Source organism: Ciconia boyciana, chromosome 3 (genome assembly GCF_034638445.1).
Source record: "Ciconia boyciana chromosome 3, ASM3463844v1, whole genome shotgun sequence".
Taxonomy (NCBI): domain Eukaryota; kingdom Metazoa; phylum Chordata; class Aves; order Ciconiiformes; family Ciconiidae; genus Ciconia; species Ciconia boyciana.
Genome location: NC_132936.1, coordinates 42549810 through 42621898, shown reverse-complemented (window position 1 = coordinate 42621898; position 72089 = coordinate 42549810). Strand labels below are relative to the sequence as shown.

Sequence of the window (72089 nt, the reverse complement as noted above, 5' to 3'; positions counted from 1 at the left end):
CTACAGTACAACATATTACATGAAAATGTAAAACAGATATAACTGAGGGGAATAAGAGGGAGGAAGAAAGTCCAGAAATCTCTGATTTAACCAGGATGAATTAACCTGTTTTCAAATGTTTTTAATTCCTACAGGCTTAAGTTACCATGTTTTAAAGCACCACTCATTTTCTTAAAGGTATTAGTTGGGATACAGGAGCTGCGAGATAAAAATAAGGTTGGATAAATCTATATCTGTGGCTCAGATCAACATCCGTTAAGCAAGAAGCTGTCTGTCATTGTGTCTGCTTTGTATGCCATAACCGTTGATCCCCGAGTGCAAGGATTCATGGCATTATCACAGCTTCCTCCTCTAGACCTAAATGCTGGCTTCACCACCATTTGTTTTTTTATTATTATATAGTAGGAAAATTGAATGACTCACACTGCCCACACACACTGGCTCATGCATTTGTACGCAGCAGTCAGAGCCAAGGGTTGTCTAAACGATACGCAGAGCAATGCTTTGAAAATTCACGTTCAAATGAGATGCTCCTCTCATTTCTAAATTACTGTTCTTCCTACTTGCAAATGCATATGAGGCATCCAGACTAGGAAATAAGCTTTTTTGCTATACCAGGTCTGATTGTTCAAGTGAGGACTTTTTTTTCCCCATCACATCATCAATTTAAAGAGAAATATATCCCTCTCTGTAGGATTTGTTGCTCTAGAAATATATAGTGAAAACATCATAAAAGGCTATTAATGACTATTGTTTAATTCTTTGGGGGTTTAGAGTAATTTCTGCTAAACACTATTACATTTTTATTGAACTTGTGCAGGTTTTTTAATAGATTTTAAGGGTAGAAGGGACTACTGAATCATTTAATCTGACCTCCTGTATTGCTCATAAAATAGCATCCAGTTAGTCCTGTCTCGAGCCCATTGCATTTGTTTGAGTAACACACATCTTTCAGTTTCAGCTCATTCATTCTAAGGGATCCCTGGGTAGAACTGCCTTTCAAAAAATACGGATGGAAGTCACATTTGAATTGGAAAGAAAGGAATCCTGCCTCTCCTCTCCCAAAGAGAAAAAAAAAAAAAAAAAAGATAAATAAAGTTCCTGTAAAGTACTGCCAAATGGGGGAATATTGATTACCGAGATTCCTCTTAATAATAACAAATAAAGCTATAAATAGTCATCTGTTTTCCCCTAAGCCTAAACAGCCTGTCCCCTGGCCTGAACTAATTTTAGTGACCTAATCAAGTCACTAATTTTGAAACTTCCAGGTCTCAAAACCTCTTGTATGTTTGAGGTATCTACTTTGGTATAAAACAAATTGTATCCCAGAAGTGCCTAGTTTTCTTCACTAATTAATGAAGGAAGGTGATTAGCTTAGCTACAGACAGCTGCGTTTGGACAGATGAGTCTCATTCACAATGACTTGGTATTTAGCTGTCAAAAGAAACAAAAATTAGAAGACCATTATGTAGCATTTCTCTGCTTCACATAAAGCTCATAGGATCTTCAATATAGTGAGTAGGAGATCCTGGGGTAAGATGCAAATGTAACCCGTTAAAGGGTCTGACAGGTATTGCTGTCCTGCCTAGAAGAGAAAGTCATCATGAGGAATAGGCTAAAATAGCTGCTTATTTCAGGGTTAGAAGCACCTAACAAGTACTAACAAGAAAAATGCTTGTCCATCAACAGACTTCTTAAAAACAGAGTTCTGCAAGAAACAATTGTCTCTCAAGACCTTGTCAGCATCTATGTGCAGCCATGAAATGGTGGGTCAGACGGCATGGACTAAAACACCAACAATCCAGGGACGACACGCAGCGCTGCCCAGCCTTCATTATCCCCCACCTTTGCTCAAATCACAGCTGCAGATGAGTGGCTGAGCCCACTGACTGTATCCCCAAACTGGTAATGAGCCACACACCACCATAAAGTATAAAAGATGCCATAAGTGGCCGCACCTTTGCTAATGGTAAGGAAGAAGCTGGGGAGAAGGGGAGGGTGAATATACTGGCATCACCACATGAGCCAAAAGTAGCTCACATTTGAAAAATGACTGGACAGCCTGGAACTTGAGAGACACAGAGGTTATGCTGGAGGCTGTGCAGCACACTTCAAAAAGTTTGTAGTCACTGTGCAATATCCTTTCTTTGACACTACATGCCCACAGTATTAAATTTAGGTTTGGATTTCTCATTCACACCAAGCTCCCAAGGAGCCGTATCCATCGATAATGCTTTCTTTTATCTCTGATTGGTTAGAAGACTCCATCCTAAGCAAGTCCCTCTTAGTTATATATGCCATCGTTAACTCCCATCTGAATTGTAACAGTGCATTTTATTTGAACATGAAGCAATCAGACCTTCAGAGACACCTACTAGCTGATTACGGTGAACAAATCATATTATTTTCTCCACTGACTCCGCAAAATATTGAATTAAGCTCAAGATTGCAGTGTTTATATTCAAAGTACTCCCCGGACCTTGGAAAGTTCTGTCACAATGAAGCCTTACAGTGTAAAAAGAAAAGTTATTTGCCTGAGAAAGAACTGTCTTGTGGACTAGTCTGCAGCTCCTGAATCCCACAGAGCATCCCACCGCCTCCTCCAAGCTGCATTTTATACCTACGTAAAAAATTAAAGATTCTACAAAAACCAAGCTCATGAGCATTCACCCCTCTTCACCAGGGATGAATTATTGGGAAAACAAACCCCAAGTAACAAAGATTACTTGTGGCAGGAAATACAGAGCACCCAAACATTATGGTTTTGATGGCAGTATAAGGAATAAAACCACAACTACAGTGGACACATTCTAGACGTTGCCATCTCTGATAAAAATCATCATGTTCAGATGGATTAATAATCATAGAAATTACAATAATTCTTCTGCCTTTGCTACATATTGTTCAGCTATTCTTTTCCTGACTTTTATTGCAGTTCTAGCTATGGGATGGACCAGACAAAGTATATGCAAAGTAATCCCTTCTTCCCATAATGAAATAAAAAGGCAATATATACTGTGACTAACTTGCTTCTATCAGAAGTCATAATTCTTCAGGCAGACACACGAAGGGCAGATTTTGCCCAGTTTACCTCTGTGTAAGGAGGGAAGGACTCACTTCTCCCCCTTCTCCGCCAGACCACTCCTGAGGTTTATTACTAACTGAAAGATTATATCTGTAATAACATTATTTTTCTACAAGGTAGTGCCCACCAGGAGTAACAGATTAAATAGTGTTCTAGCTTAGACAATTGTTAATGCACACCACATGAATTCTTTCCTGCCAGCTTCAATGATTCTGCCTGACTGTTTACAGAGCCTGTTTCACAAAAGCACACACTTGTTTTGCAAGCCTTTCGCATATAGGAAACTTGGGGGGGGGGGAGAGAAGAGAGAGAAAAAATAATTTGCCCCATGCAGAAGGATGAATAAAGACACAAAAATTCTACTGTCTGTAAGGGACCGGTACTACTTGTGAATAGTGACTTTTGGGAGATGTCAGGGATTTGCAGGATCCTCTCCCCCAAAACAGATTCTATGCTCTCCTCTTGTATTTTGACCCCCTTTAGGAGAGTGCTAGCTCCGAAGGCTGGATTACACATTGGTGAGTGATGAGGGTCAAGGCAGAGCTCTGTGACTCTCCGAAGGGGAGGACTGTGAGAGGGGGACCCGACACCCCTCAGAGCGCAGCAGCCATTAACAGCGCTTCGCAAGGAGCCATGGCAAGGGAAGAGCAAGCGCTGCTCCTGAAACTAAATACATCAATGTCAGTGTCGTCCTTGCTAGCTCAGATGCAGAGCTTTCAGCTGGCATATTTATTATTAATTATTATTAAATTTATTTATTTAAGTGTGCTTTGCATAGATAGACACATTGTCAGTCACCAAGGACTTAATATCTAAATTAGTTAGGACAAACAAACACAAGATGAAACAACACTGTAGCAAAGAGCATGTGAGGGGATTACTAATGAAGAGGGAAAGAGAGAAGTAATTGAAGTGGTGGGTTATTTAAGTGAGCCTTTAAAGAAGAACCCACGGATTTTAAAACCAGCCAACGTGATCATTATGATAGTCTAGGCCAACCATTTTATACAATGCAAAAAGCAGGCTGCAATGTCAAAATGGACATTCACTGAAATATTTCAACCTAGGTCTTGAACCCACCTCACAGGTGGGATTCAATTCCAAGTCTTACCGCCTATTTTCCTCTTTTTTTTGTTTCCTGATGAATGGAAAAAAACATTCAGAAAATGAGGACAAAGAGGTTTTCCTGATACAGGAGAAGAAGGGATGCAGATAGTGAAGCACTGCAAGGAGAAGGGAGAAGGCAAGGGAACAAAGAGCAAGAAGGGGATGGCCCAAACGGGCCGTTCAGAGGGAATGGGAGTACGCGCACTCGGGTGAGAAACATGCAGGCTGTTCCTAGGGTATATAGCCTTACAGGATTTTAGTGAGCTTACTATTAAAAGGGCTGGAGGTAGAAAGCCAGTTGCAGAATTAATAATATATGTTTAGAGTAGCTGAAAAGGATAATAACTGTATCAGCACAGCACCACTAGATAAAGAGAGGAGGAATGAGTAGGGCATGAAGGCCAAATGAGATCTAAAATGTCTTTGGCTCTTTAATAAAGAAAGGCTTTTATCTGAGGTCTTTTTCATTTCTTTTGTCCAGATAGAACAGACCAGCAATTTATATCATTTATTAGATAAACCAGAATCCATTCTTCAGTTGGTGACTAGAATATATGTTTGAATTCTTCCAAAAAATGATAAAGCAGTAGAAGAGGAAAGTACACAGACTCCCAAGCTTTGAGGGTCAGCCACTTCACCCTAGAGCATCATGTAGACATACCTGGCAAAAACAACTGACAAAGAAATTACAGGAGAATAAGAGACTTTCCAAAGGTCATTTTCTTGGATCTATTACCTTTTAAGTGCATTCTTAAAAGATTTCTTATAATCCTGATCCTGCAGTCCCCTTTGGTGGCCATCTCAGATTGGTGACCCTTAATTTTCTCTCTGTAATACCAAAGCTTTGTGCTTTAGTAGAGGTTCCCTAAAGCCCAGAATGGCTCATAAAACACCGGGGTTTCTTGTTGCTTTACGTCAGAGTCTGCAGATGTTTCAGAGTGCATGTGAGCTAAGTCTGGCCTGTGAAGGGCTGAGTCCTGCTTAACAGTTTTCTTAAGCTTCAGAGAAGGAGCATTTAGGAACAGAAACGAAAGTTGGAAGCCACAGGGCAAATATTTTCAGTGTCTGCTACTCTTTGCGTGATATTCCTCTGCTTTCAGAAGTACGATTCTTAAAATTGTCTTGTATGGCTTCAATTCAATCTCTGAAGTGCATTTTTATAACAAAGAAATACTGTTACCAGGATCCAGTGTCATGGGGAACAAGATTCCCAGTTTATAGGGCATACGCACACCTCCCTTTCCTGCTTGTAGCTACGTAGCTCACTTTTCCCCCTGCAAAGATGACTTGTGGCACCGACAGCAAATTCTGACATGGAAAAATGATGTCAGAGAAGCACTTAATCTCTTTTCACCTGTTTTTTATGAACTCTAAGTCCTGGAAACAAGAACCATACCCATGTTACTAAATAACCCTACAAGCAATCCTATCCATGTACTACTGGCAAACCACTTCAGTGTGATTCCTTCAAGTGTATTTCTCCCATCCTGCAGTCTCAAGAGCCTGCCTAAGACACATGCTTATTCTTCTTTGTTAGATCTCATTCAAACACATTTGAGACATTGCTCCCAGGTCCAGAACACCTTCCCAGGGCATTGGATATATTTTTATCTCATGTAGAATTAAAATTCTTAATTATCCCTATCAAGAAAAAATGGAAATCTAAAAGAACTGACAGAAAGTTATTTTAAGCATGCACATTTGCAGGAAAGTCCCCGGATTCAGGGGACTTCTTTGTAATGGGGGAAAATAGTAGGAAGAAAGAAGCCTTTATCAACAATAATAGATGGAGATTGTCCAAAAGCAGAGCCAAAAGCTGAAGATGTTAGATCATTTTCCAGGTAGGATGTACAGGCATTTAGTAGACCATAGTTTTATGCTTTGAGAAGATGTAATCATAGAGAAATTCTCTGCTTGGGATCTGATGCCCAAAGAAAGGGTTCCCATTTGTAGAGTGTACAGAATGTCTGAGTAGAAGCATCTTGTGTAGCTCTTCCTATCCCGCTGTCATGTTACCTCCAGCATAATAATATGACGATAATATTGACAACGGACCCTAGTGATCTGCTTTGCAAACATTACTTGCCAGAGGACTAGTGGCCCTTCAGCTCTTCTTTTAGCCCCTGTCTGCTGCTCCCATGCCTCCCACTTCCTCACCTCAGCGTTGGGAAGTCACATATTCCTAAAAAGAGAAGTATCGTCTTCTGTCCTGTTTTCACCTCAGCAGGACCAGCTCTATCCTCTGACCTAGAGGCCATCAAGGGCAGGCTGTGGGCCTTGGCAAACAAGGCCTGGGAGACTGCTTGTGGACTCAAGGCATCCACTCTGCCTCAATAAAGGATTGTATGGTGCCACATGGATGCAACCCCTTAATTCGGGACCTGCCTGGGGTCTCTGTCACTTGGTTTGAAGCATGTTGTAGTTCCTGGCCTGCCATGAAGCACAAGAACCTGGAGTGGGATGCTATTTGAAAGGAAGGTTTGAAAGATAATAGCCACACTCAGCTCTCAAATGTGTTTCTTCCACTCATGAAGAATATACAGAAACCCTACAGAAAACTAAATAACTTATTTTTGAAAAAGCTACTAGATATCACTAAATAAGGCATAGACCACTGTTTTCTAGTATCATATTTTTTTAAATAACAGTGAAATGTGAGCCTCCAAATGCATTTAAAAGCTTCATTTTACATAACTGGACCCCATTTTGATGTGTGTGTCCCTGCTTTTGAAGGTATGATGCTTCATACCTTGTACGACCGGCATCTGTAGAGTAACTGCTTTTTCAGGGTATCTGTGGTATATCCATGTACATTAGGTGAACAGAAACAGACCACACAGAAAAATAATGGATGCAAATGCAAGATCATAAGAATAGGAGTTCACATTTCTAGACCTGAGCAGCCCCAAACCTGCCTGAGTGCATGCTTAGCGTGCAGCACAAGCATGACTCTGTGGGTCCTAGGGGCTACATTGATACTGGTGAATAAAGTGGACCAGGGCCTGTCCTCTGGTCTTGAGACCAATAATTACTGCACAGCACATATCAATACAGCTTAACTCTCTTCCCCATAAAGTACAGGCTACGGTCAAACCCTGATAATCTCTGTCTAGGGGAGTACTTGGTGTCCTGGGCCAAAGCCCTGCCAAGGACCATGCTGGCCATCTAACAGCATGCAGACCCCCAGACTAGTGCTCAGGCCTCTACTCTAGCCTTATTCCATTTTCTAAAATAAGCTATAAACTACAGTAGTGTAGTACTATAGACACGACCACGGAAATCATGCAAGTTCTCAAATGCGATGGTGGGTGTGCGAACACATGGAGCTGTTCACGACAGATCTTACAGACCTCCGCAAGCAACTTGCAAGAACCCCGTGTACTGCCACAGAGGTTGATTTAAGCAATTAATTATGCTTTGTTTCTGTGCTTGATAGTGGTTAGGTCTGTTTTCAGGGGAAAACTGCATTCTCCTGAATATTTAATGTTTTTAATTTATTTTCATTTCTGTAATTAATTGTAGGTGCCTCTTTACTTACATGTAACTAAAAGAAAAAAAAGATATGAATTTCTGAATAAACATACAAGAGCTATTGTTTTAGTTTGAAAAACAAGGGAGTCTGAAATAGACTGATTAGGTTTAAAAAATGCAATAAAAGGTGAAAAAGTCCAAACAGCAATAATAGAGTTTTTCTGACAATCTCAACTTGCAATAAAATCTATTTTTAATGAGACAAAAAGTTAGGAAAAGAAAGCACACTAAAAAAGAGTCTTAAGACCATTCCGCTGAGAAATTTGATTCTAACACTGAAACTGTCTTCTTTGCAGACAAAAATCTGTCTTTAAAACATCTGCAGAAGGGTTACAGAAATAAATCAAATATAGCCAAAACAAGAGTTCTATAGTCAGTACCACAGTACCACCTTGTGGGGAAATAAAAATGGCCTCAGTAACAACTTCTTCCACTGCACAGTTTCAGGAAATACCCATCATATAAACATAAAATTCTAAGACAAATGAAACAGACACAGGCACCAGCAACATATGCGATGCATGATTTCTCCCAGTGTCAAATTGCTTTTTTTGAAGAATCCATGTTCCAGTCAAAATCTTTCAGAAGTCTAATGTAAAAATGTCCTGGAAGAAAAATGTCTCCTTTTACATTTGCTTGCATTCCTTTCTCGACTCCCATTTGCTGCAAATTTATTTCTCTAGCTACACTGAATCAAGAGAACAATTGCAGCAGGCATGTCAAATTCCACCCCCACAAAACGCTTCATAAAGTTAAAGGCTATGACATAAACAAACTAATGCCAGGATCTTTGAGACGACTTTTTTTATTGCTTTTCTGTAACTGATGTAGAGATTAGAGACAGTAATATTCCTGAGTACATTTGAAGAAATAAGGTTATCAAATCCTCAGATGCCCAAAGGGAACTATCACCTGCTTTTCTCCATTTCTTTCACATAGTGAAAGAAATTTGTATGATTAAGTAATTGCTGGCTGTCAGAAGAAACAGTCACCCAGTCATCATATTTTAAGAGCTCTATTAAATGTAATTTTCACACTTTCAAATATAACTTCTTAGAGGCATCTCTGAATTTAATGCCCCTAATAAAGCAGAGCAACTACTTCTTTCTCTCCTAAGTGGTTTGAGTGTTGGCCAAACCAGCAGGCAGGCCTCCCTCTGCATTTTACCAATGGGCAGCGCTTTTAACATCAGCTCTTCCTGATGTTTCATTTTTGGGTATTCTTTGCTGGAGACCAATAGTTGGGTCAAATTGGGATAAACTGTGCCAAAGCATGGATAATAGTCTTTAATATAACATTGTCAGGGGGGGAAGTATTATTTTGGGGGATTTTTGTTTGGTTGGTTTTTATTTTTTTCCAATATAAAAATAAAGTTTAAACCTGGTTGCTTTCATGCTCTGGAAAGCCTCCCATTAATGGAAACAGTGCAGGATCGAACCCACAAGAAACAAAAGAAAATTGTATTCAGGTTTATACTTCACACAAAGCTAGGCTGTGAATTTAGATGTCTAGAGTTCGGGGGATGATCCACCCGCAGCTATATTCTACTGAGACACCAACACTGGCTTTGGCTGGGTTGGTGTCAGATTCCAATGGTGGGATTCCTCTCACCTCGCCTTAAGTAACCAGAAATTAGGCAATCAGTCAGTCCCGTTGCCCATACATATCTATCTAGTGTCATCTCAGATTCCCTGGGATATGCTGCCTGGACCTTCAGCTCATGACCTATATCACATTTGCCAGCCTCGTGTGGAGGTCTCAGAAATCTTTGGGGACCTCTACAGTCACTAGATGGCTATGGGTGGGAAGATGAATCAAGCCCTAGGTGTCTAACTGAAGTCTGTCATATAGGCTCCATCTACAGTCAGTAGAGAAAGAGACATCTCCAAACAGTAATTCATCATGTCCTAACATATATGTCTATGACAGGTGGGAAAAAATACCCTCTGAAGATGCCTATCTCTTCTTACTGACCAAAGAAGGCACTTGGAAACCAGATGTCTAACTTTCAGGTGATCACATTCTGCTGAGATGAATCCGAAAACTAATGTACAACAGACTACAGACTTTCTCTCTATTTTTGCATCCTGATAATACACTCCAGGTTGCACATTGTACATATGATTTGGATAATGTGATCTGAACTATAATGTATACATTGTGCCACAAGCCTCAGAGGAAGGATACTAAACAGTCAGCTCAGGTCCCATCATTAGTGGTGGCAGTGAGTGTGGCCTTCAGCAGCAGCAGCAGCAGCAACTGCAGTCTGACTGCCAGGTAGTGTTCATATGCAGGAGCAATGCCTCTGCACCCACCTGCTCTTTCAGGATTCCATGCTCTACAGACCCACTTTCCCGGCTCTCTTCCCAACACAGGCAGCACCCCTCTTTTCCAAACAGGCATTTCAGTTGGCAGAAAGACTTCAAAACCAATGCCTGCTCCGTGCCTCCCTCTCCCTGTGCTCTCCACCTCCCCAAACCAACACCTCAAAGTCATGGCCTGCCCCGAATCCCTCTGGTTCAATCCCCACGTCCCCAGTCTCCATCAGGGTGGATCTGTCACACATCTCAGGAGTAGATATCATTTTACAAAATGCAGAGCTATGGCTGCTGCCATCACCTGGCACACTTACCTTGGAGTGCCTGCTGTGCCACTAGCCGTATATGCCCCACAGTCTGGGAGGTCAAGAGACTTTCTCAGAGAAAAAATACACAGGTCTTAAAGTCACCGTTTCAGGCTGGCTGTGAATCTAGACATCAGCTATGTTTGGAGTTTTCCCCCACAATCATGAGATCTATGTATTTAATTTTTTTACAAAAGTTCATATTCTTTCCTCTTCACAAGTAGGGACCAACTGACACAGATTTACATTCCCAAGATGGCATAGGCCTCCATGTCTCATCAAAGTAAATGAATTAGATATAAGGAAGAAACTTTTTACAATGAAGGTGGTGAAACAGTGGAACAGGTTGCCCAGAGAGGTTGTAGATGTCCCATCCCTGGAAACATTCAAGGTCAGATTGGATGGGGCTTTGAGCAACCTGATCTAGTTGAAGATCATAGAATCATAGAACAGTTTGGGTGGAAGGGACCTTTAAAGGCCATCTAGTCCAACCCCCCCTGCAATAAGCAAGGACATCTTCAACTAGATCAGGTTGCTCAGAGCCCCATCCAACCCAACCTTGAATGTTCCCAGGGATGGTGCATCTACCACCTCTCTGGGCAGCTGTCCCTGCTATGTCCCACCATTCTATGATGATTCTATGAATTAGACAATGAAACGCCTTTGAGAATTCAACCTACCTGACCCCAAAAGGAAGTGATGTGGGTAGTGGTATTTCTTTGCATTTCAGTGCAGACTCAAACTAGATGCAAGAGGAGAACAGCTGCAGAGCACCACGTAGCCACAGCAGTGGTGAAGGAGCTTTGCAGCTGCGCCTCAACTCCTCCATCACATGACATGAGGCAGTACAAGCTTCTCAACTCGACAAATTAGTCGCTGATCTGAAACATTTGCATGCTGTGTTATTTTCAGATTTCTAATTGCTCATCTTTAACGTTCTGGTTTAGGACTTTTGCAAGAAAATCAAACCAAATTCTGTGCTGGCCTGACCAACAGGATATGGAAGAGAAGCAAGTATCACTGTTATGAGCCCTTCTTATCTAATAGTTCAGTTGCTGCGCAACAGACCACCATTCAAATCCCTCCTCTGTCTGAGGGGATTCAAACATTCATCAAACATTCATCTCCCAAAGATGTCATTAAATACCATTTTTAGGGAGTTATGAATTGAGCGTTCTTCATCCTCTCTTGTTCCACTTTGCATAAAATACTTAAAATCAATTGAGTCACGGAGTAACAACGCATTCTTTGGACTCCTTCGCTTGCTCCAGTAAACAGCTGATCACACAGGGTTCAAGAGCATCAAGGGGAGTGACTGAGAGCACCTCCCACATAAAACATTCAGTGTTCTTGGGGATGGATTCTCCACTAGAAGGCAGCATCTATAGGTTAAAATTATCTCAAATTTTAAAGAAATTGAGCCTTGTTGCAGGGAGTAAATTTATGACCTAGTAGGTATAAAAGAGAATAAAGATTTTACATTCAGAAGCTTGACCTATGCTAAGAAATTCTCTCAAGTGTCATTAACATCTAACCTACTGGTCTGATACCAAGAGAGATATATTTATGCTCACTGAAAAATTACATGCTTAGATACTAGAACTTCTTGAGGTTATGCCAAAAATTAGGCCTTAGCAAGTTAATTGGCTCAGCACATCTATTACATTGACCTGGCTGTTGAAGTAATGGCTACAGTAACGGCCTGAAGAACCACTGCCTTTATGAAACACAGTTACTGACAGTGCTCAAGTACCACCTGACTGGAAGTTCTAGAGGGGACAGGAAAATTCCTGGTGATTTGTCACTTCCAGGTTTACCGTGACTTTTGCTCCTATCTGATCTCATTTAATTGGGAGCATCATATGTCTTGTGCTCCCAGTAAATCAGAAGACAATGTCCATATTTCATTACCAAACAAGTGATACAATGATATAAACCACTTTCTTCCTTCTTCTGTGATTCTATTTGCTTTATTCTTCCACTGGTGAGAACGTGTTATCTTGATTACAGATGATTTGACTGACCATTTTTTAAGATACCTTCTAGAAAGATATACCATCCTAATGACGTATAGCAAAGCACATTAACAAGTACCTCTTTAAAAAGAGCCAGATCTTTGTGATTTTTATTGTACATTACAAAACACTGACTTTCAGCATATTGGTTATATAACATGTGAATCAGATATCAATTAGAAATATGACTATTTGGTGGCGTCTTTAAGTCCTCCACATGCATGCATAGGCTGTTAGCCAAACACACATCCACAAGCAACCAGAAGGCAGAGCTGTGCACAAGGCAGTGCTGCACATGGAACCAGGCTGGAGCTGCAGGTCTGTGTTTGGCACTCACACTGTTGGCTATTACAAACCGCACAAGAATCAGGCTGCCTTCTGCGGAGATGTTTCTAGCCTGCCAGCATATTTCCTAGAAATGCAGAACAGCCCAGGTTGGAAGGGATCTCAAAAGATCATCTGGTCCAACCCTGTGTGGGAAAGGGAGGCTAGATGAGATTATCTAGCACCCTGTTCAGTCGCGTCTTGACAACCTCCAGTGTTGGGGACTCCACCACGCCCCTAGTGAGGTTGTTCCAGTCAATGATTGTTCTCATTGTAAAAAATTTCTTTCTTGTATCAAGATGAAACCTCTCCCCGTGCAACTTGTACCCGTTGACCCTTGTCTTCTCCGTGTGGCTCTTTATGAAGGGAGAGCCTCCATCTTCTTTGCAGCCACCCTTTAAGTACTGGAATACTGTGATGAGGTCCTCTCCTGAGCTTCTCTTCTCCAGGGAGAAAAGATCTAACTCCTTCAGACTTCCCTCATAGGGCAGGTTCTCCATTTGACTTACAGCTGCACGTGTTCCTTGTTTCTGTCAGTTCTAGCTGGTATGAAACCAGAAACTAAGCACACAGAGCATCTATCCCTGTTTCTCATTTAAATAGCAGAATAGATCTTCTAGAATGGAAAGATTTTGAAGACAAGTTCCTCATCCGCAAAAGCCTCAGCATACACGCACTCAGGCTACGTTAGTCTTTAACCTTATCACACGATGAACGTCATGAACAGCCTCCCCTCCTACTTCCAGTGCACTGCTCCAGTACTTTGTGGTACTCCACCCACTTGTGCGTCTTGCGTAAAACATACACAGCTGTCATCTCCCTTTTTAATATTGCTTACAAATCATACCTGGAAGAATTCCCTCCTCTTGCACTGATTCATGAGTATGAAGCTTTAACCATGAAAAAGAGATTGATATTCCTTCTCCAAGAAATAAAAAAAAAATAAAAATCCCCCCTCTCTCCAAACTTCACCTCGTACTTTAGAGCAAGGCCTTACTCACGTACTTCTATTAATATAATTTTTACTTAAGGACACACCAGTTCATTTCAATGTATACTCAGCTAAAGAAAGGCCATGATAAGAATTGGTTATTTTATTTACATTTTTAATAGCATTTGTTTGGCCAACATATGATTGGAGGAGACCTCCTTCGGCAATTACTACAGTACTCTGCTCTAACAGATAGTTATGACAAATAAATTATTTCACTGATCAGGCACCATCCAGTAAAGCAAACTTTGCCCTAATGGCAAGAAACCTTTTTCAGGTTACCAATCTGCATGCATTAACAGGATTCTTGTGCCAAGAGAAGTTTCCTTTTGCTTGAACATCACTTTTCCATCAGTACTGTTTACCTCCCCAATATCTTTATCCTTACAATCTCTTTAAAAAGAGGCAACATATCTCTTCTCTGTCTTTGTTTTGCAGGATTAAACATGCCAAGTTGTTTTATTTTCCCTTCTGTAGTAAGCCCTCTCTTATCTTGACCATCTTTGTAGTCTTTCTCTGCAACTAGTTAGGTCTCAATTCATTTTTCTTGGAAGGCAGATAACCAATACTGTAGAGTCTTTCAGATGAGGTCTGCATAACCTTGTATAGCTTTATTGCATATATCATACAGGATATATAAGCTTGCACTTTTTTCTAGGCGAATTATCTACAAGACTCATAGTCCTCCTAAAACTAGTTAAAACATGCAAGTTGTATTCTTCTCTTCTCAGTAAGTCTGTTATACGATAACAAGATGTTATGACTTCTCAAATTAATTCATGAACTTGCACTCTAATATTTTAAATATTAGCCACTTTATTTCTCTTGTCCTTGGAGTCGTCTAATTTTTCCCATTTGATATTCTTATCCTCCTCTCCATTAACTATGCTGTCTAAGCTTGTGCCACCAGAAACTGTCACTCTCCTAATGCTCTTATCAACATCATTAAAGAAATTAAGATTAACAAGGTTGCTCTCAAAATGGAATCTTAAAAAAAAAAAATCTATTAGTAACTTCATTGCAATACCTCCCTTTTGATAGTCCCCATTGTCTTCTGACTACTCCCCTACTTGCCTTACTCACTTTCAGTTCTTTTAATGATTCTTATCATGTCCAGCTTAATTAATAATTTCCCACATGGCAATATATCAAATACAATCAAGATAGAATAGTTCTATCTATTCCCTTTGCCTAAAAATATCACAGAATTTCTCAAAAATGATCTTTTGTTAATCTGACATAATCTACCTTTGATTAAAAAGATCTGACATTTCATTCCATTTACCTCCATGCTCTTTATTATTCTCTCCTTCACATTTTATTTTAAAGCCTACTGAGAGCAGACCAACACATACTTATACACCTGAATCAGTTTTTGCACCTTTCTAGAATACCTTTGCTACTTTATAGCTACCTCGTAACATTTCTGCCTTTCTCTAACATATCTTCTATCAGAAATTTCATGTACCGTGTCTTTCAGACCTCTCAGTTGAAGACTGGCCAGTCTATTGCCATCTGTGTCTCTTTCTTCTCCATCTGCTAAATTTTTTAGTATCTTTTTCCCACTAGCCCCTTAGTCAGCCAACTCCAGCTGCCAATAGCTGCAACAGGAGAAACACGTTAGTTTGGTTCCAGGACTGCATCTAGATCATCTCTCACCTTTACTTTGCCCTTACTGCACAGTGGCTGCATTACACCTCTTTCCTAGCTCTCTTGGTGGTTTAGGCTGCTGGAAAACTTTGAGAGATCTAACATGCCTCAGATTAGGAGGCAAAATAAGGTTCAGAAACAATTGTGACCATTTGAGTTCCTATGACATTCATACAAGAGAACTTTTTTCTTTTTACCAAAGTGAATATAGTTCCTTGCATACAGTTGTGTTTGGTATTTAGCAAAGCAGCTCATGCATTTACTTTGCAAGGCTTTTATCTTTTTTTTTTAATATATGCATTTTATTACAAACAATAAGACACACCACAATTGAAGGAATTCATAGCTTTTTAGAAGACTTTACATAGTGTGGGGAAGTCTTCCCAGAAAGGGAAAGAAGTAATAAGAAAACATGAAGTGTGTTGGGGCTGATATCTCACTGTATTTGGCAGAAGACATCCCTGTGCTGCTTTGCAAGAGTTTGCAAACCACTAACGCAAGACAGAATTAGTGAAATCATTGAGATTCATAGTGAAATCTGACACACAAAATGTTGCAACCTGCTCTTGGGAAATCTTAACACAAGAGCCAAAGGAGTTACATGAGAAGAATGGATTGGGCAACAACTCTGCCAAGCTGAGCAACAGAATTATTTCAATACCATCATGGCGATTTGTCCTCATGAGATATTTTCACTGTACCTGCACTGGAACAAGTAGTGGGCTTCTCCAGGGCCCCTCCCAGCTAGGACCTGAATTTGTATGGCACATGTGTTTCATGTTGTGCTCCACACTACTGGTCACCAGAGACCTGTGCTCTGGCCTCACACTTGCAAGGCAATACACAAGACAGTTCATCCACCAGTTCTTGTCACTCAGTCACCCAGACTAATTGCTCTCCTTTTAATTCCTGCAGGTTTCCTATGAATAGCATGCATCCAGACAGTTTTCAACACATGGGTGAGATGAGGCTGATGACTCGCAATCAGTTCTACAGCTGGTGCCAAGGTCTTTAATCACACAGGGATCCCATGAACTGAAATGACATAAGTTCATTTAACAAGAAAAAAATTTAGTCAGTCTTGTCAGAAACCTGAACTATTCCTGTGCTTAAAGCTAGAAAGGAACATTTCTTGTTGTAGGTATGCCAGTTGTTGAGACCATCCAACACCTTTCACCACTGCTTTCTAGTATCATTCTTCCATTGCTTAAAATGAGCTATTTTAACCAACTGAAAAAAAAAATTGCATATACTGAAAATACGACTTAAAATCTTTTGAAAGAAGAAATCACTTATTTTTTCTAAATTAAGTTAGAGAAAAATAATGATGGTTTGCTCTTCTTAAACTCCTACAACTGCTATATGGAGCAATTTTAAGGGAGCTGGACAGAGGGTAGACAAAATAATGTATCTGCGCCTTTGTCTGTACTCATGAAAATGTGCCCAAATTCTAAGTTGTAAGATTCTGTATAAGTTCAATAAATTTTAGCTAAGATATGCAGATGTTAGGGCTACGTCTCAGGTCTGTTAAGCTGGCCATGTAGACTTACTTTTTATTTTGCATAAAACCTACTGCCTCATCTTCTGAAAAAATATAGCTCTTGAACCTGCTCTATGACAGGAGCTACAAACAGCTCCACAACAGTTATCTCAGGTTTGAGCACTTGTGCGTGCTCTGACCATGGTATCCTGAGACTTCCAACAATCTTTAAGTGCTCGCTTTCCTGGCAGTGTAACCTCTTTCCACTGTTAGAGACAGGCGACTGAGACCCAGAACGTGGGCTTCCCAGGTTCTAGGTTTTTTCTTTTAAACACAAGAGCAGCGTTTCTCCAAGATAAACACAGCCTGTGGAGGATGCAGCTTTTCTTTTCCTTCACCCTTCAAATGTGTGTGTTAAATATTTAACATGTTCTATTTTGGGGGTGTACAAGTTATACCCAGTCCCCAACACACAGCCAATTAAGACTGTGTCAGTCAGAAAACAAAAAGAAGTCACATCAAAATTACCACATCCTTAAAACCCCACCTGATCTTCACAACAGTGACATTTTGATAATGATGATGACTCTGCCTTCACAAAGAGAACTCATTATTTTTGAGATACATATTTCTACATCAATTTCTGAAAGGAAATGAACCTTACAAGCAACTATAATTGGAATGTTCTCCTCTGCGCTCTTAATTCTCATCAACAAAAAAAAGATAAAGGTAACAGAAAAATCTCACCACTAAAAGACTGCAACTGTCATTTGCCTGATATATATCCTCAAAAGAGGTCTGTGAAGCCTATGAAAAAGTGAAATAATCAGTTACTTTTACTAGAGATTACCAACTGCCACCTAAAGTACCACCACCCACCTAGCCAGCTTTCCAAAAAGCACTGATGCAGTTCACCTTCCCCAATGCATAGCATGTGTGTCCAAATAAAATATTTTTTTAAAAAGTCTTAAGTTCAGAATTCTGCCTGACACCATGCTCAAGATTGCAACTAGGTATCTGGACCAGCAGTGATAGATTTTCACACATCCTTTTTTTTCATTCACTCCTGTTCCTTGGCTTCAATTGACTTCATGTGTTGGCTGCCTTGGATCCCAGTTTTAAAGGTGTTTAGAGAACTGAAGCAATTCATCCAGCACTATGAATTTATCTGAGAGGAGTCTGGTTTTGATCTGATCTGCAGTTTCTCAATACCTCAGAAATCCATATTCTTCATCTTCCAAAAACCAGTATATTGCACTCTCAGCAGCTGAGACAGTAGCAGCTGCTTATACAAAAGTGATACGCTTTCCTTTAAGAAGTCGTCAGGTCCAGGTACAAATGTGGTACTCTGTGACTCCACGTCACAGGATGATCAAGATGTGTACTAATGGTTGCTTTCAGGAAAACAAAACTCAAATACACCTCTGAGTATAAGTGGGTGCTAGATCCCAATCACCCAGAGACTACGTATCTGGAGAACACCAGGGTCAATGTGAACATCCAAACCTATATACAACCTCTGAGAAACCAGGGGCTCTGAATAATCCCATTGCTGGATGAAGCAGCTATTAGCCAGATTTTGTGGTACCTGGAACCGTCCCATGTCTAACAGAAGCCTCTTTAGATCCTTCTAGACCAAATCATATCAGAAAATCAAAAAGCAACAGGAACTCAACGCATTCAGGATACGAGTCCGCTCCTCACGCACACACAGATCGGTTGCGCGATGCAATCACACCGACCCAACCTGTTCTGGAGACTAGTTTCATCTTGCATGCAACACAGTCTACCAGTACACACACCACGACTGCTTATCTGGGATTTCCGGATTGCTAGGCATCTGGAAATCCCGGACAAATTACTAAAGCTGACAGAAGAAGGCAAGACAGGAGCAAACAACCCAAAATGACCGTCTGTCCTTGATCATCTCTTTCCTAGCTAATTGCTTAAGCGGCTTTCTCAGGCTAGCTCTGTAAACCAGCTATTTCCTATTTACAAGACTTCACTGTTTTCAGTGTCTTCAGCATCTTCACCGAGGTACAGACACTTACTAGCATTTTAGCGGAGGAAGATCTAGGAAAGCTTACTAGATCTACTAAAATTACATACCATTAATAGTACTGTACAATAACATAACTTTTTATATATAGCCCCAAGGCTAAACATATCGAAATGAAGCACAGTTGTTTCAGTGAAACACAGCAGCTATATCCACTCATCCCAGCACTGATTTCACACCGTGGGTCACCCTAAAGCCTCAGCCTGGGAGATTCACCACCAAAACACTGAAGCGTTGCTCCAGCCAAAAGTCGAAGCCGGTGCTAGCTGTTAGAAGAGCGAGCTGAGATTCTCATTAGCTGGGGACTGGAGAGGGAGCGGTTGAGATACGCATTCATTCCCGAGTCCTATTCCCTTATTGCTATGTGTTTACATCATTCGCTTAATTACCCTCCGCCCCCCAGCTACCCTCCTACACACAGGCCTCCCCCTGAGAAAGAGCCCCCAAGAGCACAGGCCACCCAACGCTGCGCTGTGCTTCTGCCTTCAGAGAAAACACATCCCAAGACGCATGCCGCCCACACGTACACCTCTTCCCCTGGGGAAATATATATATGCATATATATAAGGAAAAGGCATATTCAGCACTCGAAGAGCGCTGCCCCGCACTCGCACGGAGCTAACGCGGGCAGGCGGCTGCCTCGGCCTCGCCGGGGCCCTCTGCCCCCGCCGGCCTCCTGCAGAGCAGAGGCCCCGTGCGGCCGCTGGCAGCGGGCGGGGCCCCGGGCTGCGCTGCGCCTGGCAGCTGCCTGCAGCCCAGAAAGGCCCGCTCGCCCCTGCCCCTCCAGCCCCAGCTCAGCCCCGCCGCCAAGACGGCGACGTCCTTCCTGCCTCGGGGGCAGCCAGCGCCGCCCGCCGCTGACCGCGCTCCTCCAGCGGCTCCGGCCAGCGGCCCCGGGCCCGCCCCTGCGGCGCCAGCGGAGGCGGCAGGAAGAGGAAGCGAGGCCGGGCCGCGGCTGCTCCCCCTGGCGGAGGCGGCGGCGGGGCGGGGCGGCGCTGGGCGGGGCGCGGCGGGGGCGGGGTCGCCGCCGCCAGGCCGTGGCCCCGCCGCCGCCGCTGCCGCTGCCTGAGGAGCAGCCGCTGCCGGCGCGGTTCCCCTTCCCGCCTCCCCCCTCGGCGCTCCCTCCTCCGCCTCAGGAAGCGGCTCTGATGTCAGCGGCGGCGGCCGCGGCGCGGCTCTGAGCGGCTCCCCCACCCCCGCCGCGGCCCCCTCTCCCCGCCGCTGCTGCCGCCGGGGCTGGCGGAGGCGGACAGCTTCGGCCTCGGGGCCGCCCCCTTCTCTCCGCCGGGGACGCGCGGCTGAGGCGGCTGCCAGGCTCCGCAGAGGCCGCGGCCTAGGGCAGCCGGCGCGGCGTTCCGCGGGGGTGCGGGAGGGCGCGGGATGCGGAGCGGCGCCGCCACCGGCGGGGCCTCCGCCCGCCGCCACTGAGGCCCGCGGCCGCCGCGGATGCGGCCTCGCCCTGCGCGGCGGCCCAGGCGGCGCCTCGGCCAGGCCCTCCCCGACCGGCGCCCGCGCGGAGGGCAGGAGCCGCCGCCGCGCCCCGCGTAGCCCCGGCCTAGGCCTTCGGCTGCCCGGCGCCGAGCCCTCCGCCCGCGGCCTGCCCTGGCCTCTCCGCCTCTCCTCCCCCAGGTGAAAGAGGAGGGATGTCCGCTGCCGCCTCCGCTGAAATGATTGAAACCCCCCCGGTCCTCAACTTCGAAGAAATCGACTACAAAGAGATCGAGGTGGAAGAGGTGAGTGAGGGCTCCGCCGCCTCCCCACACGCACCCCTCGCTCCCCGGGCGCGGCCTGCTGGCGGGCCGGAGGGGCCAGCCTGGCCCCCGCCGCGGCGCCTGGCCCCGCGCAGCCCCCAAGGCCGCCCCCCCCACGGCGCCGTCCCCCCGCTGGCGGAAAAGGCCGCGGGGGCTTCCTGGGTGCGCGGGGCTGCCGGGACACCCCCACTCCCCCCCAGTGCGGTTTCCTTCTCCTCTGGATGCTGCAGAGGTTGGCATCGGCGAACAAAGGCGGTATGGCTGGGAGCGGAGGTGCCAGTTTACTTGTACCAACCCTGGTGCTGGGTGCTGTATTGTGGTGGTTTATTTAGGCAGAATAGCTTTATTCAGGACTTTTTTAAAGTTTCGTCGCCCATTTTGCCCCCCACTTTAGTATGGGTGGCAAACACAGTTGTCAAACGCTGTCACAAGAGGGAACTGTTAATTCTGATATTTCTTTTGGATCTCTATTTCTGTATGCCCCTGCTTTCTCCTTCTGCCACCTAACTGAACTATTGTATATATAATCATCATACCGGTGTTAATTATTTGCTAAATTTACAGCTCTGTTAGCTGTAAGGATGTACAGATTTTTTTTTAATTATTTTTTCTTAACATAGACTAGTGATGTTGCACTCATGGATCTGTAACGTTTCATTTGCGACCTATGCATGTTACCCAGGAAGTGAGATTCAGTTACTGTATAACATAGTTGGAAGCAAGTATTTCTTCTTCTTCTTCTGTAGAAAGTTTCCTAGTAAAATTATTGCCTTAAATTCTTTGAGGCTAGGATGGGATGGATAAAGTACAGCATTTCATATGTACCTTTTGTCTGTCTGGATTTCCTGGGAAAGTAGGATGAGTGTGGTCTAGGATAGCTTACATGCTTTACTAAAGGGCTCAGTAGTATGTATATACCACAATGTTTAACTCTCAGAATCACACAAAAATATTGAGGTTGGATTTTTTTCTTCCTCCCCGGCTAACATCTCTACAGGAATGAAGTTGCTTCATGCAGATCCATACTGAATTTGATGAGGCCAGCTTGGACCTAACAGACACCCAAGACTGCTGAAACAGTCTTAGTGCTTTTATTTGTAGATTTAGCATCTTTGTCTTTCAGTAACAATTACCCTCTTTTTCTTAAAAAGTTTATGTGGAAGTGAATTTAGTTTTGTATTTTATAGATATGACAACCAGCATCTCACGTTTTTAAAGTGGTTTGCTAGATACTGGTTTGTTCATAATTATTATGCTGGGCTTGCGTGGCCTGGGAGAGGTCACAGAACATAAAATCTGCAACATTTTCATAGAACACCTGGGCACTTTCAGCTGTATTCAAGTAGTTTTGTGATAACTTTGGCTTTCACTGTAGCAGACACTGGAAATTCTGAGAAGATAATGTCTTCCAAAAGCTTGCCTTTTCCCCTTTCTGCCATGAATACGGCAATCATGAAGATTTTTGCCTCTGTAAGTCTAATCGTTCCTCTTCCCTTTGTGCATTTAACTGTTCTGAAGTGAGAAAATTTTATGGTGTTTGGGAACTGAAAATATTTTTGCATTTGATAATATGCTGATGTTTTTGCAACACTTAGTAATGAACAGGGATCAAATCACATGCTTTGGGAGAAATGGCTTTTCTCACCCAAAGAAGAAAATAAAGTTGATAGGAATTTATCCATCATAAAAAGGTGTCCTGTGATGGCTCAGAGAAGGGAGTAGCACATCTAGTATGTTACACATAGCACTTTGAATGAGTAAAATGCTATACAAATCTTTAATCCTCACGACACCCTTGGGAAGGCTGTTAGCAAGCACAATTGCTATTTTACATGTAGGAAATGTGGAGCTGCATAGCGTGTAATTGGTATAACTAGAATTTATCATTCTAAGGTTTAGTGTTCGGATCTTGTCTGTGTCCTACCTACCTGCCTAGCACCCGCTGAGACAGGACTATACGCACAAAAATGTATGCGGAGACAATGCCTAAGCAGTAATTTGTGCTTTATTTAATGTGACTGTTGCATTATCCTCAAAGCAGTATCTCTATTGGAGATGACCAAACTCATGTGATACAAGCAGGGGAGCTCTGATACAGTGTCCTCTCCATGAGAAAATGTGACAATAGCTGCTGTAGCATTTTGAGTTACGCTCTGTGTACCTGTCCTACCAGAAATTCTTGTTGACAATGGGGATACCATAGTGCTGAACACAGTCTAAACGTCATTGCACAGAGGAAGAAATAAGATCTACTTTACAATAAAACAGGTGGATTAGAGACCATACTTAGACCTTGCTTTTCTCAACTGTGGGTGTTGACTGTCTTACTCATGATGCAGTCTCAGTGCAAATAGTCAACTTTGCAGTCGTAACAAAACGTACATCAATACTGAGAATTTTCTGTGCTCTCACTTCAGGCTTGGAAGTTTTCAAGGATTTTTAAATGGCAGTAAGGACTCAAAATGGTCAGATTTTAATATGCTTGGCAAACTTTAGATGTTTCAAAATGGAGTGACAACAGATCTACACTGGAACTCAAATGAATGCTTGTATAATCATAGCTTTGCTGTTGTATTATCAAGGCTGTCTTGTCAGCAGATAGCAGTCCCACTCTGCCACTGGTTTATTAATAGATATTGAAGTTCTGGAATACTTGCAGGCCCTGAGTCCTTGCTAATAAATGTGAGATCTATAACTGCGTTTTCATTTAGATTTGGCTGAACTCTACTGGATAATATCAAGAATATACCGTATTTTGTTGCAGCTACCCTGCGCATGACTAACTGTACTGTAGCATTACTGCCCACCAGTCAAACATATCTCCAACTCCAAGTTGCCTTTTCATTATTTAAAGTGCTGAGATTGAAGTAAAATATTGAGATAATTATTATGAATGAGTTGGAGTCAAATCAAAGTTGATGTGGCACAGTGGGAGCATCTTCAAAACTAGAAGGAGAAAAACAATGTAAAACTTGGGTTCAACAGAAATGTTCCCTACTTTACCATGCAAATTTTTGGCTGTGAGAATGTCCTCTCTGAAGTTTTCAGGTATTAGATAGACAAATCATTAGAAACTGAATAAATAAAACTACATAATTTATCTGAAAACTTAGTATAACTGAAATCAAGTTAACAATAAAAGCCTAATAGCCCCATTTTAAAATCTCATATTTAAATCTAGCCTAAGTACTGTTGTCTCTTCTTCCCAGAGGAGTTTTCACATCTAAGCAATGAACAGACTTTGGTTTTGAATTGTTTTGGCAACCTGCTCCCTGCCACTCTTTCCTGAAAATCCCACAGCCCTTCCTCCGTCATGTAACTCGATAACAGTGCCATACATGACCAAAACGCGGACCTCTTCATCACATGATGTGTGTATGCCTTGGATCGCACAGCCAAAAGATGCATGTCTGGTCATGTATGCTGTGGCCCTGCCCAGTCACTGTCTCATGTAGCCAGGTTGAAAACCATTGCCATATTTGTGTAGTTGCAAGTTACTTTTGAACAGTCTGAAAGTGTAAATTATTTGAAAACTGTTGTTTAACGCTCTGCTGGTATATTGTAGTGTACACTGAAGTTTATTTTCAACAATCTATTTGAGCAACAGTAGTTAATTCGAAGGGGATTTAGGGTAATGTTTTCTTTAAGGTGAACAGGTAAGCTTTCTAAATATTTATTTTAGAAAACATACTTAAGGTGCCAGCAACTAAGGAGATGCAATTTACGGCATGTTCACCTACCTTAGACATTTTTGAAACAGTTGAATAATTTCATTAACTGTCTGAGAAGTGTGCTGAGAACTGCATGTGTTCCTTGCAATTATGGAGCAGAGGAGTTCAGAGACAAGAGAATGAGGAATACAGCGAGGCAACTGGGTTTTGCGCCCCTTTACAGTAGTTAACTTCTAAAAAATTAATGAGACGCAGTGACCGATTATGTCCGTTACACTACAAGGTAAAGTGGATTTGTGTAAGCTGCTGCTGAACATGGAGTTGTTACTACCTCCGTTGTTTTTACGTCCTGGGGGATTGTGTCCAGTTGTAGAAAACCAATCTGCAAAATCGGAAGAAGTTTGAACGAGAACTGCAGGTGTGATTTCAGATCTGAACAATATTATTGGATATCTGACATGAATACGAAAGGCTTGGTTCTCAAGGGCTAAGGGTGGTAGTTAGGAATCCATTTGAAGTCAGTCACGTCTACAATTTCTCAGCCTTTTTCAGAAACTAAGCCTTCAAGGTGCAAAGTTGGGCATCCAGAATCAAAGGCAAAAAATTAGTACATGGTGGAAACATACGCCAGAATTTTCTGTGATTTTACTCTAAATACATTTCTGGTTTAATTCAGATAACTATTTAAATTTTTTTGTTAGTTATACCAGTGGAAGATTGTCTTCATTCATCTACATAAGAAAATAGCTGAAGTGTCAGCTGGAGTGTGAATTTATAGAAGAAGTTACACAACATCAATTTCATGTGGAGGAAATTTAGTGTGCAGTGTTAGAAGATGGCTAATAAGCTAGTTAAACTGTTAATGTAAGACTTTACATTTATTTCTATAGATGCAGATTTATTCAATGAATCAATTTGTGTCCTGTAAAATAACCTTATATCTTACTCTCATAAAGAATGCGTGGGAAAGAAACTTCACAGGCTCTTCTACTCCAGTGATGAAAGCAAGATGCATATTTATGAGATAACAATGAAGTTCCATGTCTAATGCAGCAGCTGAGGTCACAACTGAGTGACAGTGTAACTGCTATCAGAAATTGGGGGGAAGGGGAAAGGCCTTTCCCTAAGAAAAAAACTAAAACAGAACAAGCTGCACATGTCCCTTTTTTATCCCACCCAGTAGATTCTAGCGGTATTTTACTGACTGCAGAGTGATATTTGTTTTTCAAAGACCAGTAATTTTAGACTGTGCCAGCCCAGCAAGCCCAACTCATGTTGGAGTCCTTCACCCCAAGTGCCTTATTACCCAGAATTTTGTGTCTAAAACTAGAATCTCCTGTTTGGGCTGCTGTAACAGAATAAAGTGATTCATACTAGAACATCAGACAAGTGTTTTGTTAAAGCTTTTAAATTACTGGTAATTAAAATGAGTTCCGTTCTTGAGACAGATGTGTAAAAGGCTTTCAGTATGTAAAAAGCTGGAATGAAAGTATAACCTGATAAACTGTTATCTTTGCTTGAGATGCACACATTTCTTAGAGTGACTGAGCTATCGAAATGCAAAGAGGGTTGGTTGTGTGTTTAGAGCAAAGGAAGAATTTCTGAAAACACCCATAATTTTAGGAACATATATGATGGTACTTTGATACTTTGTTTACTCCATAAACATGTTCTGAAGAAGTTGAAAAGAGAATGATTTCTTAAAACAGAACTAAATTCAGATAGTCGAGTCACTAAATAATAACTGTACAGTGTTGTGCAGCTCTAACAGATGATGCCTTAAATATGGACCAACTGTATTAGTTTGTGGCAAACAGAAGTTATATATATTTATTAAGAATAAGAGTTGATTTTTTTATAACTAATTTTTTAATTAAGAAGTATTTTTTTCCTACAGTGTTTTGCAGAACTTTCAAGTTGAAACTTGGAAACTAAATCTAAACTAAATTACTTAGTTCACTTAAAATTAGTGGGATTGCTTACGACGTTTTTTTGGGGGGCGCAGGGTGTGGTTTTGGGTTTGGGTTTTTTCATTGCTGTATGAATGCCAGAAAGGGAAAGCAACATTTAGACTTGGGTTGAGCACTAGTACAAATAAACTTAACCAGTCAAAGAAAGTAGCTGTAAGAATTGGCAGATCTGAACTCCTTCCCAAAAGTGCTGCCAGGATATTGGCCGCAGTCATTTGTGGCATGGGGCCGATTTGCTTCAACCTGCTTAATAAAGCATAGCACACACAGAGGAACCAAAGTTGGAACTTGAGGCTGGTTGAATGAAAGATAGAAAATGTAGGCATATATTTTTAAGGGCTGTAAACTGTTGTTCATGGCTTCTTTTGGCACTTCATTTTTTTTAATCTGTGTGCTTTCTATGTGTCATATGGGCAGATGTGTAAAAAACTGAAAATATTAGTATGCTTTATTGGTACTGCTGGAACTTGGGTAGATAGAAACAATAGAAGCAACTACATTTAAAAGTGTGTTTCTGTTTTTACAAAGCATTGTAGAACATTTTTTCTTTTTCCCCTCCTCTTGCATTGTGTTTGAAGCTTGAGAGATCCAAAAGTTCAGTTTGCATAAACCTTTCATTTGCAAATATACCAGTAACCAAAGGGACATAGATATTAAAGATAATTTAGAGGCTGCTGTCTGTTTGGAAGCGTGGGTTTTGTTGGGTTTGTGTTGGTTTTTTTTTTTAACTGCTTATCTTGCTTTCCAAAATTGTAAACAAACATGTCATGTAGATGCTGCAAATTATGAAGACAATTCTCCAAAGAATACTACATCCGCTAACCAGGGAGCTATTATATTTTATTGTTGTCTTATATATCCAGCAAGGTTTTTTTAGAAAGAAAAGCACTAGGTATCCAGCATGCAGAGCTAACTAACATGGAAATTTCATGGGTAGAGGTGAAAACTTTGTATCTTTATATTTTTGAGTGAGTAGAAAACCTGTGCAGTTAGTGCAAAGTTGAAATTAATTCTTCCAGAGTTTTGACATTTGATAGGGGAATAGGGTGCATCTGAATAAACAGAGATGCATTTTTCTTGTTTTACGGGGGGCAGGGGGGAATTACTGGTCACATCACTTAGAACAAAATACATCCTTGAGGGCTTAACATATCTGCAGTCTCTATTTCCTGCATGATTTCTAGTCTACATACTTACCAGTCAGTATAGTCTACATACTTACAAGTCAGTATCATGTATCTTTGTTTATGTACAGCATTTGATACTATTTGTACACAGAGGCAGAGGTAATGTTTGTTCCAGGGATCTTGTATGGTTCATATTCTTTAAATAAGACTCCAAATACATTATCTGGAAAACATGCAAAGGGCACTCTCTTTCACCATGTCACTTTGTCGCACAGTAAAACATAACTTTTTACTGGTATGAATTTTATAGGGAGAGGAATAAATTTGTATATAATTTTCAATCTTTAAAGCTCTTTAAGCATTTCTGCCAGTTTAAAATGTGTCTGTGTCCTGTACTAACCGAGTGGTTCTTGACAAACTTAATTCTGTTCTGTGGAAAAGTAGAAGCACTGGTGTTCTATTTCTAAACCTGTCATCTGCCCTATATTTTCCTTTTTTCTCCTAGAAGATATTTAGAGGGATAAAATCTTTTACCAAAAGAATGCGTTTATTTTTAGATCATTTTCCAAACATACACAGTGCTACAGATCAACTTCTGTTTATTGATTTGTTGTGTCAATAATTCCATTAACTGTGCTTCATATAATTCAGAATATGCACTACTGCCCAAACATATGGTGTGGCACCAACAGCAGGGGACAAGAAGGAATGAGCGTGAAGAAACTAAAGTTCAGGCAGTGCCTCCCTCCTGTGCTATTAAGTTACTTAGTTCCAGTGCACGGTGTTGAAGGAAACTACGTAGTGTTTAGACTGCTCTGAAAAATTCTAAGACTTACTCCTTTAAAGAATAAGTTCAGTGAAAACTTAAAGGAAGAAAACAAAATATAAGTGGAATCCACCACAAGCTCTGTTCTGTCAATTATAAAGGATGTTTTTACAATGAGTAAGACACTTTTTCCAGATTAAGTAGGAAAGACATACTGGGCTTTCACATATGGTAAACTTCAAGTTTGTATCAGATCCGTCATTGCTTCTGATGGTTGCTCCTTTCGTAGGCTGTCCAAGAGGCTGAGCTGCTTTAATGGAGGATCAGCTCTTCTCTGTTTTCCCTGTATCCTAGGTAAATATTCAGTGCATTCGTGTCCTCTTCTCAAGTTCAACCCTCTGCCTAAGCAGGCACCAAGTCACTGATAAATTGTTATGAAACCTTGACTGCGTAGGCATTTACCAAACTCTTCTCACCAACCATAAAATTTATATATGTGAGGGTCTCACAGCTTTCTATTATGTAATTAAGATTTAGATTGCCTGGTAAGCTCTTCTGTTGGTGCCTGACACTGATTTCACCACCCCCCACCCCCCCCCACCCCCCCCAGTCATCAGCAGGACTTCATAAAGTGCATCTGGTTCTTAGAATTTATTCCACTTTTCGACTAGAGCCCAAGTATTGTGACATTCATGGCACAATGTAAAACATGACATTGGGTGATACACTCATTTATCTTAGTTTCTTCATTGAATAGAACTGTTATTTAAAAATACAGCAAAATTGAAAAATAATGGTTTCTCTAGTCTGTGAACTGGAAATACATGTATCAGTTCTTGGTATTAAACTTGCAAATAGTCATGCATTTATCTTCAGGGGAACAATATGTAATTGTATTGGCTTATGGGCTGAATTTAACTATGTAGAATCAAATGCAAGAGATACTTGGGCTTTCTTTTTTTTGTTATACGTGTAATTTTATTTTTACATACATGTGGAAAATATACTTAATATATAAAAATATATGTAATAAATGTTACATAGTCATAATACTAAAATTATATACGTAATACATATAATATACTCGTACATATGGACAAATACAAGTCTTTTCAGCAAGGAAAGATATGACTAGCCAAAAAAAGTAAGCCTGATCCATCACAAACTGTTGTAAATGATTCAGGCTAAGTTTAAAAAAAAAAAAAAAGAAGTCAAATTGCTTCATTAAACTTTATCAGGTGTATCTGAGACCAATCTTATAACTGACATACATGCATTGTTCTCAAATAGCAATTTTTTTCCGTGTCACCGAATTAAATTTAACAGAGCCGTAGTCAAAAACCATGAATGAGTGTGAGAAAAGGTACATTGAGAAAAGGAGCCTTCTAAAAGGAGTCTCACTCAGCTTTGTGCCATAAGGCCAATTGTATACAGCTAGGAGAAATCATTATATGCACAACTCCTTTTCCCTACGCGGAGGGAAGAGTTCTTCACAGTTACTTGAGCAGTTTGGGTTCTTCCATGTCGTAGGGGAGCAGCAGACCTTGAATTGCCGCTGCCAGTGCAGTTCGTCCTGCCCAAGTTGCTCTGTGGCATCTTTGTTTCGTTAACTGTCTGTCCTTAGTACTTCTCAGGTGTGAGCAGGCTGCTATCTGAGTTACATGTGCTTACACAGCGGATGATTTCTGTGTGCTCAGTAAATCAGCACTTCTGTGAGATGCAGACTTACGGCACACACGCAGACTGATTAGATTTTTCTTAAACTGTAGGTCTGCTCATGCACTGTGCGAGGTGGGTAGAGGGATTGTAGTGGTCAGCTCTCTCGTGCCAGTAGAAGAAGGTGGGGGCGTGCGCCAACCCCAAGAAATTGGGCAGTTTCATTCAAAACACGGTCTGAGAGAGAAGAGGAAATACCAAGGGAGACTATTTGGACTTTTAGGTCTTCAGGTGACTCACTGTTTCCAGTTTGTTTATGTGTACTATTTTTGTAGGCTGCTTGACTATCATTCATATGGGTTGGTGTTTCCAATCTGAGTTGTGTACTGCAAGAAAATAGTTGGTGTGTGTTATATCAAGAGAAGAGTCAAGGCCCTATACTGTAGCTGGGGGAGGAGGTTACAATCAACAGGCCCCTTTTTACATGGGGCAGAATGGGGCACATTCTGTGGATCTGCTGTGGATATCTTGTGGTAGACTCAGTCTATGAACCACTGTTGTGGAGGGTGAGAAGCCAGGAGATCCTGAAAGGCTAAGTGCATGCTGTAATGTAAAAGAGAAAAATACTTCTTTGTGAATATTAAGGAAACCAGAAGAGGAAAAATGCCATTGATCACCATTCCTGGGCAGCTGTCTCTCATATCCATATGTGAGATGGATAAAAAAATATTGAGCACACTTACCCTTTTCTCATCTTTCTTAATGCAAAATCTTGATTATTTTTTAAATTTATATTTTTCCTCTTCTCAAATTGGGCCCTTGATTGCAGACATTCTCATATTCAGCATGAAAGTTTAGCATGTCTTGAGCTATGCACCTGCAGCATTATCTACCCTGTTCTCAGGGGAAATCAGCTTCACTATTTATTTATTAGGAAAGCATGTAGCGAGAACCTAACCCGAGCATGGTTTTACATACATGGTAGTCAGTTTGCTTTGACATGGAGCCTTGACAAGTACAATCTGATGCGTGTACATTCCTGGCTACCAAGTTGTCTTCTCTGGATCAGCACTGTTATTTTACATTCCGGATTATTACTATATTGGGGGGCACCTCAAAAAAAAGAGGTAAAATTATTAAATGTTATTTCCTCAAAGAATGAGCACTGAGGCATCAGGCAGTTTGCATTGTTTCAGCATTGGGAATGTGTGATTATTCACTGATCTCCTACAAATCACACTTTTCTTTTAAGAAACCATCCTGTTAAGGAGTTAATTCACTAGTGAACCTATAAGAATCAGTGTACTGTTTATAATAGGGATGCAATATTATGTTTGAACATTTTGTGGGTCCCTTAATTATGTTGCATCTCTATATTTTAATTTTGAATATTCCCCCCCCCCCCCCCCCCCCCCCCAATCTTCTCACTTTTTTATTGGATAAAGTCATAAATAACTGTGACTTTCTAGTGAAGAGCTTTGTAATTTTGGGAAGTGTGGTTTTCCATCTAAAATAATATTTGTGTGTGTGCATTACCCATTTAAGGAAGACAGTAAAATTAAATTTTGTCATAATAAACTGCTATGGTAATCACATTTGTAAATGCTTCCACTCCACCCTCTCCCTACTCCTCTTCCTTTCCCTTCTTTTCTTGTTCACCTCCCAAAAAAGTGTTTATTTCATTAGAAGTGTCTGCTTTGTTCCTCAGGATACATATGATATTACTTGAAATCAAGGACTAGGAACACAAACACAGAATGCTGTTAAAACCAACGGTGAAGAAAGGCTGCTAGGGCCAAATACAGAATCTGAGACCAGCTCACCTAGCCCTTTGTCCATTTCTTTCCCCACCATCCTTCTCATCTGCCCTGCCTTGCATTTTTTGGAGTTGGAGGAGCTCTTCTCCCTTAGCTTCTTCTGCACCTTTGTATGCCTTCCGTTTCCTCCTCCTCTCCACCTTTCTTTTGGGCATATGTGTAACAACTTGCTTGTCTGTGCTTTCCTGTAGCAGTTAGAGTCGCTGTTTTGGTGACAGTGTAGTTTCAACTTTACATTGCATATGCATGTTTTGTTGTTATTTCTGTATGCTGCCATTTTTCTCCTGAAGAACACAATTAAAAGAAGTGAACTTTCAATTTACCGTAGTTTGTAACTCACCTGTAACTGAAAGTGTCCTCATAGAAAAAGGACACTTCTCTCTATCCTGCTTTCATTGTTGTGCTTGGTTTCAAAGAACTACTCCAAATAGTGGTGGTGTTAGCGCTTCTTCACAGCAAATGTTAAAGGATTCTTGAATAATATAGTATGCAGAAGCTGCTACTACTGTTTCTGTGAAGTTACAGTGAAGAGTTATGACTCTTGTCTGGTTTGCTATCTTTTTAGGCAATATTAATTCCAAATAAACTAGAAAGCAGACATCAACAAAAATAGAGAAAGCATAGTTTATACAGACACTGTGCTTATTTGGACAACTCTCAGGAGAATTTACTGGTCTTAGGCTTCTGAGGCATCTGTGAGAAAATGGAAGCATAATTATGAGCACATTGAACACCTCATCCAGACTTCAGCATAGTCCTGTACAATTGTTTGCATATGCATTTAAATTTCAGAATTTTGAATTCCTACTGCTAGCAAGCATAAATGAATACAGCAGATAGATATAATTTCACTGGTCAAATCTATAAAAATAAATTTACCGTCATCCCCCTAATTTTCTTCTGAACAGATCTTGTTTGAAATAATGAAGATCATGTTTTTTCTGGAATACTGTTACTGCATGTTAATAATAAAATGTTTTGTATGTGTGTTTTCCTATTTCTTCTGTAAATGATCTCTGGAGGAAGCTTAACTAAGCTCCAGTTATGCTTTGATGGCATAATACTAAATTGCTGCTGCAAAACACAATCTGTGTGTCTTCAGTTTTCTAAGATAAATTTCTTTTCTGTTTGTGAAGTCCTGTGCAGCAAAGAAAACCATTTCAAGTTTTAACTCAAGTGTTTCATATTACTTTGTTCTAGGTTGTTGGAAGAGGAGCCTTTGGTGTGGTCTGCAAGGCAAAATGGCGAGCTAAAGATGTAGCCATTAAACAAATAGAAAGTGAATCTGAAAGAAAAGCCTTCATCGTAGAGGTACAGTAAGTTTGCTGGAAAACGTGGGGTTTGGTAGAGCTTGTTTTCTTAAATTCATGGGTGTATTTAGCGTACTAAAAGCTATGTCTGTATTACAAGGTAAATGCAGCCTGTGGTACCCAGTAGAGGCCTGAACCCCTTGTCATGCAGAACAGGACACCTGTCAGAGCACATTGCAGCTCCTTTTGTTCGCTTCCCATAAAAACTGGAAGGAAAGGGGGTAGAGAGGAGGACACGCAGGTTGAGGAAATGCCAGTGCCTGGATTCTGTCCCAGTGTGGAGTCAGGGTGCAGCTGAAACACGCACTGAAATCCTGGAGCCGATTAACACTTCCAGGGGCTACAGCGTAGGTTCTTCCTACAATCAGGTCCATATTTGAAACTGTTTCTTAGTTTGTTCAGCAGTTCTAATAATTTCATTATTTTTTCTTACATATAAGTTTATTAATATATGTAACTCATTTAAGGGCAATCACTCTTTCCATTCAGTGTCTACTTTTTCAGAAAGATCTTGAGTAGTTCAGATATGCGGATAAACTTCCCAAGATACGTAATGTTTTCTAGAATCAAAAGTTAGCTATGTAGTTTAAATGAGATATATTGTGATGTACTGCTTAGTATTTAGTCAGTAAGAATTCAGGATGTTCAAGATATACAAAATATGTTTTTAAAAATCTCTTAATTTTGGAACTAAAACGTAACACACTGAAGGGTTAAAGGAAGCATATTTGTAATAGGCCTCTCTGTGTAAATATTTATATGTCGTTCATTACCATGGAAAGTTTTAAATGTTATTAATCTGAGTCTAATTTAATACTGAGTAGATCTAATCAGTCTCTTAGCATTTTTGTGTTTGAAAGAGATCTGAGAAGATAAGCCCAGAAATACTTCAGTAATTAGTGGGATTCAGGAAGCCCTACACAGTGCAAGCATCAGTTGTGATACTCCATTCTGGTTTTTTAGAACTTCTGAAGTGTACACAAAAAAATAACATTAGCTCCCTAGACGATGAACATCATAAGCTGCCACAGAAGTCTGTGTAAAGAAAAAAAAATACTTTTTTCCTTCTCTTCTACTACCTACTGGTAAAGAAAAATTCAGTGCAAAGTAGTCTGATCATCAATTAGTACAAGCAGCAGTAGATTCTTGGAAATATGTCACATTAATATTAAACTGGCTGGCTTATTTGGGGGGGGGGGGGGTGTTTGGGCTTGTTTTAAGAACCGTAATTTTCTATATTGTGAATAAAGCAAATATGATTCAGATTGTTTATGAAGTCAGACAATCAGGATTCCAGAATTGGAGGCTTCAGGAAGAGCACTGAACCTATAGTGCTTATGACTTGAGTGATTTTACTACACCATGAAAAAAATACTTTCTTTAAATTTAAGTTCTTTTAAATTTCTTTTAAATACACTTCCAGTTAGATACAAACCTAATTACATAAATTAAAATGCAAACAGGGATATTAGTCTTGTAATTCCTAAAATCACCATCTAGGGTTACGCAGATATATAAAACGGTAATTGCTGTTTTGGTGTATGGATTGTAGATGTGAAAATAAAGCATTATCCTTTTTTCCCCATGGTTTGAAATGAAGTGTGATTTGTATTGCAGCTTCGACAACTGTCACGAGTAAACCATCCCAATATTGTCAAGTTATATGGAGCCTGTCTAAACCCAGTAAGTCACAGCTTTGTCAGTATGCCAAAAGGTGACTAGCTTAACATATGCAAGCATCAATGCACAAAATGTGTATTTTATATACAAAAATGTATATTTTATATATATTTTGTATATGTTAGCCGTAATAAGGAAATACACAGATATGTAGGTTGGTTGATATTTTCAGGTTTTTTGTTTTTTCTTTCCCCTGCTATGAAAAACAAATTCTTTCAAGAAAACCCCAAATGCTGTTTCTAAACACCGATTATACTTCGGTTTGTCAGAACGGCATCTGGTGTATTACGTATGTAGTGTCATTCGTACTACAGTCCTATTGCAAATCAGCAATACCAAAAAGAAAATACATTAGCAACACATGATTCACAGCTTGTAAATCAGTTCCTATTCTCATATATGCAGTTTTCAGGATTTGCTTTCTTTCTGCCACAGCTGCAAACAGTCCCACAAATTCTTAAAGCAGAAAAGCAAGTACTGTGACAGGACAGATGTATCCTTACTTAATTTTAGTATAGGCTATTTAATTGGTTAAAATAATGCTGCATCCCTTTTTCCTTAGTACTAGTGAAATTCTTTTGACGTGGTATTTAAAATTTTTTGTAAGCCGCGAAAAAAAAGTAAAGGCAAATGACTTGCAGTTTGAAGACAGCATTTGTTTTTCAAGATTGGAGGGGGGAGGTCATTCTCTTCTTTCCTAACTTACAGTGGGAACTAAGTATAAAACTGATTTCTGTTTCTTTAATGTAAATATGTACCATTCAAACTGACTCTTCACCTCATAGATAAATTTTCCATTAGCTTAGGTATGGCGACTTTGCAGTTCCTCTCAAAGAACTTTCCTTTCAGTTTACAAAAGCTGTTTACGGCCCCTACATTTAAAACATCCCTATTTTTTGTCCCCTCCCCCCCCAAAGGTGTGTCTTGTTATGGAGTATGCTGAAGGAGGTTCTCTGTACAATGGTGAGTATCATTTCAACATAGTGTCTTCCTGGAGTGGAAGTGCTCGTGTTAGGGCAAACATGATCTAAAATATAAAGTTGTTTCATTACATACGTCTCCATCCTTGGAGATACTCAGAAGCCACCTGGACACAGTCCTGGGCAACTGGCTCTGGGTGGCCTGCTTGACCCTGCTTGGTGGACCTCCAGAGGTCCCTTCCAACACCAACCATTGTGTGGTTCTTTGAAATTCTTAAAATAATTTTAAGGAGAAAGGAGTATGCTTTTAAAGAACACTTTTCAGTCCACTGGTTTGTTTCTTGATATCAGTTTGTTATATTTTATACAAGTCCTTTACGGTTTTCCAGTGGAACATCTGAAAAGATTCTTCCTTAACTTGCAAATTCCCTGAGCATTTGTTTAACATACACTTTACCAGGGATAGCTGAGAACAAGCAATGCCTTTCATACTGAATTTTAACATCAAAAATTATGAAGAACATACTAAAAATGGCAAATATTTTGACATTTCCATTATTTTAACAGTCTGCAGAAGGATATTTTCAGTTGCAGTGATGAGGCATTGATAATTACTTAGATTCCATAGAGCTTTCTGACTGGTATGTTGTTAACTCCATTGTATCTGTTGTAATATGCAATAAAGTTCTTTTTAGTTTGTGCCTTTGTTTTGCAGTGCTGCATGGTGCTGAACCTCTGCCTCATTATACTGCTGCACATGCCATGAGTTGGTGTTTACAGTGTTCCCAAGGAGTGGCATATCTCCACAGTATGAAACCAAAGGCTCTAATCCACAGAGACCTGAAGCCACCGAAGTAGGTTTATGGCTCATATTTCGTATTTTCTTACAATTGGAATTTAAGATAATTTATAATAATTAATTGCATTTGAAAGAAATACCTTTAATTGATACTAACTTTACTGAATGTACTATATTCTAAATGAAAGCTGTGCATTTGAAACTCCATTTACAGAATGATGGTGCATGGTACAGGAAGTGAACTGTACTCGGTTACTTTCTGTTAAAGTGGAAAAACATCCTGCTCCTGCCCTGCATCATGGAAGAGGATTTTGATAGGGATAGGGCTTCTAATCAGAGGCATTTCAAATGACCCAGTTTTACAACGGGCTGTGGTGTTCAATAAAAGAACGTTAGGTGGGGGGGTTGTTTGGTTGCTGGGTTTTAACGTCATATTTAACCTGATATATTAGAGCTCTTTCCCCACATGGCCATCCTCCTCTATCCTCTCCTTCTGCCTGTTCTACCATCCCTGCCAGAATCTCCCATCACTTTCCAGTGAAACAAAAATGAATAGTTTTCTGCCCAGTCAGTTTGTTGATCTGACTTATTTTACAGCTTCAGATCTGGCTCTACAGATTAGGTGGAAACAGAGATTTAGGGATCAGCAGGATAACCCCCTTTTGGTGGTAGCCTGCAGTTATTACCAGATAAAGTTATAATGTGAAGCCACACTTTAAATCTTGAATTCTTTCTTGTATCCCCAGTTTTGATTTGGAGAGCTGTTAACGTGTAACTTCAAGTGCTTTCATTTAAATAAATAGCTACGTTGACTGACATTAATGGGAGTCTTGATCATTCTTCTTTTGGTAAAATTGTTACAGCACTTGTTTTTCAGCCTCTGGCATCAGAAAGACTAATTTTGTCTATATATGCTTAGTGGTTTACTATAGCTAAAGGTATTTATTTAAAATCTAGCATGTAGAAATATTAATAAATTACAATATATATTTGATTATTTTAAAATATGTGATTATTTTAAAATATTATCTATGTTCAGCTTAGGCACAAGTGACCTACTTATTTCTCAAATTATAAGACTAAAGCACTGAGAAGCAAAGTCTTAAATATTCAGCAACATTATAATGATAATTTCGTTTTTTTTTCTTTGACAGTTTGCTCTTGGTAGCTGGGGGGACAGTTCTAAAAATCTGTGATTTTGGTACAGCCTGTGATATTCAAACACACATGACCAACAATAAGGGAAGTGCTGCTTGGATGGCACCTGAAGTTTTTGAAGGTAACAATAATTGACAGTGTCAATATTATGTGTTCTTTATAGGGATGCAACTGTGAATGAATTTGGTATAGGAAAAAGAGCATCGTGTAAGCTTACTTTATTTCAATCAGTGTACTAAATTTGAGGTAACAGCTGAAAGAGTCTTGGCAGAAACAGAAGTCTAATGTTTATTTAAAAATCTGTATGATTGTATATTGCCAAATAATTATGCAGAGTTTTGAAGAGCAGCACTGAATTGACTCTATCATGTTAATATTAGTTAATTACATGAAGATGTGGAACCTTTATTTGTGTCATTGCTGAGATTTACATAAGAAGTACCTTTAGACAGCTGCTGTTTCTTATTTTGTAAGCAAGTAAAACACAGCCAGAGGGCTATTTACCCAGGTTTGTGCTGTTTCCAAGATTCTTAAGTCATTTCAAACTCTTCTGACATTTAAATATACTGTCATTACTTTCACTCCCTATTCTGATCAGCTTTTATCTTTAGAATTTCCCTGTTAGTGTCTCTAAATTGAACATAATTGCCTTCATTTTCAATCCCTCACTTTCTTGTAACACCATCTTTGTCTGCTTTTTGTGTAATCTAGAGATTTGATGTACTTCTTTCCTACATAGTGAGGAACTTGTTATTAGCAGTTAATTTAGTTAAGTAGGAAAACAAGCTATTTCTTTGAGTGTAGCTGGGGAAGACTGATGACACTTGATAATTAGATAGGTATAATTGCTGCATGATTATCAGAGAAATAATCCAGTCAATATTAGATCGCAAATTAAACACCTTTTAGCCAGTCAGTACCATAAATTATCATTGCAATTAGCAGAGAGGTCTGGAGAAGTCATCTTCCTGCTTTAGGAAGCAAGTGTCCTGGTTTTGATATATTTGGCAAGTGCCTATGTGCAGCAGTGGTTTCCCAGATTCTGGATCCAAGTGGCCTCTTTTATTTTACTGTCCTTATTCCAGAGAGGAGCAGCAAATTATATATGTCCACATATGTTTTTAGGAGGTGTTTCCTCCTGAACACCACCTTTGGAGCTTTTGTTTTGAAGGTACCTTTTTCTCCCACATATTGCTTAGAGGACCCACCCAACGGTGATCTGTTTAATTCTGGTGCCTAAAAATTTTCCATTATGTCACTTTATATTGAGGCACCTACTGTATTTCTTTAACTCTAGATAGAGATGCTTCTTTTCTTAACATTTGTTTACTATTAAATTAAATTGTATAAATAAGACATAATTTTTTTCTTTCAGAAATAATCAATTGGACAATCCGTGTTAAAGCTAGATATTTTTTGAGTGAAAAATCTTAATCTAAACCAGATTTTGAAATAAGTGTATTGTAGGAGGGATTTACAGTGCATATCCTAATTCCTCTGGTGTTATGAATTCAGCAAGGCAGAACAAAGAAATCTTGTATTGCACATTTATTGTTGGACAGCAGCAGAAGCCTTCAGTTTACAGTTGGTTTTATGTACTTTTATCTGAAAGCATTTACTGATAATGGCACAAATCTTTATAAAAGTATCAGGGAAAAAAAGGAATCTAGTGGCTTTTATGATGCAGCATATCAAGTTACTCTTGAAACAGTCATTAAACTACTAAAATTATCATGTCAAATGTCAAAATTGTTAAAAATTTGTTTGCTTATGCTACTGCATCAGAATTCAACAGTGGGATAAATGCTAATATTTTAGTACTGTTCTAGTATTAGTGTTTTTAGATAAGAACAGTAAAGGCACAAGAAGTATCTGTTGTAGATGGCAGAGTGCTCATTGAAGTAACTGCCCTAATATTAAGATTTTCCCTCCATTTTAAATATTAGGGCACCTAAAGCCTTGTACAGATCAAACAATCTAAATGAAAACAATGTCATTTAGATCAGGAAAAAGTGATAGAGAGCAAGTGCTCTAATCTCAGAACTCACTGTAGAAGAAACAATTTTAAAATTGCTTTGGGATAATTGGATAAATTGAGGAACAATTGTGTCTATCTGTTATCCTACCTTGGTCTGTTACATAATGAAAAATACAGAATACTCTCTCACTTTTTTTGGACTCTGTTTTCAGAATTGGTCCAAGACTTCTCAGCCACAAAATAGAATTTCCTTGCTCAAACAGGAGAATAACACTACTTCCCTGTCATAGGCTGTGTTTCACAGAAGTGCTGTGGCTGCATAGACGAGAGGGACTGTTTTGCTTTCCTTAGCAATCTGCCATCATTAACAGGTACCTTCTTTTCCAGCACCTTTGAAAAAAAAGCTGACTGATAAAGCTGACTTTGCTATTCCCCTTCAGTAACTTCTGAACTCATTAGCCACATTCAGCTACTTTGGTACAGGTGTAAAGAGTTTTGGAGATGCCAAGTTCTTAAAGAGTTTTGTAAAATCAGTAGCTGGGATAAGTCCAAATTAGTGCCTTCACTTGTGGTTCATGCTGCAGCCTGTCTCTCCTGTCTGCATTGCAGACTGGCTGGTCTGCAAGAACTGGCCTGAGAAAATGCTGCTTTCCTTGCACAGTTTGTCAGAGGTATGGGGGCAGAGGAAGATGGCTCATAGGCAGAGTGGAGCCTGTTGTAACTGAATGCTATATGATGGATATCCACATGAAACTAAGCTTCTTTAATTCCATTGTTTATGAAATGATTTGGTGATGCTTTCTGATTACATGTTAACAAAAAAATCCCTTGGCCACTGATGCTAATTTTGATTGTTGTTTGAAGACAGATGAGCAAATCTCTATCATTTATCTTCACACATTTATTATCATGTCATTAGCCATTCACATTTCTTTTTAGTATTGGCATGAGTTATGGTTACAGAGCATACATTCTTTCTTTGCAATCTATGAACATTTTTATTCATTATTCTATATCACCTACATGTCTTCTGCACCTTTAACAGGAGCCTTACAAATATTGAACTTATGGTCAAAGAACTTTAATTAAGTAATGACATGACAAAAAGAGTGAGAATAATAAACGGAGGAAATAAGACGATGAGGAATTGAGGAATCTGCTGATTTGTTCATATGGTAACTTACTAGTTCTGCTAAAGACCTATAATTAATAAAGAGCAATGGATATGACAGAGATGTTATTGGCTGGCATATTGTGACTAACATGGAAGAAGTGAGTTGAAGAAGAATATTTAGAGGAAGCAAGCATAGTCAGTTAAATCCTGAATGCAAGCGATCTTTGAAACTTAATAAATTGCGTTTTATATTATATAAGAAAACTGATGCATTTTATCATTTCAGGATGACTCCAAGTGAAAAGGATTGATTTCCAGAGAGAGGCATTCTTAACGATCCTACTGTCAAATGATTTCAGACTTAAGTTAGCATGAATCAGCCAGCTTTAGAAAACTGTTTTTTCTCAGCAAAACAAATGTGAAGTGAAAAGAAGCATATAAAGCTATTTATCAGCTCAAACTGTACTTCTTTTTAATGTGTTATATAGAAAAGAGACAAATAATATTGATGGCTTTCTTCCAGGTAGCAATTACAGTGAGAAATGTGATGTTTTCAGTTGGGGTATTATTCTCTGGGAGGTAATCACCCGTAGGAAACCATTTGATGAGATTGGTGGTCCAGCTTTCCGCATAATGTGGGCAGTTCACAATGGTGAGTTGAAAATACTTTATTGCATTTGAAGTTGTGTACTTGACCTATAAATTTGCTAACCACTCTTAACTGTGCACCTTTAAATTACTAATTTTTCCATTTTATGCTTCATTAAATATGCATTTTTGTCATAAAGACTTAATAGTTAGACACTGCCACTTTTGTGTCAGTGTGGGTTTTGTGTTATTTGGATGCTACAGTGCTTGCATTTCCTACTATGTGTAACTAGCGTATGAACAAACAAGGGAAAAGAGCCATATTCTTTTTGTTATGATACTCCATTTTAAAAGTGATCTGAATCGTGTGCTACAGAAATAACCCACAACCTGTCTGTCTGGATGAATGATGATTTTATTAGCCAAGTTGTCTTTTTTTTTTTTTTTTTTAATTGGGCATCTACAGTAAATGTGTGAGTTTAAGTAACTTGACCTGTCTTTAGAAATGCTAGAAACTGTCAAACTCCTGCAGGACCATTAGGCATTAAAAATGTTACTTTGTTTCTCATCTGGTTTGTTTGTTTGTTTTGTTTGTTTGGGGGTTTTTTGTTCTGCTGTTTGTATTGTTTTACCTTTATATCTGGGTACCTGCAGTCATGGAGCAGGACGGTACTGTGCTAGGTATAGAATATAAACAGGAGACAATGATTGAATTCAAAGGGACAAAAGAAAGCAGTGGTACAACATTGGTCAGAATAATAGACTGTAGTATCTTCATGCTAGTGGTGTAACTTTTTTAACAGTGTGTTTTTAGGTACCATGGCAAAGCAGAGTTTTAAGAAGAATAAAGTAATGATAGTGAAGTAGTTCAGTGAATGTCTGCAAAGAGTTTCTGCCATTTGTGAAAGACAACATCAAAGAAAGCATGAACTTGTTTGGAAGATGTAATTAACAAACAAGCAATGAAGGCCGGTACTCTGCCTGAGTGTCATTGCTTCAGTACTAAATGCTAGAAGCTTAAGGTGAGCACAGGCATCCTGTTCAATGAAGAAGAGAAAGGGGCAGACAGTGACAGGGTGGATGAGCATTATAGTCATAATAATGCACAAAGATAGATGTTTGCAAATGGCATTTTTGAATGAAGAAGGAGATTCTCCATTTCGGTTTTTCAAGGACACGAGTCATTGAGATGAGGAGTGATGAGTGCCTTGCATGAAAGCATTAACTGTAAAAGTAAGCGTAAATGTGTCATAAATCAGCCTCAGTAAGGTGCAGGAGTATCTTTTAGGGGAAGACAAATTCCCTAGCTGTCCCTACTTTTGTTTTAAAAAAACCCTTCCCCTTTTTTTCCTTTTTCTCTCTCTCTCTTTTTTTCTTTTCTTCCCCTCCCCCCCACCCCCCACCTTTTCCTTCTTAGGAAGGAAGTGTTAGTGCACTTCATCTCACTTGAAACCATTGTGGTACTCTTACTTCATATATTACTTGTTATGGTTAATACATTTTTAAATACTTGCTGCTTTCTATGCAAAATGTCACTACATCTCATGTATTAAACACAACTGGATGTCCATTAATTGTACTCATTGTTGAAGTAGTAAAAAGAGTAGAAACTTGAACCAAAAACCAGCTGAATAGTTATATAACAGTTAAAGTCAAATACGTAATTAAAAATGTGTATGGACCATGAAAAAGTTACCCGAAATTGGTAATTCCAGTGCTTAGTAATTTTTCAGGAAGTTCTTAAGAGCAAAATCAGCCCTCAAAAATACTTTTTTTCCTTTTTTTTTTTTTTTTTTTTCCTCCTTTCTTGTGAATACAGCATTAGGAACCAAAGACTGTTACTGCTTGCTTCCTATATGCTCTAGTTTGGTCTAGAGCTTTATTCTTCAGAAAGTGGTAACATATTCATTAACCATTGTAATATTTGTATTTGGTCAGTCAGTGAATTTATTCAAACCACTACTGAAGGAAAAGTTTAATTTTCTTTCTACTTGTTTGTATGTAATTGTAACTTGTATGTAGTACAAAGGAACTTTTTGCCAGTTTTTTGTTTGTAAGAGAGAAAATTAAGTACAGGCCAGTTCTTTTAGGCTACAATTAACTATATGTTTTCCTGTATTTATTTAGCAAAATACTGGAGAGAGATCAGTCACTGTCAGTCGTCTTATCATCTGTTTAAGAAATTAAGGTTTTTTTCTAATTTCAATTATAGGTACTCGGCCACCACTGATCAAAAACTTACCTAAACCAATTGAGAGTTTAATGACCCGTTGTTGGTCCAAGGATCCCTCACAACGACCATCCATGGAGGAAATTGTTAAAATAATGACACACTTGATGCGGGTATAAAAATTTATTTTAGTATCTTAATCATTTCTTAACCTATTAAGTTGGAAAATTGAATTATAAAAGGTATGCCTTTTATCACATGCTAAGGCAGGCTTGCATGTTTTATCTCTCCTTCTCTCTCTTTTTGATAAAAGTTACCAAATTATTACAGCAGAGAAGGGAAATCATTCTTCTCCTTATGGGAGAGGTATACTAACTCATAACAGATTTGGGGAAATTAATAAAAATATTTGTAGATGTATTTCAATGTATTACTAAAAATAATTGCATTTCTTTCTCTTCTAAATAAATTATTATAAACATAATATATAATTTATATTTATAAATGATTTTATGAGGTACTATTCAAATAATTTTAAAACAATTGTTAATTACTTTTGTATAAATCACTGCTGTTTTTCACAGTACTTTCCAGGAGCTGATGAACCTCTGCAGTATCCTTGCCAGTATTCAGATGAAGGCCAAAGCAACTCTGCCACTAGTACAGGTACACTTGTATAAATAAGAGAAAAGAACAGCAACATGAAATGATGCAGATGGATTATAAAGCACATCTTCATATTTATTTTGAACTCAAATTTGGAAAGGTAACCTTTCCAAAATCTTAAGTATTGGCAGGAATCCATATTTTTGTTAAGACCTCATACCACATCATATTTAGTGTTCTCAGCCAAATAGTTTTGCTGAAGTGTTCCTTTAATGGAGAACAAGCATATAATAAAAGCTGTCTCTGAATATCCATGTTCAAGGTCTCTTCCTTTTTTCCCCATGAAGGTTGCTAGCAACTGACACTCTTTGACTCATGTAAAGTTTAGGAGTTAGCATTTTTAAATTTTTTATTATTCTTGAAAGCTGCACCTGCTTTCAGTTATGATCTCCACAATTTAAACTTGCAATTGTTTTATGTTCAGATGCAGTAAATACGGTAATTTAAATTAAGTGCAAAGAAATCACTAGAAAGGTGAATGGAACAAAATGTGGGCTAGGCTTTCAGGTAGTCTTGCCCTCAGAGAAATCCTTTTGATAATAGAAAATTAAGATCATTCAGTCTTCTCATTTTTTAGAGTACAGTTTTCCCAACTCAGTTGTTTTTAATCTTAAGTGTCTTCTCCTTCCACTGCTTGGTTAGTTTGTTTTCTATCTCCAAATAAATTGCTGTTATTTTGGATAAAGTTTCCTTGGCTACTTTGCAACTTAGTGACCTGTATATTAAAAAATCTTTCCAGCTGTAGCATTGTACTGACTTTACTAGCTGTTCTCCGCCCCTCAGCACATGATTTTAAGATATGATTTATCTCTTTAAACTGTGAATGTATATTGTCTGTTATTTTTCAGGCATTTGTGCTCCTCTATGGTTAATGATGGAATTTGTCACTAATTGTGAATGAGGTTGCTGGTTGTGGTGTTAATATAACATCTACCCCAACAGTTTCAGAGCAAGCTAAAGATTGACTTCAGAACGTCTTCATAGTACTTAGTCGTGTATTCTTTTTCATTCCTTTTACTTTTTACATTAGTGGATCTGTTGCAATCTTGCAGCTTGCCTTTCATTAAAAGTTTTCAAAAGTGTTGCTTTAAAGCGAAGTTAGGTTTCTGAAGAATGCTCAAGTGAAGAGATGTGCTTTAGTATTTTTAATGGAAATTCTCAAATGTTTTTCCCTGTTACTGATTTCTAGGTTCATTCATGGACATCACTTCTACAAACACAAGTAACAAGAGTGATGCTAACATGGAACCAAGCGACTTCCAAGGAGCTTCTACCAATGACACTATTAAACGTTTAGAGTCAAAATTGGCGCAGCAAATGAAAAACACAGCCAAGCAGCCGGTAAGCCAACGCATGCAGTTTTGTACGATAACAATGAAATGGACAAAGATGGACAAAAGTGTTGTAACTGCTATGAAACATTAGTGTCTTCTTTCAAAAATAGTACAAAATTGGAACCAGTTAGTTATAGGAAAAGAACATGAAAGGGGATGGAAAAATATTGAATTATTCCAAAAAGGTAAACTGGAAGGCTCTAATAAGATCTCCAGTGAAGTCAAAAAGTAGTTCATTTTATTTAAAGGGATTCATTAGGTTAAAAAAAAATTATATTTGAAAATCGCTGCCTTAATTAACAGAAATATTAGTATGACATGAAAGGATTAAACATTTATGTGAATTTTGAAAATACTATGTTTTATTTCAAGTAGGATGAAAAAATACAAAGATTCTCTTGCAACAATATTGGCCTAATTCTACTCAGTTTTTATCTGTGTAAAGTTAGTCTTATGAAAGTTGCAGATATTTGCTGCTTAAATGCCAGTAATAGCTAAATTCTTACCATTTATTGAATTATAAATTTTAAATCCTGTCACTTTTAAAATGCACATTATAGAAATATATTTTAACCTACATACTGTGCATATCATGGAGGGCCTTCTGCAGAATCTTTTTTCTTTTTAAAAATGTGACTGTTGAAACAGGGTGATCCTGGCCGTTTGAGTTTACCCCCATCTCGTGGGAGCAGTGTGGAGAGCTTGTCAGATGTTCGCGCACGACCACAGTCAGCCCTTGTTTCAGGAGAAGCCAAAAGGATGAGTGCTGACATGTCTGAAATAGAAGCAAGAATAGCTTCCATCACAGGTAAAGTTAAAGGATATTTGGGGGATAGACAAAGGAATTGGAAAGAAGGAAAGAAAGGAGGAAGGAAGATGTAAAACATGCATAGTCTTACAGAAGGTTAATATCATTAGCTGTATGAAAATACTTTAACTCTTCATGTAGTCTTTATTGTCCTTTATTAATTGTGGGGGGAAATGGCTTCATTCACAGTTGTACACTCAACAAGGCTGAGTATTTTAATTGGGTACTTTTAAGGTTGCGGAAGAGATTACTTTTGTTGAATTAGACTTTTACCTTTTTAAAAAAATCTTCTAAATATCAATCCTATTCCAAATGCACAACTTTCTCCTTTGCATCTGGAATAATGTTATTCCATCTCTGCTAGCATAGTTATTTCTAAAATAACATTTCCTTCAAGGTTATTCCTATAATATTTTGAAATTAAGAGGTGGGTTTAAAGTTCAGCATGTTCCCAAATGAGTTTTAAAATCCACATTTCAGAAAGAGAAACAGTTAGATTTTATTCATCAGATTAACAAAGCATTGGTAACTTTCATTTAAAAAAAAAAAAAGCTACAGGTGTTTTGCCAGGTTTGCTTCAGGTAGCTATAAACTGTTGTGTCTAAATATTGAATCCTTGAGTGAATTGGAATTTATGTGTAAGTATAAATACATAATTTTATGGTGAAAGCAATCTTTATTTTTCCCAGAAGAGCAAATTAATAAAACTGTGTATACTTGGCAAACACTTTCTTGTCTCTTTTCTTCATCAAAGATATTGTTTGTTAATCTATGCAAACTTCAAGTTTTAAGTTTCATATGTGAAACTTTTTTGTTATGGTATATAATGACATTTAAATAATCAGACAAAATTACTTTGGTTAGTCCAGGGTTATTTAGCTGTTCTCGTATTTTTCTACCAATCTGAAAATTAGGGTAATCAAGTAGCTGTAATTAATAAGGAAATATGCATCATATTCTGGCTTTCTTGTGCACCATCACTATTTCATTTTTGTTCTTCATTGTATTATGATTACTCCAGGATCTTGTTTTACTAAATACTGAAGTTATTCATGAAATAATATTTATCTTGCCCTAAACACTTTTTACTTGTATGTTTTTATTTTAAAGCCTTATTCCAAGATTTGTCTTTTGTATTGTCAGTCTTTGACTGGATGATTGTGTAGCACATCTCACCCTGAATATCTCTAAAGGTTTCCTAACACAGAAGGCAGCTGTGTACTTACCTGATAATAATAACATGCTGGTTTTGTTTTAAAATATGTCAGGACTCACTTTGGTCACTGACACTCTAAAGTCAATGTAAGTTTTTTACATTAGTGGAGATAACCTGGCCCTCCTTTGTGTGAGTTTTTAATTTTCCTGGTTTGTCTTCCTTAAGTACATTGCTCTGAATAGTAATTATTATTTCAGAATATTCTAAGATTTTTTTTTTTAATGACTGTAGGGTTTCTTTTTCTTGAAACAAAAGTATATATTGAACATACTAGGTTTTGGGGATTTTCTTGTTTGTTTGGGGGTTTGTTTTGTTAGTTCTTTTGGTTTTGTTTTTTGTTTGTTTTTGTGTGTTTGTTTGGATTTTTTTGAGAAATCACTTCAGGCCGTAGTGGACTACTAGAAATTAGGTCAAGCCCATCTGACCGCAACTTTTTCAAAAAGAGCTGAAACAGCACTGTGTTGGTTTTGCTTTGTTTTTTAATCTTGTTAACAGTGTGACAGAAATAGTATGCTGTGAACCTGAAAAAAATGTTGTGGCTGGGTGAGAATTGGGCTGTTAAGAGTAAATAAGGTCAAGAATTATTTAATCTTCTTGTTCCATCTATCGCTAGATTAAGTGTAAGAGTAAATCACATAATGCACATCAGCATTACTTAGTAAGTTTGAGATGGATATGCCGCAATGTTCTACCTTGGGGAGATGTATTCAGACTTTAAATGGGAACTACTTACCTTAAACTACACAAGTAGTAAAATAAAAATAAAAAATGTATAATTAGATTTTATTCCAAAGTATATAATGTTTCTTGAACATCATTCAAAAATGAAAACGTTGGTAGTGATATCCAGTTTGCAAAACAAAAAATCTTCACTAATAGGACAAAAGAATGGAAGGCAGGAATGATTGTCAGACATAGTAAGAGTAAGCATTTTTTCAGAGACAGATGAGATTTCCTTTAAAAGGAGGTGATTTAAAGAAACAGAAGCACCCAACTATTAATCTTGTTTATAAAATAGTTTGTACCCAACACTAAAGAGAAAATGTTATAAAAGTTCAGGCAATCAAGAATTTATTCTGAATATACAGGTGATCTGAAATAATTTAATTTGTTCTCTGTTTGGATAATTACATTTTATTTTCCCTTCCTTGTTGCCATGCTGCTTTCTGTGTTTGACTTTTATGTTGCTAACTATAACTAATTACACGGTGTTGTAATGACGGCTAGTTCTGCATTTTTTGCTTTTTAACAGTTGCTTTACTATGTGTAAGCATGAGTGGAAGGCAATGCAGTTTATTCTGCATGACACATTTTTGCATGAACTATAGTTTAACCGAGTTTATGAAAAATGCAATATTAAGAATTTAATAATTTTGCTATTGCCATTTTAGTGTTTTGCATGTGTATTGTATATGTGTATTTTTTCAGCCTATTCCAAGCCTAAACGAGGCCATCGTAAAACTGCTTCATTTGGCAACATTCTGGATGTCCCTGAGATCATCATACCAGGTATCGCAGACCAGGTGAACGGGTCAATTGGTTAAGATGCCGGAATAATGATCAGACTGCTAAGAATACTTCTTGCTCCAGTTGCTGTAGGACAGAACTAGAAATTATCCCAATAACTTTTTCATAATGTCCCTGTAAAGAGGAGCATGATATTTTACTACAAATTTACTTTTATCAGTAAAGGATTCAATCTTCTAGTTTGAATTTACTTTTATTGATAAACGATTTTTTTCCTTTATGATCTTGATGTTAAGAGTCGTCTTATAGAGCAAAACTGTATCTGCAGTCTTTTATTACAATACCTCATTTGGTGAAAATGGACTTAAGTTGAAAAATTCCTGTCTAGGTAATTATCTTGCCCTGATCTTTGTTGTGTTTGAGCACCCATTTTTAATCTAATCAAATATTAGTAGAACAAAAAACTTAAATACATTATGTACAGAACTTCAAATCCACGTGATACTTGTGATTTTAAAAAATTAACGCTTAATCTATGTAACTCTTATATTTGACTACGCTCTTCTAGAGCTCAAATGAGTCTGCAAGAGGTATTTCTGTTGTGTTTAAGTTAATGCAACCTAAAATTATTAGGAGATGCTTCTGACAGGAAGAAAATCAGTATAGTTGGCACCATAGCTGGCTAACTTCAGTTGAGACTTTAATGAATAATTCTAATCTATCCCAAGTCTATAGTTAGCAGCATGTCATTTTCCTTTCCCATTCCTTTTTTTGCAGTCCAAGTGGATTGCTTTCTTTCATTTCATAATTCTCAAAGCCTAAAAATAAGCATAATCAATCCCAAACTGTGATAGGTATACCATTAGTGGTATGCAAGTCGCTTCAAAATGATTTGTCAGAGGCAGGAGATGCAAGTAATAGCATCTACTGCTAATCTAGAGATCCATTAAAAACTGTGGACCCCCTACTCTAAATTTGTGTCATCTGAGGAAGTTTCCTTGTAAATCTTGACATTGTTTGGTATTTTAAAGTTTAATGCAAAAGATAATTTTGTACAAAAGTTTATTTCAAATAAGTTTATTGACATTTACATATAAAAATACAGAATGTCAAAAAGTAGATTCCAATGAACAATAGCACTACCCATGAAAAAAAAACCTATTTGGCATTGAGGCTAACAAATCAGCAAGAAAGTTTAGTAGTGTAGCTTTACACTGTAATTTTCAAATGGTCCTGGCCTGCCATGACATAAATGAAATCTTGAGAGAGCAAGGAAAGAGAAAGTAGGGAGATCTGTCAAGTTTTGCAGTGTCAACACACAATGAGAGCCTGGTAAATAAGCTCTAGAAGCTAACTGTCTGTGCACACTTGTCTGCATGTAACAGCACTGAGGCTTCCAAGAAACCTTGAAACTTTTAGAGAATAATTAAAAAGTCAGTGAAATGAAATGCCATGTTGTTTTCACAAAATAGATTGTACCAGTCTATTGGGTTTACTTAGGCAGAGGAAGTCAATCAGATATTCTTCACCTGGACTATTTTAATTGAACTTGACAAGATGGGAATTCCAAGGTGAATTTTGAATAGATACGAGAGAAATAACGTGTAGAAATGAAAGAAGGTGTAGGATCAAAGCAAGCATATTAATGAATTTTCTCAAAATTTAAGGTGTTTAAGTCTTAAATAAGTGATAATGAAATTTCACTGTTAATGCTTTATCAGCAGTGACTATTTATAAAGAGGAGGATTAGAGTATCACATAGGGTTAATTTTGTTGTGACTGGGGAAAGAAAAAATAGAAATAGGGTAAAATCCAGGGTCATGCACTGTGGGTCATACACTAGGAACAATTTCCTTTAATAAGATGATATGGGACCATAGCAAATGCATTCAGATTAATCCCAGGTAGTATAAGCCACTAATGTAATGCAGTTGTGAAAAACTGTGAAAGCTTAGGGTTCATTTCCAGGAAAGATAAGGAAGCACTAACACTATTTACAGACCCCTTGTTGAGGTTTAATCAGGAATTCAACATACTGTTCTGGGCAGCCATATAAAAGAAACATACATGCACTGTGAAATAATAGCAGTAAGAGCTACTAGGATGGTATGGAGAGTATAAAGAAGAATCTGAAAGCATGGCTTTTTTAGCCCACAAAATGAAAGCTGAGAAATGAATAATTATTTTCTATAGATGAATCTGCAGCTAAAGACTAGGAAGAGAGAAGTACTTAAGCTAAAAGACAGTATTGGCACTATGGAAAAAAAGATGTAAATTGTCTGCAGATAAGTCTGGGCTGTATATTAAAAGTTTTCTGTTTGTCAGAACAGCTTTCCCGTAAGAATCCCAAGGCCAGAAAAAAAGAGATAAATCATTACATGACAGGGATGTGATCATCTGCCCATAAACTAATTCTGTTTATCTGTATACTTAAAGCAGTTAACCAAAAGTACCTTGCTCAGTTATTCTTTTAAAGACAATTTAACATGGCCTATTTCTCACCTCTTTCCTTTCCTTACTCTCTCAGCACAAGGCTTTTAGTCCTGGCCTCTTAACACGCTTTTTTTCCCCTTCTAGTTATACTTCCAAGACCCCCAGACTGGCACCTCTGTCTCAGTCCCACCCCGTTACATTCCTTAGCACTTCTGCCACATACCCAGCTCCTCCGAACTTCCCCGGGCACATCCGTCGGTGGGGCAAGCAGCCCATCTCCTGGGCACGTCCGTGGGGCGAGCAGCCCATCTCCGTCCTTGGGGCAGCGCAAGTGCTGCCCGTCTGTGCCGCTGCCTGCAGTTCTGCTGAGCCCATGGTAAAGCAGCTGCTTGCCGGAGAGGGGAGGCACCAGGCAGGCATGTTACCATGAGTCAGCTGCTTTGGGGCAGGGCTATTTTAGAAGTATGAGTACTACATCTGCTATCATTGGGGTTTTTCGTAATGTGTTGCCTCAGCTGCTTTTCATCCATGAACTGATTATGCTACCAAGGTTGTAAGATACAAATTTTTATCAGTTGAAGGTAAAATGTTGCAGAAGTGGAAGTTTTTAATATGTATTTGCTCTTCTTTCTAAATAGGTCTAAATAAGGTGACTAGAACTTTCTTTCATTTAAGATGCTATTTTGTGTTACTAGCTTACAAAACTTAGAAAGTGAAAAATGGATCAACTAATTCCTTTTTGTGTAACAACTTGGCAAATGAGTTTTCAGTAGTGGTATCCTGCAACCAGATAGCCAAGTGAAGTATCAATTTTCTTTTTTCAATTTATAGTATATATAAAATATAGTATAGAAAATAAACACCAACATTTTATTTTTATATATATATGAAAAATAAAAACCTTAGTAAGTAAAAAAGGCTTAAGTAGCCATATGTTTAAAGAACCAAACAACAAAAAAAATCTAAGTATAGTTTGTAATTGATCAAGAAAAATAATCAGAACACCTTTTCAAAACAAACCAGTCAAGCAGCATTTAGCAAATATACCTTCAAGTACAGCCTTTTCTTCACTGGCAACATTACTGATGTATATAGCACGCATGCATTTGGCTTTGTAATTTTGTCATCTGAAACTGTGCCACAGCATTAAGATTTTTATAGCATTGACACTGCATAAATGATTACTCAGGATAGACACTTTTGTTGAGTGTCTTCAGAAAGTGGATAGGAATTATAGATGCTTTAGGTCTCTAATTTTTCCATCTACTTTTGAAACCAATATAAGCCAGGAATCCCACCCTTGTCTCCCCAGATCACTTCATTCTTCTGGAATTCAGATCAATGTTTTAACTTCTTTAAAATGTCTTCTAGCACTGTTACATTCACTGATCATCCTGCACTGTGAGAGAGGTTTGGGTCTCATAGGTGTGTAAGGAAGAGAGAGTTCTGTGCGCAAATAAGAAAGTGTAAAAGGAGACGCAAGTATCTGCTAAAGGGCAGGGAGAAGAGTTCTTAGCTGGTCTGGATATTTGGCGGGGGGGTGATAAAAAGCCTTAAGTTGTAGAGCTTGGTTTTGCTGGAGTATGTGGGGTAGCACATGATGGAAGTTTCCTGTTCCTTCTGAATTTCATTTTAGAAAATAAACAACAGTATGTGAAATGGTTTTTTTGAGGCCAGGAAGTATGTTTGTAATGTTTGATTTTTAATCTTAAAATCCTGTAAACCACTAAAATCCTGACATAGTGCATCAAGCTACTGTATATTAACTTCTGTGCATTTACAAATCTCTTAGTTTTTATGAGAAAAAAATAGTTTTAAATGGACGTACAGGTAAGAACAAAATCAAAACTGTGAGAGGAAAGCATAGAGAAGTAGCAGTGGTCATGTAAAAATAAAGATTATATGTTGTATAGTATATTTTTCAATTGAAATTTGTCTTGAATCTGGAGCAATAAGTATTTGTTGAGTCGTAGTCTGTTTCTGCTTTGTCTAAGCTATTTGCCAGATGTCTGCAGTAGTTACACTAATTAAAATGGCATTGCCTAGTAGAGCTTGCTCTTCCCTCATGCTACTAACTTGGAAGATATTTCATTTAAAGGTGTTCATTTATTACAACACAGTAGTTTTGGCCCCTCTTTCCTCCCAAGGCATTTTCTTTTCTTTCTTGCACCCCACCCTGATTATTTTAACGTTTTGGCAGCCATGTTCTAATATTTCAGCAACACATGTGCCGGGTTCTTTAAATTCACAAATGTTGCTAATCTGAAATGAGAATTTCAGATATTTTTGCAAGCCTATTTCAGCTGAGCTAATTTTATAACAGTGTTGTTGAATGAAATGTGCACATAATTTTGTATCGGTTGTGGGTGGATCGCCCATATCTTGAATATTGAGATGAGCTGTGGCAGCCAGATGAAGTATCCACAGCACAGAATTCTATTAAATGTATAATCTTGTTTGTTAAATGATTGGGTCATAAAAAATACACTGCGAATTAACAAGTTCGGAAATTTTGACGTAGATTTGTCATTCACACGATCTCTAATATCAAAGTACTAAACACAACATAGCCATTGTTGCTTAGGTAAGTATATACTTTCCCTGAATTTCAGAAGCGAAAGTTCAAGACCACAGAAAAGTTGCGATTCAAATTCATTTGTAGTCAGAGCAAAGAATATATTCCTGTTCTAGAATCCTTGATTTTCTTATATGCTTGTTTCTCATAGTACTTTCTATAAATTTTAGACTATAAAATGTCATGACAAATCGGTAAAGTGACCCTGAGAATTTTGTATTGCTGTTTTGTGGTAATGTGTTCCTACATGTAATATTTAAAGTACCTCTATTTAAAGATTTAAAGTATGATACCGTTAAGTGTATTGATTAATATTAAGTAGTCTTACATTTTGGTAGTAACTGTTGCAAATCAAAACACCTGTCAAGCTAGGCTGTGGAGTCATATGGAAATGATGCTGAACAAGAAGTATCTAAAAGGTTAAAAACACGATGCCTGTTACAGGGCTCTGAGCGAGCTGGGTTGGCTGTTGCGTGCAGGGTCGCTGGGCGAGGGGCTGCCACGGCTGCAGGACATGTTTCAGATGCTCCCCTCCAGTAGCAAAGTTACGTAATGCAGAGCCAAGAGCAAGAATTTTGAGCATTGTCAGCTGTTACTCAGGGCATTTTGGTGTTTCCTTTTGGACAGCTGACCTGCTCTCAAGGGACAATATAAACAATCACCGTAATAAAAATCAAAGTAGCCAGGGAGATTCTGTTGCATAATCTTTTATTTTTAAGGAGACTTTTTTTTCCTGGAAATGCCTTTGATTGCGTGTCAGTGTTAAAATTTAAACTGTTTTATGTAGCTGTCACTGGTGGATAATTGCTAACAGGTGGAAGGAGAAGAGGAAAAGATTACAGCATTGTGCTCAGTAGGTTGATGGTGAGATGTGATTTAGCTGAACAGTCCCCTTTTCACACTTCTCAGAGCATGAGAATAGGACATGGGTTCGTTCATCTGAAGGAGACAAAGACCAGAAGGAAGCGCTTTTGCTTCTTAATTTTTGTGAAGGGAGCGGCGCACGGGCAGAAGTCCTTGCTGTGTTCCTTGAGCACGCCAAAGAGCAACAGGTTAAAGCTGGCAGCCTGTTATCTTCGCGGTCTAGCTTTTAGAAATCCCCATAACGTAACGCACTTGAAATAGATGTCGTCATCAGCTCCTGCCCCGAGTCCTAAGCCTGACCAAATACATGTGACAGAAGATGGTGGAATAGAGTGCAGCAGCTATTCATATGGTAGGAGTGGTTATTGTATTAGGGTATACTTTTTGTTGACAGGCCAGCATGTTTTGAGTTAAAATTCCGCAGCTGTCTCTCTCTCCCCCTCTCTCACTTTCTCTCTGTGGATTTGTACAAATTCCAAGCTCCTCTGCAACAGTCGCACCCTTCTTATTTTGTTCTGAATAGATTTCACTGGTTTGTTTTTGTTTTGTTTTTTTTCCCAGCAGGAAACGGACAGCAGAGGCGCAGATCCATTCAAGATCTTAGTGTTGCTGGAACAGAGTCCAGTCAGGTAATGTCTTTCTCGTCTCCTTTATCTTTCAGTAAAGTCAACACCGAATCTGTACAGGGAAACTGGTCTGGAAATTTTCACCTTTGATGCTTTTGTAGAAATGATGTGGAAGCTTGGCAGACTGTAGTGTTGTTTGTATTGCATTTAAATGAGAATCCATGAGGTTAATCTGTGAATGAGTTCTGAATGTTTTCTGTATAGCTCATGCAGCATTTACCACTTTTATGTACACATAGATTTTGTGTACCACTTAATTTGGCTGAGGGCAGATGTTATGCAGGAAAGCCTTTTCACCTCTTTATATGTAGAAAACAATTGTAATTACTGCTTATGATTGTCTGAAGCAGTTACACATACATTAGACTCACTTTTTGCATAAAAATAAAAAGCATGTGCATCAGTATTATAAATGTATTTATTATCAGTCTCCAAACCTGAACAGTAACTTACAGTAGTATCTCTCCATTTCTTGTGAAAGGTTTACAGGAGGGTGCTGTCACAAAGTTTTGTTTAAAAAAAGACTATCTCAATAAGGTATTTTATAATAACATAGTTTCTTACCTGGTATTGCAAGTGCCATGGTAACAGACACAGTGGTATGCTACATAAAATTGAAATTAAACTAAGAACAAATTAAACTAAGAACATGGTAAATGGGAAAAGCACAGCTAATGCTTCATTCAGATGTGTTTATTTTGTGTTTTTAATTGCTTCGTTGTCTGTTTCAGTAATTCACAGAGGCTATTTGGTCATGAGTGTGAATTGGCAATTTTGAGATCCCTACTATTATTTGGATGTGGGAAACTGGAGCTTAGCATATTCACGAGGTTAATCAGGTTTCCATATTAAACAACCTACTGCAATAATCTAAAATAGGTGGCAATTCTGTGGGTGTGTAGTTATCAGGGAGATCAACATTTGATCCTTCTTTAATTCTGTGGAGTCTGATAGCCACAGAAACCTCATCAATCTTTCAGGTATTATTAGTGGAATTTACTACGTACATCTATCAGAAAATAATAAATGAGTCTTAAATACATTTTAATATCTTCAGAGAAGACAGGTCTGTTAGAAAGAAATGAATCTGCAAAACTTAGTAAAGAAATAGATTAGCCTATTCAGTTAATTGTAGAACAAAAACTATGCAAGACTTGGGAGAAAAAAATTAAGTGACAGTACATCAGTTATACCAAATTGCACAGATTGGTGTATGAATATATTTAATTATAGCTTTTTCTATTTAAAATTTTTCATTCTATTCATTTTAATGAATGGTTAATATTTAAAAATAGAGAATTTCAGCATTTACTTCGTATCTTAATAACTATTATAATAATCTTTCTTTGAAAGCTGTTCTACTGCTTGTATGGATGTTCTAGCTAAATCGTCCTTGTGACCAGGAGGATACAGAAAAGGTTTTTTTGTTTGTTTACCTCACCAATTTCTGATGAGGGTCTACAGAAGTACCAGAATCACATTTTACTTTCTTGCTTCTGGTAGTGTACATATTGGAAATCTAAGTGGAAGAATTACAATTACCTGCTTCTATCTTGCATTTTTTGGAAACATTATTGTAAAATCTGGAAAACATAATATTTTAACAAGCATGAAACATACACTTTGGAAGAAATTTTTGCACTGTCCATTTAAACAAATAATGAATTTTCATCCCCTTTTTGATCCGCTTAGTTTCAGCAGACTTTTCTGCTGAAACTAATGCTAATTTTTGACAAACATATGTTTGTATGTTTTTAAAAAAATAATTCTGAAGACAATGAAGAAAGCAAGCACAATGTAATTCTGGCAAAAGACTTAAGATTACTCTTTATGGGTTTCTAGAGCTATGGACCTCACTGCCTTGAATTTTTATTAAAAATCTTGACCTGCTATCCGTATAAGCAATCTACTAGCCAAAGCAGAAAAAACATCTGTGACTAGCATAGCTCTGGTCAGTTTATCATATCTCCCCATATGCCCCATACCATATATAGGTTATCCTTTCTAATGTGAAAATCCCCTTCCCCCTCCCTCCCTTCATTGCAAACATCCTTCTTCACCACATTCCATTCTCCTTTACACCCACCCTGCGGCACAGCCTTCTTCACCGAGCCGCCATGGCACTGCGTGCCTCCACTCCCACACCCAGCCCTTGTAAGCCCCTATCCCACTCAAAATTGAAGGATTGCCACGGTGCCACTTTTCTTCTTTTAACTATTTGACTGACACACTAAAGCTGATCAGAAATCTTGTTATTGAACATGTTTTTCGTGCAATTTGCCGCTGTGTCAATAGAAAATGATTCTGTTAGAACTGTTTTTTATTTTAATCAGGAAGATTTTTCCAATTCAGAATGGAATTTTTGTTAAGGTGGAAGAAAACACTGGACTTAGTAAATATACCAAAGTTTGGGGTGCTTACCTGAAAGGGTAGACCAAGAGTCTTGTCTCCTTGCTTAACTGCTGGTCTGTTTTAATCTGACCTTCTTGTGTATGTTTTACGATTGTAAGTATATTTTTATTTTTGTGTACTGTTAGAATAATTTTTTGTGTGGTTTGTATGGTGGTTGATTACTGTGCTCATGTTGTTGAGACACTTAAGGCATTTTCCAGTATTGGTCTTGCTGATGTTATCAACAGCAGACAGTAATAGTGCTTTGCAGATGATTTTACTACTCAACTGACCCTTTTACATAAACAGTTTAGATAGGAAAATATGCTAAGCCAAAGGTTTTCCATCATTGGATCAGCTGTTGGAGTGGTTCGGTGTTGAGAACATGTGTTTAAGTCCAATTTTTCACAGATTTCTAGTGTTTGGTGACCTTAGACTGGACCTTACTCCAAGTGACTTGAACAGCACTGATGCAACCCTCTCTGTACAGTCAAATGCTACATTTCCACTTGTTTCCATCCATACACTGTGATGCTTTATTCATTTTTCCACATAATTTTTTTTTTGCACGGAATTTTTTCTTCTGCCTTTCATTTCCCTGTACATGGATTTTAAAACATTGTATTGTTCCATCTGTCCAGCACTACTGCTCTTGCCTAAACACCTTTGTAACACAGAAACAGATGTGCAGACTCTGAACTGCAGCCATAAAAACTTTTGGGGGCTTGAAGGAACACAGCAAACCTTCTATTTAGACTGGATAGAGTCCTTACAGACTTTGATATTTTATACAGATACTGAGAAACATATTTGGCATAATCGCTCAAGAACTGCAGGTTGTGATCAGATGCCTAGTAAGGTATCAATGTCCTTGCCTGCGTATCTTTTATTGGGTTGGTTGTTTTGACACATCATCCTTCACAGTGCTATCATAGTATCCAAACTACTTCTTTTAAACTTTTTTTTTTTTTAAATAACTGTTGCTGGGCCTTCATAACTCTTAGTTTACTTTGAAGTGGAAAAAAAAATTAATATATTAAAGAAAAGCGTGTAGTGTATTGAACAGTTGAGAAGCAAGGTCAGAATGCACATGCCCACATGTATGCAAGCTAAGTGTGATAATTTGGGGGATCTGATGTTATGCATATGAATTATTCTGTCCATGAGATTGTGAAATCGGTCACAGATACACTTTTTTTTTCCTCCCCCTTCACAGCAAGATAAAATCCACAGATGAGGAGATGAGGAAACAGGGCTAGTAACGACGATTTCTTTAAATTGGGTTGCCCGTTTAATTTAAACTTGAGGGGGGGATTATTCCTCAGAGTATGCCAGCTTTTCAAGACTGTGGGTCTTTGAGAAATGGAAGCAAAGAAGCTAACAATGCCATGTGGGTTTGGCCACCTGGCAAAGATGATTTGAGAATAACCTGATAACAAGTCTGTTGAGCGTACCAAGATACCTGGAGGAAGCAAGGATGAAAGGATACCCATGAAAGGGTAGCAGAAACTGATTGCTAAAGAACAGTCACTGACTTACCTGTCAGATGGGCTGGTGTCCAGGAGGCCTAAAGCATCTCACTGAACACACGTTCAAACACAGGTGTTCAGTTTTGGGAACTTCCCTTGGACTTTGCAATGCTTTTTAGGTATGCTTTGGGTATGAATCCTTCATTTCTATCTTTAGTAATTTTGTCTAAATAATGTTATGAAGGAAATGTTTTTTTTTCTGTTGATGGACCAAAACAATCTGGTACAGCAAGCGATCTAGTACAGCATTGAGAAGTTACTGTAACTAGAGTACTTCTCAAGTGCCCCTTGCTATCAACTGTAGATACTCAACAAACCTCTTTGCTTAAAGGACTTACACACTGTTAAAAGTGCTTGCTCTGTCTTCTGACCCTTCACATCACCAGAGTGTGTTTATCATTCATATCTGAGGACACTGACAGTAAGCAGTAAGCTCAGTGACTTACACCTTGCTTAATGTCAACAAACACTCCAACACAAAAGCTCTTTCAAAATGTCTGATGCCATCATCCTGATAATATCATCCATTGGATTATTTCTACAATAGTTTATTGCCCTGTTTCTGGCTACTAACGTAAAACACTAAATGGTTAATAAAAATTACATAATGCAGTTGAAATAATTGATATTTCAGTGGAAATAATGGATATTTCAGTGTGTAGAATCTTGTTACTCTTTGGATTGTTACTTGACTGAAATCCTGGCTTTTAAAAATTAAATTAAGATAGGATATTTGGAAATTAGAGTAATAAAGAAATACAGTTTCCAGGTAATGTATATTTGAGTGCTTCTTTTGAAAAATAGGGACATTTAATTAATAATTTCATGATAAATACACCATATTGAAAATAGTTGTATTTTAGTAGCATCTTTTCTTTTTACTTAATTTTTTCCTGCGAAACTCACTGGGGTTTATAGTCTTAAGTCTTTTACTATGTTAATTTTATGTCACTGAGAGGGTATATGAAATATAAGAATATGTATTGTAAATAATAATTCTGAAAAATAAGCTCAGTAGAATAATGAAGTCTGTATTATGTTTTTGCACTTTGGTAAACGAAAGGATTGGAGGAGTCAAGCTGTATGTAAAGGAACTCCCTACAGAATATTGTTTTAGTTCTTAATTTGCTTTGTGAGAGGGAATGTACTAATTTTCTAATTGCTTTGCTTTAATTGATTGATCCTTTTTGATTAAACACTTTTTTCATGTTTTCTGAAGATGAATCACATAAACTCTGAGTTAACATAAGAACCATAAGCAAACTGTAGATCAATACACCGCAGTCTAGTGCAGTTACTAATCTACATTCCTTTAGTTGAATGTAGTTCCATTCATTGATTAAACATTGGAAACAAACTTTATTTCTTCCTTATGTTATGGAGCTGATAGATTTCACAGAATGGTGGTGTGAAAATTACTAGAGATAGTGTAGCGCTTTTATATAAAGATCTTGAGCATATTGTTCAGCACTGCTTTTTATTATGCTGAATAGCCAAATTATATCCATTTCTTTTTATATGGTAAAGACAGAATAGAAATGGGGATGAAATTATCCCTGCAATGCATGTAAAGTTTATCAAACTATCAGGAGAGTTTTCAGGGTAAAAGCTTGGGGAGGAGGGTATTTGGGAGGATTATAGGTTCGGGTTTCTTCACATTTATTTTTCATCTTAATAATGTTTTTTAAAATGAACACTTGAAAAAAATCTTCTGCTAACTTGTCGTTTTATTTTGTTTTCTTTTATAACTTCAGGAGAGTAGAAACAGCAGTAGATCATCTAGTCCTAGTGTGAGAATGATCACTACCTCGGGACCAACCTCTGAAAAGCCAACTCGTAATCCATGGACACCTGATGATGCAGGTAATCCTTCATTCATTAGTTAACTTTTCACCTGTAAAAAATACAAAATATTTATTTGATTATGGTGTGGGGTGTGTGCCTAGACATTAACAAAATTAAGCAGTGAAGGTCACAGTCCGTTTTAGTTCTGCTGAAATTAAATCATTACATTACTACTTTGTTTTGCATACTGGCTTTAAGAACTTTTTTATATAGATTATATTAAATTACATAAACTTGTAAGCATTTTGCTTGTAAGAAAGTACTGTACGTATGCGGTGATAGTAGTATTTAATGCAGATCTTTTAGCACCAGTTTTTGACTGTAGCGTGGTTTTGGGGAATTAGGGGAATAGACATCTTAGAGCATTTTAGTCTTGTGCATTTGTATTATGAATGCACAGTTAAAGCTTTCATTGCTCTGACTTCTGGAATGAAAAGCTATGTACGTGAGTATCAGCTGGAATACGTTAATTCTGTTTATCTGTGTTGTAATTTTGCTTATGCAGAATGTACATGTGCACACAATCTTACTCTTTTTAAATGAACTAACATAAGTGTGTCTGCAGAAGTGTTGTAAATACTTCTACTGTAGCATCACTGTTCTTTTGTTATGAAATAGGATTAAGAACGAACATAATTTAATAGTTGAATTCCGTTTTAAAAGTCATAATGCATTCCATTATGAAAAGAACCACTACTAGACTGCATGAAAACAATGGATCCCACAAATTCCTTTTTAGAATATGAATAAGAATTACATTTTAGTTATGGAAATGTACATGTTGAATCTTAAACTTAGTCTCAAGCTGGTACCTCATAGTGCCTCAAATTCTGAAATCTTTTTCTTGTGATCTGTTTCATCTTTGGCTGATCAGACTCTTTCATTCTTTTCCTGTAACCAACTGCAAAATGGAAACTCACATGTGGGACTGACTCTTGCACAAGCATATATATATACACACACATATATATGTGTGTATATGTGCACACTTGTATTTTACCAAATATAAGGTGATTCTGCATGCAAGATATGTACTTTTTTTTTTCCCTGTTTTAGTGGAAGGATGGCAACATACTCTTGTATTTTGCTTCTGTGCCTTCTTCTTTCTGTCCATTGTCACTTTGCCTGATGACACTCTATGCCTTGTCACTCATAATTTCCCAAGGCCCTTGCCCACTGCCACAGCCTACCCTGTGCCCTCTTTTGTGTAGCATGGGTTCTGAGTTGCTTTAGGCAGTGAGCACTTACAGGAATTGCTGCCTCACACAGAAGCAAGCTCTTACCCAATCAATAGTTCATTGGGAACTGAAAGTTGCTGATCATATGCCAGTGCAAAGGCAGTTTGTCCCAAGTCTTTGGCCTTAAATGCAGCACAGCACTAGAGCTAAAAGTCAGGTCCATTTCTGGCCCACAGAAATCCCTCACCTTATACTCAGGTAAATACAGAATGTACCACATGTATATTTTTTTCTTGTTAGGTTTATGCAGTCCATGAACAAAGAATTGTATGAATTGTTGAGAGAAATAATTTTAGTTTTCTGTAAAAGAGGGTACATTTTTAAGTTAATGAGGCAAAAATGATAAAATGAGGATGCAGCTGAATCTGGTCAATCACAGGAAAAGTTACCGTTCTGTGACAGAGTGCTGAAATGCTCAGGAATGTAATCTGAAGTATTTTGCATGTATGGATGTATTTGAAACATTGCAATAATTCCTTTGCTGTAGCAGTATTCCATATATGGCAATAGTCTAATGTAGGGAAAGACTTTTTATATTGTTCTCATTTAAGATACTGTGGTGATTAAGTCTCTGGTTTTAGGGTTGTTTTTCTTTTTCTTTTTACCACCTTCCAGTTTCCTTACAAGCATACACTTAACCACTTTTTCTCCATTCCCACCCTCTTATTTCTGTTTCCTTTTGAAGCTGCTCTTGGAGATAGCATAGTCTTTGAGGGCAACACCTTAGTTTCTCTACCACGACTACTCTGTGGCAGGTGCTTTTGGGGTATGGGTAAGCAGCCCCTTTTTTTTCCCACCTACCCTCCTCCATATAATCCTCTAGTAGCAATAATGCAGCTATAAAATCAGTAGTTTCTCCATGTGTCTTTACTCCTATGTCTCTTAAAGCTTAACAGTAACCTTGTGATCCCCAGATTATGGGCTACCAAAAGATAGGATCTATAAGAATTCAGAAACATGTTAAATCTGGAATGAAAGCACTAGGGAAATCCAGAGTAACTGCAGTGTAAGAAGAGAGCAGCCAGGCCCAGGAGATAGTCTGGTTATTGGGTTCCTTCCTGCCCACAAAGTATCTCTATAGAGCAGAGAAGATGCCCTAGAGCATGTTGTGAGGAAGATACTTACAGACCTCACTGGGAGCAGGTTTCAAAACTGAGCAGGAGGTTGTGCTTATTTTATTTTGGCAGACCTGGTTTGCACAGCTTCTAATTTTAAAATCATTAGATGCATGGGCTGGCTGGCTGATCCTTCATAAACAAGAATGAAATGGCAATTTTTTTATAAATAGAGAACGTGATTGCAAACTGTACAAAAATAGTATTTTTTAAAGCTGTATGCTGTTACATGGGTTCTAGAAGCGTAGGATGATAACCTCAATCTTTATTTCTTCTTGGTGTGATAGACCATACTTTTGAAGTTCTTAACTTGATCAGAAAAACAAAATGATTCATCTGCCTTGAGATTGGAATGCTGCTATTTCCATTTGCCTTTCCACATTCAGATTGTGTATTGTGAAATGATTTAGAATTCTTGTTTTTGTCCTACAAGAGTAGAATTAACTCTGAAAATATATTAAAATTTTCTTGGTGTTGTTACAGAGACCAATGGGTCAGATAACTCCATCCCAATGGCATATCTTACATTAGATCATCAGTTACAGGTAATAAACATATGCTTTATTAGATTCTTTATCTTGCATTTCATTCTAATGTGTGAATTTTGGGCTGCAAAATATAGTGCCGCATATTTACCTGTGTTTATATTCTGTCTAACTTTTGACCAAGGCTAAAAAAATATATTATGTAATCTGAGATTGGTTGACTCAGATTTGATCAAGCTATTAAAAACAAGCCCTGGGAAACATGATCCCTAAAACCAAATGTAAGCTGGGTTTGACTGTCAGAATAAGACATTATTTGCTTGAGTGTTACTGAATTAAATTGTTGTATTCGCTACATTTGTTGTGTGTGGGATTAAACACTACTTTGATTTTTGTGACAGAGAGAGTATCAGATTAATAACTGCAGATTTGAGATTTGAGTCAACTTGGACATCAGTGCAGTAACATTTTCCAGGGCAGGGTTTAACACTTATTTTTAAAAGCTTACTGGTTTTTAAAAGACGTTATAAATACACTGCAGAGACATTCTAACACACTATATACTAAGATATCAGTTCATTAGTTTTTAACATGTCTGATTTATTTTCAGCCTCTAGCACCATGCCCAAACTCCAAAGAATCTATGGCTGTGTTTGAACAGCACTGCAAAATGGCACAAGAATATATGAAAGTTCAGACAGAAATTGCATTGCTGTTGCAGAGGAAGTAAGTGAAATGCATTTAACCTTTTCTGTTCTTCTGTATGTTTCTTATACAAAGTCTGCTATCTGTGACTGTTATTTCTGGCTTTATGAAGTAACACTGCATAGGGCATAATTATTTTCCAGCCTTAATCTCAGAGACACTGAGCTGCTCAGTACAGGTGAGATATTTAGAGCAGGTAATTGAAAGTTTTCATCAATATCAAGACTCTTCTTCCGGACAAGCCCTACTTTAAAGTGTGTGGCACATCTGTGTATGTAACATACTACTAACATTTGTTTGTATCATCTCAAATGAAAGACCTGGACTGTTGAGGAACCTTGGAATTTTATTTCCAATGCTGTCCAGTAAAAGATTTTTCAATTGTAATTTGTAGATAATCACTTGGATAATGGATTACAGAATTTTGGTAATATGTCAGTGTTACTCGTTTTGCAGTTAGTTTTTATCTTATCTTACTTTTGTCAATCATCGCATTTACAACAATATTATTAATACACATCTTGTGGTTTTCTACCAGGGGTTTAGGACCTAATACTTAAAAGCCGTTATGTACCTTCTTATCCTTGTGCACTAGAAATAAATTATTTCTTCTTACATTGTGTGCACATATAAATTAAGCAACTTCAGTTATTGTTGCATTAGAGCCAAAGCTACTGCTGATTCAGAACTTCAGTTTGCAATACGTTCTGTTGTGTTCTGCTTCTCATCATTTCTGTTTCCTGACACTGGGGAGCAGTTCTGAGAGGTCATACGTACTCCCATGCTAGACCAAGTAACCAGCTTGTTACCCACCAGTGTCTGAGCCACTGCAGGCAAGTGGTTGTTAAAGAGTAGCTTGCCTTGGTGTTTGTGGAATAGCTAATGAGAAAAATGTGTGTATAAACCTCTTGTACATTAGAAATAGCACACAGAACAGGGGAAAAAGCTACTGTAAGATCGACCTCCTATCATCTATTCACTTTTGGCTTAGCATCCTGAGAACAGGTTTTTGTTTGTTTTTTTTTCAAGTGCAACTAGAATTTTTAGACTTCATGAGGAGATACTGAAGCTAGTGTGAAGATCTTCATTTTGGTTTTATTTCTGTTGTCCCTAAGGGTCAATAAATTATATAAAAATGTGTTTCTGTTTGAAAACTGTTAATTCTGTACCTTTAGATTATTCCTACTTTATCTTTTTTTCTAGGAAGTCTGCATACACATTTCTCCCAAACAGTTTTTTCTTAGTCAGAACATAATTGCCCATAGGTGTTAAAACAAAAAATATTATTGTGACTGATGAATTTAATGCTGGTTAAGGTAGTTACTAGTTCAGCCTTTATAGAATGATTAAGTTTTCTTTAATTCTAATTACAAACCATATGGCAACAATTAATTACCGTTAACTTTCTCCTCTACTGTTTTGTTGCTAAAATATTGCTGGCAGCTTGCCTTCTTGTCACCTCATAAACAAACAGTAAAACAAACTGCTACATCAGTTTTGCAGGATCACTTATAGCAAGTTTATCAGTGTTTTTGTTACTCTAAAATTGTTGCTAAAAAACATATTGAACACTTATGGCATAAATTAAGTGAAATGACAGTTACAAAAATAATTTCCTTGATTCTGCTTTTCCACTGCTTTAAGAAGTTCAAGTCCAAATAGAAAACAGCACTTCACTAAGAAGTGACCAAATTATTGCAGTTTTGTCTTTTAAGTTGCCTTTTGAGTTTTTAAATGTACATACAGTTAAGCAAAATTTGAGTTGAATATATTTATGAAATTCTGTGTGGATCCTTAGATGTTTTACTGTGACCTGTAGAACTACATCTGAAAGATGTTGTATAAAGGACAATTTTAGAGATTGAGGATATGGCTTGCAGCTATTTTAAAGTTTAAATGTGGATTTGATTTGGAAGATAATTTTTCCCCACACTGCAGTAAAGAATAAGATTTTTTTGTCAACTTTTTTTTTTGCACAAAATATCACCAGCCATGAGTTCAGACTGATAATCAAATACTGATTTGAAACACATGAAGTCATCTACACACAAATAGTTTATTATAAATGACAATTATTTTTATTATTATTATTATTTTAGACAAGAACTAATAGCAGAACTGGACCAGGATGAAAAAGACCAGCAAAACACATCCCGTCTGGTACAAGAACATAAAAAGCTGTTAGATGAAAACAAAAGTCTCTCAACTTACTATCAGCAATGCAAAAAACAATTAGAGGTCATCAGAAATCAGCAACAGAAGCGGCCAGGCACATCATGATTTCCTGGGACCTTTCAAATGAAAAATATGCACAGAAAAGACTGATATTTTTTTTATTTTTATTATTATCCCTTATTATGACAACTCATGAGTGTTAGCTTCTTGGTGTGATCTGTATTTGTCTGCTACACTTAACATTTAATTTTGTTTTTCCTATGGTGGACATCCAGTTCAGCAGGTTAATTGAATAAGGTGAGAAAACAGTGACTTGAATTAACCAACAGCCCTCAGTTTAAAGCAAGAACAATGGCTGTATGCATGCTCCTTGTGTGAAGGCTAGCCTAACAAGTGTTAAAGTGGCTGCTAAATTGTAAGATCTTGGTTTTAGTTTTCGGTGTTACCTCCATAAGAGCAAAACAAAAACTTCCCTGTTTAAGAATGGTTTTGTTCCAGTGGTTCATCTCAAACTATTAATAATTATGATTATTTTCAGGACTTAAACATGCACCAAGCTGCAGAGGTGATGTTGGCTGACCAGAATAATTCATGATGCATTAGTGATGCCTTTTACCTGTAGACGTAGTGTATTTTTTCCACATGCAAAATGGTAGGCAAACTGATGGTCCTTGGTTCAGTGCTTGATAGCCCTGCATTTTGACTAATATATTTCTTGTAATCTTGCATTCATAAAATATTTGAAGTAAAAGGCTGTATTTTCTTTACTTTGTTGGGGGGAATGACATGCAGTTTCATTTGGTTACTGGGCAAAAGTTATGAAGGTGATTCACTGGGCAAAGCTGGTCCCTTGTATAAAAGAGAAAAAAATCAAAAATGTGTGAAAGTGTGTTTTAAAGCTTTAAAGCTTTTGTCCTTGTAGCATCTTTGGAAGGAAATTCAGAAGGCAAATTAATACAAAACTTTAAATACTTGCTCCGTTTATATCACTTCTTGGATTTTTTTTTTTCTTACAACTTATTTGCTGAAAAGCATTTACCATAAATGTAAATAAGTTTGTTTTAGATAGGGAGAGAAGGGTTTGGGGAAATGAATTCATTTTAAATAGCAAATTACAAAATGGAGTTGAGTATGCAAATAGCATAAGCTATTAAGAAAATGAGGGAAATGTCTTAGATCTCCATGAGGAATCTCAGTTATTCCACTCATTTGAACATAGTTCAAAGCAAGTCCATCAGAGAATGCCTGCTGCCTTTGTGACTCCAGAATTGCATTTAACAAACTCAAGCAGAATATGTAATGATCAGTGTCATTATTTACCATTATTACATGGGAGAAAATAACTACTTGTTTACATTGCTGATTGATTATTTGGATTATGAATTAACTTTTAACTGGTACAAAAATGAGGCACTTCTAAATATAATGAGAAATTACTCTTTACATAAGCTCTTGGCGAACTTGGTTGTGGGCAGGGTTTTAATAACACTCTTTTGCAAAAGGAAAATAGAAAATTGAAGTTTAGCTGCTGAGCCCTCAAAATATAAGAGAAGTAATCTGAAATTTGACTTGGGCTTATTTCAAAAGAATAATTATTCATAAAAGCCCATGAGCAGAACTTGGAAAAACATTAAGGGTAAAAACCTCACAGTATTTTTCTCTTCCCCTTCCTGCCTACCTGATAACAAACATTAATACTATTGTGCTTACCTGTGAACAACAAAGATGACGAACAGTTTACTGAATAGTGTCATCCTGTCTTGAAAATAAATCTATGGTTGGCAAACCTTTGGGAGTTAGAAACCATTCCCTCGTTTTATTTAAATAAAGGAAGGGTTATCATTCCCAAAACCTTAGCAGATAATTTGATTAGTTAGCTGAAACTGATATTGGGATCAACTTAAGGGCACACATATTTATAGCAAAATGTAATTGGCAGGGAAAATAACTGTAGTATTAGGAATAGCACAAGTTATCCAAAGCATTGCTGTTCACATACATCTGTCCATCTACCAAAATGGACACACTTGGTGACCAGCAGCTTGCTTAACATATGCTGAAGCATGAAGTAGAGCAGCATAAATACTAATGCTCAACTTCAGATGCATGGTTGGTAATTGCATACACAAAATCATTTCCCAGGACAGTTTTTACAGTTTGCCTTGTCATAAAACAGATACACTTAAGGGAAATCAGTATTGTATATGAAAAGTCACTGTATGGCAAAGTTTGAATAATGAAAGTGAATGCAGTGCTAACTTAATGGTACATAATACAAAAGTCTGTTCTAAAATTGCTTATGACTTTTCAATGTTTACATTAAAAAGGGTCTCAGACTGTAAAATAAGTACTGTGCTACCATGCACTGTTGAACTCTGCTCCATTCAACAGTTAGGTTATATTGCTCTTCTAATTTTCAGAGGGAATTTGGAGTTTGACCTTTTGCCTTCAAATTGTCCCTTTCTTAATTCCACCAAAAATTTAAGAAGTATTTGCCCAGATTTCTCAGTGAAGTGTTCTGTGTGGCAAAACCTGTGTATCATTTAAAAAAAAAAAAAAAAAAAAACCCACAAAATTATAAGGGTAGCATATAGTGGTTTGGGCTAAGAAGAGTTTAACAGCTTAACTTTCAGTGACCTGTATTATTTTCATAAGGCTCTTGTTTTAAAGTTGTTTACAAATGTACTTTTATTTTTCTGTTAAACCATCTGGAGTGTTTGAGAATTTTTTCATGTACTCTCTTGTCCAGTTAAAGCTGTTCCTCTAATAATGGAGGTGAAACATCTAGTTTTGTCTGGGCACTGCCTTCTCAGAAGAGGTAACAGGCTCTGCTTTTTGTTACAGTATGTGTTCTGTAAGATATTGTGTAATTGAAAGTATGCTTCTGTACACTGTGCAGTTCCACCAAAAATCCTTTTTTTAGGCTTTTTGGGTTTTTTTTTCTGATGAGAAGTTGAAGATTGTAATTCAAAACTTGTACATAAAATGGTGAATGATTTCATATGATTCAGGAATGAGCAGTGTGGCTTTCTGCTACAGGGTTTTATTGCGCTGTCAGGAATCTAATTAATAAAAGCTGAGAGACTTCCACAAACATGTAGTAATGCCCGAACGCTTGCCAGGGCATCCTTGATCTCCGATGGAATCCCACATGGGGTGGGGGATAATCATCATGCAGTTGTTCCCACCGCCGAAAGAAAATTCTTCTGCTATTAGCTCTTCCCTTCCTGTGTGCAGAAGTAGGGTGTAGGATGAATAGTCCTACTCATAACTGAGTATCAAGATATTTTAAGAATGCCACATCTTTCATAGGGATGTTCCGCAAAAAGATGAGTGCTTGTCTTTTGTTGTTCAGTTTGGACAAATTCCATTCCCTGGAACTGCTCTATTTTGTTCATAATGGATTTTACTGCTTGAGAGTTTCCATTGCCATACCACAGACAGAGACAACCCCTTAACTGTCTCCTTGCCTCTGAAGAACACAAAATCGTGCTTCAGGTCTGTTCTGAGCTGCTTTGAACAACTCGGCGGTTTCAGGTGTCCTGCTCAAACCTGCAGGAAAGTTTGAAAGGATAAGGGCAAAAAAAGGTGCGGCACACTCAACCCCTCAAAATACAAATTTCCCTGTGGTAAACTGGTTGAAGAGGAGGATCTTATCAAAGTAAGCCTATGTACATGTGTACGCACACATATACAGTTAGGTACTTATGTGTATAGGTGTAGAGAGAGGCATATATCAAATCAGAATTGATAGATAACTTTTTATTTCCAAAATCTGAGCTTTCTGTAGTTAGCTTTTATTTACTTTCATAATGTCACTAGATGAGTGGTGCTCTAAGCCTGTGAGGATCAAGTTCTGTAGAGACAGATAAATACAGGTGTGTGTATGTGAGAGTGCATCGGTTATTTTCTGTGCCCGTGTAACTCTTTTCTACTTCTTGCAGGGACCACTCAGATCTCCCACAGCGCTTGGACAGATTTGCTACAAATGTTTTGACTTTGAACCTACATCCTGACTCTGGTCATGGAGGGGTACTTAATGAAAGAGAAAAACTGAATTTAGACCAAATACTTTAAATTTTTAATTATTGATAAAATAATGTCTTAAAGAGCACTGCTAATCCTAGAGCTTTAACGTAAACAAGCATTAATGAAAAAAAGGTTTTTATTTATATCTGTGTGCTTTACACTAAGTAGCTAAAAATTTGAGATACTCCAAATGATAAAAAAGGCTTGTGTTCACATAATATACACATGCTTTGTTGCTACCCCCCTTCTGACTTGGATAAAGGCAGAACTGTTGCCTTTTACGGATGGAAAGAGAGGAGCAGATCGTTGCACTGTAAGAAGTTAAAAGCATATCCAGCCTTGTGAAGCAAAAGGCACTGGGAGAGGCAGACCTGGAAGCGGGTGGAGTGGAGCCCCTGCCTCCTTGGTGTGGGGTCACAGCTCTTCACCAGTGCCGGGGGAGATGGGGGGGTGACGCAGTGCACCCCGGCTGGGGCTCCCTAGCAGTACGCAGGCTGCAGCTGCGAGCGTTGGCTTCCCTCGCACCTCTTCCTGCCCTTAAGCAGGGGGTGCTCCCTGCGTAAATACAAATTCACTAGCGCTGACATGCAGACTGGTGGAAATGCAATGGTCTCCCCTTTTCCCGTCCATGCTTTTCCCTCCCGCTGGTGTTGAGCAGGTGGAGCAGCTGCACATAGGCTGCTCTCCCGTGGTATTTAGGCAGAGGACCAAGGAGTGACTTGCATTCATATAACCTATGGGCTCAGTACGTGGGATGGGACAAGATTTTAGCTTATTGCAGAAAATTAGAAAAAAATCCTTAGTTGGAGGAGACTTGAAGATCGTATTATGAGATGGATATGCTCAAGAGCTCTATCTGGGTCAGTTCCTCTCCTTTTTCATGAGGAGCAGCAAGGTGGACTTCACCCGTTGGGCCACCTTTGAGCAATGTGCAAAGCCACCATGACTGTCCTGGTAGCTCCTGCGGTGTGAAAAGAGAGGGGTGGCCAAAAAGCTGCTTAAGAAAAGGAGGAGAGCTGTTTGCGCTGAGCCTTTTATGCAGCATTGCTGGTGTCAATACAATATATGTTTAAGACTACTCAGACTCCCTTCCAAAACCAGGCAAAGTTACAAAGATGAGGCTAAGAGAGGGAATAAATTGTCCTGTCATCTGAGGACGTCCATATTTGCCAAGCCGTCACTGCAGAAATGTTCCTGTGAATGTCTTTGTTCTCCAAGGCCCCAGAAGAGCCTGCCTGTGCCCCTCAC

At 38.2% G+C, this 72089-nt stretch overlaps 1 protein-coding gene across 10 annotated transcripts; it reads left to right on the top strand.

Moving 5' to 3' along the window:
• Window positions 1-19888: 19888 nt before the first annotated feature.
• Window positions 19889-69818, top strand: MAP3K7 (mitogen-activated protein kinase kinase kinase 7). Of its 10 annotated transcripts, none has more exons than XM_072855493.1 (18): window positions 19889-20598; window positions 32824-32934; window positions 34551-34616; window positions 35531-35576; window positions 36249-36387; window positions 37487-37611; window positions 39759-39839; window positions 41106-41234; window positions 43383-43513; window positions 43925-44006; window positions 45196-45347; window positions 45989-46148; window positions 48793-48873; window positions 55268-55332; window positions 61004-61112; window positions 63931-63992; window positions 64543-64658; window positions 66737-69818. In XM_072855493.1, the coding sequence occupies exons 1-18, from the start codon at window positions 20509-20511 to the stop codon at window positions 66915-66917; spliced, it is 1926 nt and encodes a 641-aa protein (XP_072711594.1). In that variant the 5' UTR covers window positions 19889-20508; the 3' UTR covers window positions 66918-69818. The 10 variants fall into 10 exon arrangements, with proteins under 10 accessions (XP_072711594.1, XP_072711593.1, XP_072711596.1 ...); XM_072855492.1 differs by having other exon boundaries at window positions 55265-55332; XM_072855495.1 differs by lacking the exon at window positions 48793-48873 and having other exon boundaries at window positions 55265-55332.
• Window positions 69819-72089: the final 2271 nt, after the last annotated feature.

What these genes read in the sequence shown, in the direction of transcription:
- MAP3K7 (XM_072855492.1), top strand. Translation starts at nt 20,509, where the DNA reads ATGTCCGCTGCCGCCTCCGCTGAAATGATTGAAACCCCCCCGGTCCTC. An exon ending in GAAAAGCCTTCATCGTAGAG is followed by an intron (nt 32,935 to 34,550) that starts GTACAGTAAGTT and finishes TTTGTATTGCAG; the next exon opens with CTTCGACAACTGTCACGAGT. An exon ending in AAGAATAGCTTCCATCACAG is followed by an intron (nt 46,149 to 48,792) that starts GTAAAGTTAAAG and finishes GTATTTTTTCAG; the next exon opens with CCTATTCCAAGCCTAAACGA.